General features: G+C 46.4%; 1 protein-coding gene across 1 annotated transcript; it reads right to left on the bottom strand.

Moving 5' to 3' along the window:
• Nucleotides 1-41,592: 41,592 nt before the first annotated feature.
• Nucleotides 41,593-43,412, bottom strand: LOC119359321 (transcription factor MYB26-like). The gene is made up of 3 exons (XM_037625576.1): nucleotides 43,009-43,412; nucleotides 42,791-42,920; nucleotides 41,593-42,697 (listed from the first exon to the last, which is right to left on the bottom strand). The coding sequence occupies exons 1-3, from the start codon at nucleotides 43,136-43,138 to the stop codon at nucleotides 41,818-41,820; spliced, it is 1,140 nt and encodes a 379-aa protein (XP_037481473.1). The 5' UTR covers nucleotides 43,139-43,412; the 3' UTR covers nucleotides 41,593-41,817.
• Nucleotides 43,413-72,089: the final 28,677 nt, after the last annotated feature.

Raw genomic sequence — 72,089 nt, 5'->3', positions numbered from 1 at the left:
TGCATTCCATTACTCTCTATGTGTTCCCTTGCCAGCATATTCCATGTGCTGACCCGTTTTCGGGCTGCAACGTTAATGTTGCAGACTTTTCAGACGACGATTAAGGAGTTTTAGGTTGTGGTTCTATACTCAGTGATGTCGTTGGAGTTGATGGACTCACTTATCTTCTAAGCCTTCCGCTGTTATCGTAATTAGATGGCCTTAAGCCATATTTCTTCTAATAAGTTCTCTTTTGAGACACTCGATGTAATAAGTGTGTGATTGCAACTCTGCTACAAATCCTCCGAGTATTGTGTGGTGTCAGCATTACTGATCCAGGGATGACACCGGAGCACAGAGATCAGACTGTTTGAGGTCTGGTCGCTACAGGGCGGCAGAGGGCGCCGCGAAGACGTCGATGGCGGCGCGGAGCCCAGTGACATGGGGCGGCGGCGCAACGAGGAGGCAGAGCTGGGCCGCGGAGCAATGAGGAGCTTTGGCGGGGCGCTGGCAGAGGGGATTGGCCAGCGGCGGAGCATGGCGAGCTCGGCCATAGCGGGCGGCGAGCCTGGCAGAGCGGCGGAGCATGGCGCGGTGGCGGCGCACGCGGTCGGCGGGCGGCGGGAGGCGGTGACCGACGCTGGAGGAGGCGGGAGCGCGTGGGCGGTGCGGCTCGTCAGAGTCCGGCGAGTTTCGGCGAGTGAGAGCGGGTGGCGCGGAAGCCGAGGTGGCGGCGGGGAACTCCGGCAAGGCACCGACGAAGATCCGGCGAGGCGCGGGCCTCCTCAGGCCCGGCGCGGCCCGAGGCGGGCCGGTGATGGGCTTCGTGGCGAAGTGGGGCGCGGGTGTGTCGACGTGTCACGCTGTGAGTGGAGGAGAGCGGCGGCAGGGTGACGTGTTGCGCTCCCATTGGTCGGAGTGATGTGGCGGCGGGGTGGACGCGTCCGGCATGGACGGACATGTCCGGCAGCGCGGAGGGAGTTCGATCTAGGGTTTGTACCGCGAATTTTGGAGGGAGCCACATATATATAGGTAGAGGGATCTAGGAGAGTCCAAATGAGGTGCGGTTTTCGGCCACGCGATCGTGATCGAATGACCGAGAGGATGGTGGGGGATTGGATGGATTTTGGGACACTTTGGAGGGGTGTTGGGCTGCAACACACACGAGGCCTTTACGGTTCCTCGGTTAACCGTTGGAGTATCAAACGAAGTCCAAATGGCACGAAACTTGACAGGCGGTCTACCGGTAGTATACCAAGGCCGCTTGGAAAATCTCGGTCCAATCCGAGAACGTTTAACACTTGCACATGAAAAGAGGCAAAAGGGGACTCCGGATGACATAGGAGCGCCGGATTGCAAAACGGACAATGGGGAAAATGCTCGGATGCATGAGACGAACATGTATGCAAATGCGATGCACATGATGACATGATATGAAATGCATGACACGCAAACAAATGACAAGGCAACAGCAGTGAATAACTGGAAGACACCTGGCGCAACGGTCTCGGGGCGTTACAACACTTCACCACTACGAGAGTATCTCGCCCCGAGATCTAGAATGGCACCGGAGGGAAAAACGGAAGAGAAAGAGAAGAGGTAAAACTAAGTTGCTGCTTTGACAAACGAGTGAAACCAAAGAACCTTGCGAGGTTGAGCAAATTGAAAGAAAGAAAGCAACGGCGATGAATGAAGTTGAAAGCACTCCGTTAGGAAAAAAAGAACAAGGAAGAACAAATTCGGACATCACTCCATTAGACAAGTGATATGAAACTTGATAAGATGAAAAGAACTTGGGCAGAGGGCACAACAATTCGGTTAAATGGATAAGCATGAAAAGAACATGATCCTCACAACTCGAGAATATGAGAGAAAAGAGCAACAATCCTTAGAGAAGGCTTTAGGTGAAACATGACACAAGATAACTCCAAGGAAGAGATTGGTGGATTTAAAATATCTCATTCTTGACAACATGTGAATCATGAAACACACAGAAATTGTCAAGAATGACATAATACCACCGCAAAAGATAAAGGAGAACAATTGCACTCCGGATTTCAAGATGAAGAATGCTTGAGCTCCTCTGAAAAGAATCTCAATGAACACTTCGAGAAGGAATTAAATATTTGATGAATTCATTTGGAGCCTCCATGAAGAACTCCGGTAATAAAAGAATGAACAAACGAAATGAAGGATGAAAAGAATAAGGTTGAAGCCTTGCAATGATTTAGAAGGAGCTTCACGACGAGATAATTGAGAGAGCTTGGAACTCCGAGAAAGAAAAGATGAAGAAAAGAAAACGAAGAATTTATTCATCATGAACAAACTCCGAAGGAAGGAATTTATCACTTGGATGAAACAAGAATAAGAATTACATTATGCTTATCCTTCACCAATTTAAATTGATGACAAGAAACAGATTTTGCATACTACTTATTCTCGTAGAAAGGATTAAGATAGATATAGCGCAAACTTGGGAAAAACTTCAATGAACCACCGGTAGGATTAAAACAACGAATGAATTAAAATGATAACCATGGAATAGAATCTTGAGCAAACCACCGTAATAACAGGAAATGATCAAGATAAAGGGATGAATCACCGTTAAGAAATAAAGAATGAATGAAGATACTTGAGGGAATTTGATACAAGAGAACGAAGAGATCATGAGCTGATTATAGAATATTTGAATGATGCACCGGTAAGATTTGGAGACAATAGCTGAAAGCTGAGAATGAATAATCCCGAAATGATGGCCTTCGGAGAATCAAACTGAAAAGAATATTGAATTGCTCCGGATAGGTGAAAAGAATTCTCACAATCAAAAACAATTATGGGAGGATGGCATCAAGCTAGAATCATGATTCTTTGAGAGAACGAACCAAGATTTGAGAGAAACTCTTCTTAGGTCTTCAAATGTAGAGAATGATTATGAGAAACACCACCATGAATTGTTGAGATACTCCAGGATGAAAATTAGAAAGGTTGAACCAACGATGAAAAGAATTTGAAAGATCTTAGAGAAGGACATTTGACTGATGGTAATTCATTCTTATGTCAAACTTTAGAAAAAAAATTGAGAAGCTCCGAAAAATTAGAAGAGTCAGGTAAGATCCTGGGAAAAGACATGTGGGTTACGGGCCCACTCAAAAGAAAAGCACCGTTGAACGATTTGAAGGGGAGATTTCACTGGTTGAATTAAATGGCTTGAATGAGATAACATCCTCGAAAGAGCTTGAATGAAAGCAGAGTGGAAACACGAATATTCGAGATATCTTCAGCATCCGGAACAAAAGAATAGCGAGAGGTGAATGATTAAGAGGTGCACCAGCATGAGAAAGCATTTAAAACGGGGAAAAGATATGATCAACAAAACTGGAATTGAATCCACCGGAGAAGAAAAAGAACGAAGAATGATGAACTTGAGACTTTTGAGCATCTCCACGAGAAATCACCGGATAAGAACATTGACGGAAAAGAATGGAGGGACTTCACAACCATAAGATGGATACTCGATTAAGAGATTTGAGTCCTTGAAGAAAAAAGGTGGGAGGGTGGGAAAACAAAGGCAAACTTGGAACGGATGAAGCAAACACCGTTGAGAAGAACTGATAATTGATCTTGCGAATGTTGAAGTGATCGGATCCACTTGAAGAGAGAGACACGGTTGAAAAGGATTGGCATGACAATCCCGATTATCAAGAAGGATTAGTATTCACATAGAAATATGAGAACACCACTTAGGCAAGGTATGGAACCAACATTTGACTTCGAAGCAACTCGAATACCACAACTAAAAACAAAAACATAGGATTGGCCTGCAGAATAAGCCGGAAAAAACATATGATAGAGATTTCATCCGAAGTTTTCGTGGTGGGGCCCACACGGGCTCGATCGTACAGCACCATCATGTACAAGGCAGTGCACGTGACATACGAAGCGTCCCCGAGTCAGCATAGCCAAGGACTCTTTAAAACACAACGAGACCACTGTAAAACCAACCGTGGATAGGCGGACCACTAGACGTCGAACCCCAATTTCATATCATACATCTGTCAGAAAGATATCCTAGGAGCTACTTGAATTCCCACTTATAAACTCCCGAAACTTTCCGGTTATGCAATCAGGTGTTGGGGATACAGGGGAAGCATAATATCTCACACAAAACTAGCAAATCCTACATCCAGTTGTATCCATCCTTCAACACATAACCAAGAAACCTTCGGAAATCATTTACCTCAACCTTCAAAAAGCATCCGTTATACGAGTTATGGCAATACTCCCGAACTCCCGCCCCAGTACAGGGTGGCGTCGAGGTTATCTCACCAACAACTGCATAAAAGAGATTTTCGATGTCGGCGAAACTCAGGTATTCCAAAATTGCAACGATAAAATTGTGACGACAAGACCTCGGAGCTCAACTCCCCAGACACTGCCACAACCCCTAAATGTCAGGAGGCACCAAGAACAATGTTCTCATCATAAAACCATCGGAGCTTTTCCAATATACCCGCGTGATCCTAAAAAAATTAGTGAAATTTGAGAAGAGAAGAGTCAAAACTCTACATCAGGAGGCCTCACCAAAGCGACGAAGGGACTGAGGAGTAAAAAGAATCCTACTCTCCGATATATATAATCCTCAAAGACTCAAATTATTTTTCTAGACTCAACAACGCCAGCGATTCGATCAAGCAGGGGGCTCCTAAGTCGGGGAAGGCTCTGATACCAACTTGTAACACCCATGATGTGGCTATATCTCCCACGTGTCGGAGCATGACTTAGAGGCATAACCGCATTGTAGGCATATCACAAGAGGGGTAATCTTTACACATCCCATGTACTGAATAAGAAAGGGATAAAGAGTTGGCTTGCAATCGCCACTTCACACAATACATAAATATAGCATTACATCATCCAGAATACAATCAAGTTCCGACTACGGAACCAAATAAAAGAAGATCACGCCTAATGCAACATATCCCCGATCGGCCCGACTGGGCTCCACTACTAATCAACTAGAAACGAAACAACACAACGAACACGGTCTTCATCGAGCTCCTCTATGAGCTCGGTTGCGTCACCTGCACTAGTATCATCGGCACCTGCAACTGGTTTTGGAAGTAATCTGTGAGTCACGAGGACTCAGCAATCTCACACCCTCACGATCAAGACTATTTATGCTTATGGGTAGGGAAAAGGTAGTGAGGTGGAGCTGCAGCAAGCACTAGCATATATGGTGGCTAACTTACGCAAATGAGAGCGAGAAGAGAAGGCAAAGCACGCTCGTGAACTAGAAGTGATCAAGAAGTGATCCTGAAACTACTTATGTTCAAGCATAACTCCAACACCGTGTTCACTTCCCGGACCCCACCGAGAAGAGACCATCACGGCTACACACGCGGTTGATGCATTTTAATTAAGTTAAGTGTCAAGTTCTCTACAACCGGACATTAACAAATTCCCATCTGCCCATAACCGCGGGCATGGCTTTCGAAAGTTCAAAACCCTGCAGGGGTGTCCCAACTTAGCCCATCACAAGCTCTCACGGTCAACGAAGGATATTCCTTCTCCCAGGAAGACCCGATCAGGCTCGGAATACCGGTTACAAGACATTTCCACAATGGTAAAACAAGACCAGCAAAGCCGCCCGAATGTGCCGACAAATCCCGATAGGAGCTGCACATATCTCGTTCTCAAGGTACACCGGATGAGCCAGACGTCGGGATGGCATAGACCCTGGTTGCCCAGGGGGCGCCGGACATCGCTCAGGATGAACCAACACTTAGAGAAGCACTGGCCGGGGGGGTTAAATGAAGATGACCCTCGTGCTCCGGAAACCCAAGGAAAAAAGGCTAGGTTGTTAGTGCAAATGTAAAACCAAGGTTGGGCCTTGCTGGAGGAGTTTTATTCAAGGCGAACTATCAAGGGGTTCCCATTATAACCCAACCGTGTAAGGAATGCAAAATCAAGGAACATAACACCGGTATGGCGGAAACTAGGGCGGCAAGAGTGGAACAAAACACCAGGCATAAGGCCGAGCCTTCCACCCTTTACCAAGTGTTTAGATGCATTAAGTAAATAAGATATATTGTGATATCCCAACAAATATCCATGTTCCAACATGGAACAAACTTCAATCTTCACCTGCAACTAACAACGCTATAAGAGGGGTTGAGCAAAGCGGTAACATAGCCAAACAACGGTTTGCTAAGACAAGGTGGGTTGGAGGCTTGGTTTAGCAATATGGGAGGCATGATATAGCTAGTGGTAGGTATCGCAGCATAGGCATAGCAATAGAGCGAGCAACTAGCAAGCAAAGATAGAAGTGATTTCGAGGGTATGGTCATCTTGCCTGCAAAGTTCTCCGAGAAGACGAAAGCTTGATCTTTGTAAGCGTACTCAACGGGTCCTTGAACACGAAATCGTCTCCTGGCTCTACCCAAAGCAAGAACACGAGCAAAGGAAACGACCATCAACCACATGCAATGCGCAAGCAACATGATGCATAAACATGGCATGATATGCGGGATGTGATATGCAATGCATATGCGTGCTTCGGAAGGGAAAGATTGAACCAGGCCTCAACTTGGCAAACCAAGAGTGCCACTGGAAAGATGAGTTGATTTCAGTCGAGATATAATGCCATCTAGAATGCAACAAGAAACTAAGCTACTCCACTCCAACATAGCAACAAAGCACATGGCAGTGATCCACTCAGGATATTTGACAAAAGATGAACACAGAGCTACGGCTAAATCACACAAGAGCAGGTTCAAACAAGCATGGCAAAAGTGCAAAAGATATCAGGTTCACAGACTTAGTGAAAATAACAACATGTCAGGAATTAACATCAGGAAGCAATGTTTAGAGCAAGATAACAACATGCTACAGGAACATATCATGGCAAAGCAAAGCATGGCATGGAACTACTCAAAGCATATAAGAAAAGTCCCTTACTGACCATGAGCCAAAAAGGATCAGAAGATATGATGGCACCCATGTAAACATAGCAAGTTTCGTTAACAAATTCAGACTTAGCAGAAAAATTGGACATGGCAAAAACAGAGTTACGTAGGCATGTTTGCGGGCTCGATGCACTCACCGCAAGGCATTGCATGACAAACTAAGCAAACACCCAGCAAGAAGACATGTTAAAGTAGCTAACCTTGGCAAGAATAATCTCATAGCATGCATGGATCAACTACAACAACCTTGGCAAAATTGAATAACATGTAAACAATCTGCCAGGAACATTTTATAGCAAAAGTAGAGCAAGATTGAGTCATGCTAGGGTACTCCATAACTTCAAACAAAGATATGGATGGATAGAATATAACAATATCTCAAAATCATCCTTACTGAACATGCTCAAAAGAGGCATGGATCACTCTGTAGCAACATGAATACATGGCATAAAAATAACATCAGGGAAATGACTTAGAAGAATTCTAAGTCCCTGAAATCAGCAACATCACGAGAGCTACTTTGCATGCTTGTGCTAGTCAACACAATGATCACAAAAATACATGGCATACACCCCTGTAAAGATGGCATGGCATATAACAAAACACATGTAGAGCTCATACTCATATGCCGCACACATTAATCATGGCAAAAATGACAAATGTCCATAATCTGTTAAGAAACAGAAACTAACATTACATAGCACTCTTGCAACCGCATTTAGGGCATCAAGATGGACTCAAATGAACATGGTGCAATGGAATGAAATGAAGAGGACAACCAGACGAACAATTTGATATATTGCACGCACGAAATGGAGCTACTTTTGCGGAGTTATCATGCGATGAAGATGGCCTGAAAAAGTTACAGATCTGGGACTTGGTGGAATTTTACCTCCGCGAAAGTCAATGCGGGACGGAGGGATCCGGAGAAGCGGTGTTGTTTGGTTCAGGCACCCGGTGGATCTGATCCACCCAGGCCGGATCTAGCCGGTGTGAACTCCGGCGACGTGGGCGGTTCTGGCGAGGTGAAACTTCGGCGACGCGGGCGGCGGAGGGCGGCGCGGAGCCCGATGACATGGGGCGGCGACGCAGCAAGCAGGCGGAGCTGAGCGGCGGAGCAAGGAGGAGCTTTGGCGGGGCGCTGGCAGAGGGGTTCAGCCAGCGGTAGAGCATGGCGAGCTCGGCCATGGCAGGCGCGAGCCTGGCAGAGCGGCGGAGCATGGCGCGGTTGTGGCGCATGCGGTCGGCGGGTGGCGGGAGGCGATGACCGGCGCTGGAGGCGGCGGGAGCACGTGGGTGGTGCGGCTCGTCGGAGTTCGGCAAGTTCAGGCGAGTGAGAGCGGGTGGCGTGGAAGCCGAGGCGGCGGCGGGGAACTCCGGCAAGGCACCGGCGAAGATCCGGCGAGGCGGCGAGGCGCGGGCCTCCTCGGGCCAGGCGCGGGTGTGTCGACGTGTCACGCTGTGAGTGGAGGAGAGCGGCGGCGGGGTGACGTGTCGCGCTCCCATTGGTCGGAGTGATGTGGCAGCGGAGTGGACGCGTCCGGCGCGGACGGACATGTCCGGCGGCGCGGAGGGAGTTCGATCTAGAGTTTGTACCACGAATTTTGGAAGGAGCCACATATATATTGGTAGAGGGAGCTAGGAGAGTCCAAATGAGGTGCGGTTTTCGGCCACGCGATCATGATCGAATGACCGAGAGGGTGGAGGGGGTTTGGATGGGTTTTGGGCTACTTTGGAAGGGTGTTAGGATGCAAAACACACGAGGCCTTTACGGTTCCTCGGTTAACCGTTGGAGTATCAAACGAAGTCCAAATGGCACGAAACTTGACAGGCGGTCTACCGGTAGTATACCAAGGCCGCTTGGCAAATCTCGGTCCAATCCGAGAACGTTTAACACCCGCACATGAAAAGAGGTAAAAGGGGACACCGAATGACATAGGAGCGCTGGATTGCAAAACGGACAATGAGGAAAATGCTCGGATGCATGAGACAAACATGTATGCAAATGCGATGCATATGATGACATGATATGAAATGCATGACATGCAAACAAATGACAAGGCAACAACAGCGAATAACTGGAAGACACCTGGCGCAGCGGTCTCGGGGCGTTACAATTACAAGGTTGACAAATGGCAATGTTACTAGATTAACAAATGTCAATCTTTCCAGTTTGACAAATGGCAACATACCCGAAATGACAGATGCAAATCTTACCCAATTGTTTCTACGTGATTGCACGCTGGTCATGCAAAACAACCGTTTGCGTTGAAGGGATTCACAAATCCTGCACTGCAAGGGAATACCATAGCTCTCACTTTGCATACGGGTGTTCTATCTAAAACATTTGCGATCAAGAGCTGCAGAAATCCTGCTCGGCACATTTTCCATTGGCTTCCTGGGGAAGTTGTTGGTTTGCATACGAGTGTTCTAACTAAAATGTTTGCGATGAGTGTTTTATATTTAAATACCATTGACATTTTTTCAAAAGAAAATTGTTTGATAAGTCTGTACATTAAGAGAGAAAAACGCAAGTTCGTTCAAACCATATCTTTCATTCAGTCACACTGCGAATTTATATTCATGATCAAGAATTCGAGATACAGTATTAAACCCCAGAAAAACTATTTCCGGTGGCGGCGGAGGTGGCGTGCCGTGCCGTCATTGTCATTGTCGTCCTCTGGGACGCCATTGTTGAAGTCTTCAGGGCAGCACAAAATGTTCTTCACACGTAAATCAAACATCATGTCATCGCGCGATCGACTGGTGGGGCGCGGGACGACGGCAACTAGCGCCGCTGAGAGGTCGCGGTCGATGGCAGCGTCCCATGCCACTGAGGGGGCGTGCACACGGGCACGGGCACGGGCCTGGCGGGTGCAGCCAAACGCATAGGGATTGGCACCGCAGTGGGTGGAGGGGCGCGCACGCGCAGGGGCACGGGCGCGGCGGGTGTAGCCAAATGCACGGGGGCCGGCGCCACGGTGGATGGAGGGGCGCGCACCGGCACGGGCACGGGCATGGGCGCTGGCACTGGCATGTACATGAGCTTGCGCAGGTCTGCGAAGACCTCGCTGGCGCCCGCGGCTTCCAGCTCTGCGATAGTGGTCGGAGACCAGCCCGTTAATGCTACGGGGATGGTCGCTGGAGCGGGCGCGGGGGTAGCAACCTTCGCGTCTAGCTCGTTCTAGGCCATGTCCATGAGGCCCCATTCCTCCTTATTTTATATCTCCTCCGCCTCGGAGTCGACTTCACCATACTTGAAGACTAGTGGCAGATGATCATTATGCGCCATGGCGTTGGTGGAGGTCTGCGGGAGGGAGGGGAATGGGAGGCAAATAGTAAGGCCGTCCGTATTAAATAGCGGCTCGGGCACCATTAATGGAGAGGAAGGCGGGCGGCCATGGAATTCAAAGGGCTCGCTTCCCAGTGAGACTACGCAGCGTACAGCTCGCACGCTTACCAGTGAGCCTACGCATTGGAGGACGGCTTGCACGCTCTCGGTCAGCCTGCGCATCGGACACCGCTCGCACGCCTCCCGTTTAGTCAAGGTCAAGCAGATGTCGACACGGCACCTCCTATAGCCATTAAAACAAAGACACGTGGCATCACGTGAATGGATAACAAAATGCACACGATTCGAATTATACAACCGTTTGAGATATTAAAGTGGCAGCTATTTTTTCAAAATGCCTTTGTTGGCTATTATTCGAGTGCACCGTCTCTCAAAATGGACACGAAAAATACAACAGCATGTCGGTTTCCATTCCATGAAAGCATGCCAAGTTTCATGAATTTCAGACGAGTTTTGGATTTACTAGAATTTAAAAACAAAGTATCTCAACATTTTGCCGGCAATCAACGGTGCCCTGGTGTTTGAAATTCATTCCCATTTCTTGCATGGGACCTAAGCATGCACCCAAGGACACAAATTTGTTTTTTCAACCAATTTATATGCATTAGAGCATGTGCTTGTAGTTCAAATTTGAATTATGCACATAAATGCGTTGAAAACTCAATTAATGCATAAAAATGTCCAAACGAACCCCGGAAAATCCCAAAAATTAACACAACACTCCTGTTGTTCTATGTTGAAACGAGAAAATTTTAAAAGCAATAAGAGGCAATGGATATCGCTTCGTCCCCAAAGGTGGGACGTTCCCTACAGAAACCATCACGCTTTTTGTGAGAAGATCTAGTTTGTGAGAAGCATATCCCCAAACCTGCCCCAAATGGAACAAAACATTTACCACGACATGTTGATGCCGCTCCATGATAGCATGCCAAGTTTCATAAATTTTAGACGAGCTTTGGATTTACTAGAATTTAAAAACCAGGTATCTCAATGTTTGTGGTCGAGTGACTGTGGCAGGGTGTTTGACATTCATTCCCATTTCTTGCATGGGACCTAAGCACGCACCCAAGGACACATATTTGATTTTTCAACAAATTTATATGCATTAGAGCATGTGCATGTAGTTCAAATTCGAATTATGCACATAAATGCATTGAAAACTCAATTGATGCATAAAATGTCCAAACGAACCCCAAAAAATCCCAAAAAATCCCAAAAATTGACACAACACTCCTATTGTTCTATGTTGACACGAGAAAAAAATTGATAGAAAGAGGCAACGGATATCATTTCGTCCCCAAAGGTGGGACGTTCCCTACCGAAACCATCAAGCTTGTTGTGAGAAGCTCTGGTTTGTGAGAAGCATGTCCCCAAACCTGCCCCAAATGGGGGAAAATTTACCACGGCATGTTGATGTCGCTCCATGATAGCATGCCATGTTTCATGAATTTCAGACGAGCTTTGGATTACTAGAATTTAAAAACCAGGTATCTCAGTGTTTGTGGCCGAGTGACCGTGGCAGGGTATTTGACATGCATTTCCCATTTCTTGCATGGGACCTAAGCATGCAACCAAGGGCACAAATTTGAATTTTCAACCCAATATATATGCATTAGAGCATGTGCATGTAGTTCAAATTTGAAGTATGCACATAAATGCATTGAAAACTCAATTAATGCATAAAATGTCCAAACGAAGAACACAATCATTCAAAGTGAATGGTCTGGGGGCACCGCGCGCAAAGTTTCCCTCCACATTTCCAAAACTTTGGCCTACCGCCAAATATCTACCCCCGGCCCATCGCCCTTCCCCACCGCCTTTTCTCCCCGACCACAAGTCACATTTCCCCTGTTTCCTCCTTCCTTCCTTCCTAAGCTATAGCCGCTTCCTCGCTCTCGCCGTCTCGCATCCTACCGCCGGGGTCGCCATGGTATTGTTCAAACACCTCTCCAGCGGTTCCTCCTCCGGGGATGACTCCTTCACCACTCTGGTATGCCTCTCTTCTCTCTCTCTCTCTGGCTATGACATGCAACGAATGATTTTTAACCGGCAGACGATTTTAGTCATTTCTTCCTCTTGTAGATCCCTAGGACCATCAGTGGCAACGAATGGAGTGGGGTGGCTGAAGATCTATCTGCTCGTTGTCACCATCAGTCTCCATGTGTGAAGCTAGTTGTGTTTGAATCTGTGGATAGTGGGAGGAAGTTTCTGGCATGTGCAGAGAAGGTTAGACCCTCTTTGAATGTTACAAATCATTTGTTAGATGTGATTCAGACACTATCACGGTCCCAACCCATTCATACCACACCTTCAACCAAACGCATCCTAAGACAGTGTCACGGTTTGTACCTAGTATCTTAAATTGTTGCCATCTCATCAGCGATGCCATTAGAAAATTATTTGGCACCGCTTCAGCAGTTTGTGCAGCCAACTTTGGTCCACACATCTGAGCAGCCAAGCAGTAAAATACTAAATCATTATGGCACGAAGGAACTGGGCATGGGAGCAACTACGTGCTCCGTAGTCTGGGTCCCTGATTTTTTTCCACTACATCAGCTCACCACTGCAGGGCACCGGTGCGAGATGTAGCAGCAGTTGTCTTTACCCTAGTTTTGGCATACATAGTGGACGGTCTTAGTGCTATTTGTTATATGTTACTAAATTTGTGTATGTACACACCTGTTAGTATCAATTTACTGTCATCCATGCACTATCGCTATGTTGTTGTAGTTATTTTACCTTCCTCATAAAATGTTCAATTTTTTATTTATTGTACATGAGTAAGAACTTGTAGCGTTATTGTAGTTAATTATAGCTTCTGATGTTCCACATTTTGGTTGTTGTCTCAGTAGCAATTAATTCATTTGCACATTGATCTTTTTGAGGAGATATGTCATAATTAACATGATTCTTCAGTTTTAAAAATAAGCATTGGTGATTTTCTATGTTACTATAAACCCATTTCCCCTACAATTGTTACTGATCTAGTTTTAAATATTATAGGATGAAAGAAAGTGTTCTTACCTGGAGTGGGTTGATCAAGAGTGGCCACAATCTTTGAAGATGTGCCTAGCGAAGCTCTGGAGCATGTATGAGGAAGAGAATGGACGTAGGCTTAGAGAAACTGTTGTCAACGCTGAAGAATATTTGAAGATGCGGAATTAAAAGAGGAAGGTGGAGTATGAGCTTAGACTTTTAAAATCAGACTTTGCTAAGATGGTGTTGGCGAAGGAGGAGGCACTTTCCTAGTTGGCCAGTGCAAAACAGGTTCTTACTGAACTGAAAGTAGAGGTGGATAAGACGAGCGTGGATGATCTCAATTAGGGAAATGATTATATTGTTCTTATGAAGTAGCTATATGTTGTATTGTGCTGTTTTCATGTAGCTATCGTACTATGATGTTATAATATATTTATGTGTCTGATATGAAATTGGCAAACAGTTGTTCGATATGAAATGTGAATTTGTGTAATACGGAAATTATTAATTGTAAACTAATAAACCTGCTAAATGTGTCATGGACCTTCGCAAACGGTTCTAGCAATAAAAGCGCTTGCGATGGATAGCCTAGTGCCACATAGTTTTCTTCATCAAATAGTGTGTGATGTAGTTGATAAAAGCAAATAGTTACACCTTTCACAGACGATCCAACACATAAAACTGTGTGCGATGAACATACGAACGGAAACGTTTTTCCTGGATTAACTGTGTGGGATGTACATAAGAACGGAAACGTATTCCTTGGATTGACTGTGCGTCATATACATACCTACAGAAATGTTTTTTTGGGATTCACCATGTGGGATGTACATACCTACGGAAATGTTTTTCTGGGATTCACCATGTGGGATGTACATACCTATGGAAATGTTTTTCTAGGATTCATCATGTCGGGTGTACTTACCTACGGAAATGATTGGGGTTTGATGCCTCGCCCGATAACACACGGCCCCAGCCTGTGTCCCAGGAGGGCCTATCCCCAACGATTTCTAGGTCGTGTGGGAAGGACCCCCCTATCGCCCACACTCACTTGGCGATGGTTCCAAATGTTGTCGCCGAAAGGGGTTAAAAACCGTTTGTATAGAACTGAAGTGTATTAGTGTACCAGGCATGCCACCAGACCGAAACATAGAGATTATGATCGAGTTGTTGCCAGGCACTGGACCAATATCCAAGAGAACATATCAGATGCCCACGAATGATCTTGAGGAAATTAAGAAGCAGATTAAGGAGTTATTGGAGAAAGGTTATATCCGACCAAGTTCATCACCTTGGGGAGCCCCAGTGCTTCTAATTGAGAAGAAGGATGGATCCTTGGGAATGGTTGTTGATTATCGCGCGTTGAATGAGGTGACGATCAAGAAAAAATATCCTCTACTGATGAACAATGATTTGTTTGACCAGTTGCAGGGAGCTAAGGTTTTCTCCAAGATCGATCTCCGATCAGGATATCACCAGCTGAAGATTCGAGAACATGATATACCTAAGACAACTTTTACCACAAGGTATGGGCTATATGAGTACACGGTCATATCTTTTGGTTTGACTCACGCCCATGCCTACTTTATGAGCATGATGAATAAGGTGTTCATGGAGTTCCTGGATAAGTTTGTTGTGGTGTTCATTGATGATATGTTGGTTTACTCGAAGACTGAAGAACAACACAAGGAACATTTGCGTTTGGTTCTCGAGAAACTCAAGGAACATCAGTTGTATGCCAATTTCAGCAAATGCGAGTTTTGGTTGAAGGAATTCAGATTTCTCGGACATGTTATATCGGGAGAAGGAATAGCAGTAGACCCTTCCAAGGTCAAATTTGTCACCGAATGGATGGCACCCACCTCAGTTGGAGAAATACGCAGTTTCCTTGGACTTGTAGGATATTATCGGAGACTTATTGAGAATTTCTCCAAGATCCTGAAGCCCATGACAGAGTTATTGGAGAAGGACACCAAGTTTAATTGGACCATATGCTAATTTTCAGGCTAGTTTTCAGGAGTTGAAGAAACGTTTGGTTACAGCCCCAGTGCTAATTTTTCCAACCATACGCAAGGATTTCCAAGTATATTGCGACGCTTCTCGTCAAGGACTTGGAGGCATTCTTATGCAAGAAGGAAGAGTTGTTTCATATGCCTCACGGAAGCTTCCACCTCATGAGTTGAATTATGCCATGCATGATTTGGAGCTAGCAGCCGTAGTGCATGCGCTCAAGACCTGGAGAGATTTTTTTATCGGAAATCGTTGTGATGTTTAAACGGATCATAAGAGTTTGAAGTACATCTTCACGCAGAAGGAGTTGAACCTCAGGCAGAGAAAATGGTTGGAGCTCATAAAGGATTATGACATGATACTGCATTATCACCCAGGAAAGGCCAATGTCGTGGCAGATGCTTTGAGCCGCAAGAGTTATGCTAATACTCTCATATCCAGAGGATTACCTAAGGAGTTAGCCGATTATCTCCGAGAACTCCGCTTGGAGATAGTTCCGAGAGGTTTTGTTGCAGCATTGGATATTTAGTCCACTTTGTTGGGAAGGATTCGAGAAGCCTAGAAGACGAACAAGGAAATTGTGGAGACAAAAGAAAGTATGAGTAACGGAAAGGCTAAAGGTTTTCGTGAGGATGAACACGGAACTTTATGGTTTGAGGATCGTATCTATGTGCCTGATGACCCAGAGATCAGGAAGTTAATTCTTCAGGAGGCTCATGATTCGCCTTACTCGATTCACCCAGGCAACACCAAGATGTATTTGGACTTGAAGGAACGTTTCTGGTGGATAGGTATGAAGAAGGATATCGCCCAGTATGTAGCAGTATGCGACGTATGTTAGAGAGTTAACGCAGAGCATCAGAAACTAGCAGGATTACCTCAACCTTTGCTAATACTCGAATGGAAGTGGGATAAGCTTGGCATGGATTTCATCACCGGATTACCCAAGACTCATTCAGGATATGACTCCATCTGGGTTGCAGTTGATCGCTTGACCAAGGTGGCCCACTTTATCCCCGTGAAAACCACCTATGCGGGCGCTAAGTTGGCCAAGATATATATGACCAGGATCGTATGTCTGCATGGAGTTCCGAGGACCATCGTCTCAGATAGAGGAACATAGTTTACTTTGAAGTTTTGGAATCAGTTACACCAAATTTTGGGTACCAGGCTAGAGTTCAGTACAACCTTTCATCCGCAGACAGATGGGAGGACCAAGAGAATCAACCAGATTCTGGAGGACATGTTGAGAGCTTGTGCACTAGATTATGGATCTAGTTGGCATGATAATTTTCCTTACGCTGAGTTCTCATATAACAACAGCTACCAAGCTAGTTTGAAGATGGCCCCTTTCAAAGCTTTGTATGGAAGGAGGTGCAGGACACCATTAATCTGGGATGAAGTTGGAGATTGACAGTTGTTCGGACCAGATTTAATCAGAGATTCTGAGGAGAAGGTCAAGTTGATCCGTGATAGACCCAAGATAGCCCAGTCTAGGTAGAAGAGTTGTGCCGATACTAAACGCAAGGAGGTAACTTATGAAGTCAGAGATAGAGCATATATTCGTGTGTCGCCACTTCAAGGAGTTAAACGGTTTGGAGTCAAAGCAAAGTTAGCGCCACGATTTGGGGGACCATACCGAGTCTTGGAACGTATGGGTGAGGTTGCCTACAAGTTGGAATTACTCGAAGGTTTGTCAGGAGTTCATGATGTGTTTCACGTTTCCCAGTTGAAGAAGTGCCATGTAGAGATGGCCGATATTCCTCTAAGAGATACAGTTCCCCTAGAAGCAATTCAGTTGGAGAGTGACCAACCTTATAAGGAGAAACCCGTCAAGATTCTCGAGTTTGCAAACCGAGTTACTCGCAGCAAGGTCATCAAGTTTTGCAAAGTTAAGTGGAGTCACCATACCGAGGAGGAAGCAACCTGGGAACGAGAAGAAGACCTCCAGAAGGACCACCCACACCTTTTTGCTAGCCAAGACGAATCTCGAGGGTGAGATTCATCTTAATGGGGGTAGGTTTGTAACATCCTAATTTTCAATTTGGATGTTATTATTTAGATCATTCATATGCATCCATGATTATTCATTTTTTTCTCATTTGTTTTTATTTGAATTTTGATCCTAGAAACCTTAAGCAACTCAAGGACCAATTGAGAGAGTTGGAGGTTTCCCGAAAATCTAGTTTTGAATTTTCAAAATTTGGAAAATTGGATCAAATTGATTTATTCAAAAATTCTTTTTGAATTATTCAAATAAATAAAATAAAGAGAGGAAATAAAAGGACTTCTTCAAAAACAGCAAAGAAACATTGGAAATTGAATTTTGGAATATTTTTATTCTGATTATCTATTTTTATTGTGGAGTTTATTAATACTAAAAATTGTTTTCAAAATTTTTCATTTAGGTCTAGAAAAATGTTCACGTGAGCCCATATATTTAGGAGGGAATTATCAGAATTTTTAAAATTTTATTTATTATAGTTTTCATGTTTCTTCTTATTTCTGGAAAATGTTTTTTATAAAAAAATTGTTCGGGCCAACCGAACTGGGCCGCGCCCAGCCCTGCCGGCCCAGCGTGCCGCGCCGCCCGTCCTCGAGCTCGGGCCGGAGTCCCGAGCGATCCCGGTGTCGCCGCTGTGTCCAATCGGAGTCCCTCCCGTCGCCGACCTCGCCTTGCCCCTCCCGCAAGTCGCCCTGCCCCCTCCCTCCTTTAAATACCTGGCCCCAACCCCCTCTTCTCTCCCCAATAGAAGCAGAAGCCGCAGTAGCCGCACCGCCGCCGCCGCAAGCCACCATCTCGCGCCTTAGTAGCCTTGCCGCCCCGCGCCGCAGCAGCCACCACCGCCGGAGCAGCAGTCCCAGTCTGAAGCCGTCGCTGCCGCTTTCCCCGCCGCCGACGACCATGCCGCCGTGGTAACGCCTCACCTCCTCCCGTCCGTCCGATCTTCATCCAAGGGCCCAGATTAGATCGCGCTTTTATTTTTTTACTCGAAACATTTTGTTTAATTAGTGAACATTCATTAGTTTAGGTTCTGTAGCGAACGTATTCATTAGATTAGGTTCTGTAGCCAACATTCGTTTGATAGATTTTTTTTCTTTTTCTTTTATTTTTCTGCCAGGGACCTATTCGCTAGATTTTTCTTACAGTTTAGTCCCTGCTTTTCAATCTATCACAACATTTTACTCGTTTGTCAAAATTCGATGAAACCAACGCCAAATTATTTGTCGGGATCCCTTCTATCTAGATAACCAACTTAATAGTATTTTTGAAAGTTTTAAATTTTGAATTCAAACAGATTTGAATTTGAACTTCTTTTCATCATAACTTGAGTTTTGTAACTCTAATTTGGTTGATTCTTTTTGCAAATCGAAGCACTTGACCTAAGCTTTCCGTTAAGACCTAATTCACATAATTTAGGTGTTGTTAGTAATTGTTTTATGTTTGAAAGAGTTATTTGCTAATTCTTTTGAGTTTTTTGAATCTTTTTCTTTGGTTTTCTTGGCATATTCATGCTTGGGTGCTTATGTATGTTATTGTTTGTCTATGATAGATTTTCCGGAGCATGAAGCTTGCTACCACGAATCTCTAGGGTTTAGCGATTGTTAGCAAGGCAATTTACACTTTGATCATACTTTTCTATACCTAGTTTTTACTATGCATTAGTTCACCCTTACAAATTTGCATGAGTAGGATTGGGAATTGGGCTTTGCTATGTAGTTCATGAGGTAGGAACCTATTACCTTTGATCACCCTGGGAATATTCGTTATGCTCATATATTTGTTTGCCATGCTTGTAGACGGGGATTGGTATGTTTGAATCATGCAAGTTGTGAGTGTTAATAATTAAGGATAACTGAAGGTGGCAACTTTAATACACATCTGGGTGGAGTGGTTGCAGGCACCTGGGGAATCCAGTGTTGTCCTAGGAGATCCCGGAGTACCTGTGTGATCATCCTATGGTATGCCACCCACGCTCAGTGGGATCATATAATTATTCATGTCTAGAAACTTTTGTGTGCACCCAGAAGCAATTATGGGCTCTGGCATAATTGAGTAAGTTGTGTGACCTCTTTCAGTGGTGGACTAGCATATGTAGGGGAAAGTAGGTGTACCGGTCTACCCAGTGTAAAGAGTTAATGCTTCAGAAAGACTATGTCTCAATATTCTGATCATGGAGGTGGTCGAGTCTTGTGGGGAAAAGTGTGCAACCTCTGCAGAGTGTACAAACTAATCATGATTAGTCCTGTCCCCGGTTATGGACATCTTGAGTATCTAGAAGTGAATTATTTGTTGATCTCATCATTCTGTCTAATGAAATTGTTGGGTTAACATTTTATACTTGGTAATTTGGGATTGAGTTGGAGGAACCTTCTCAATATGGGTAATTTAACTTGGTAGAAAATGCAATTTATTCCTTTGTTGTAGGGGAAAATAGCTTTATGCAAAATTAAACTTAGAGCCTCCACCAGCCAAATATGCATGTAGTGATAGTTATTATTCATCATTGCTCTATAGTGTGATCTTGCCAGCATATTCCATGTGCTGGCCTACACGGCTGCAACGTCTCATGTTGCAGAATTTTCAGACGAGGATTAAGGTGAGATAGGTCGTTGTCGTCCACTCAGTTTTGTCGTGGAGTTGGATGGACTCATTTATCTTTGAAGCTTCCGCAATTATTTTATTTAGTTCGCCTTCAGCCATATTTATGTAATAAATACTCTTTATGAGGACCTCGATGTAATAAGTCTGTGACTGAACTCTGTTATAAATCCTCGAGTATTGTGTGTGTCAGCATTACCGATCCAGAGATGACACTTAAGCACTGAGACTTCGATCCATTGGGATCGGGTCGCTACAGTGACGCAAGGTAGAATAAAGAGCATTCATTTTCCTGCAATCCAGTACTTCGCTTTATTTAATGGGAAATGTATTGTAGGCAAACAAGATTGTTGTACACTTTGTGCTCCAGAATTGAGCCTCGTACACACCGCTCTCACCGATGATAGGAGTTATAATCTTCGAGCGATTGTTGCACGCAGGTTGCAACACAACACTAATAGTGGCTATTTCTATGGTGGAATTTATGCCACGTGTTTAGCAAGAGAGCTGGGTGTTTCACCTTGGCCCTATGACCCTATTGTACCCATGCAGTACTTAGACTTTGATGCTATGAAACATCATAAGATCCTTAAAGGTGAACCTCATAATTTCACTTACAAACTATTATTTAACCAAGAATCCGTTCTGCACACATATTTTCATGCGCCTGCTCTTTTGATTATCATAGCAAGGGAAGATATTTTGTTCTTGAGAGCGAGGCTCGAGCCCACAACGCGGCTATTCAGGCGGCACGGCAGGCCGAGGCATCTGCACTGAGAGCCTCCGTGAGCTACCACTCCGACTACTATCCAGGCTATTAACTGCTTACCAAGTTATGCCAAGAGCTTAAGCTTGGGGGAGTACGTATATCCATTGACATTACATTCATGTTCACACATTTAGTTCCAGTTGTCGGTGTCCACACTTTTTCATTGTATCATCCATGTTAAATTTATTTTCTCGCTTTCTTCTTGTGTGTTTGAAAAACTTCGAGAAAATTCAAAAATATTTCTTGCTTCTTTTTTATTTTTCTTTCTAGAGTAGTTAGTTGTAGCACTAAAAGTTTAAACCCAAAAAGATTGCCTTGTTCTTCTTTTGCTTGTTGGAAGCTTTCCCGTGTAAATATTTTTTCTCGTTTTTGCTTTTCCCTTTTATTTGCTTGTTCAAGAAAACCAAAAACTCCAAAATATTTCAGTGTGTTTCTTTGAGTTTCTTTTCTTTTTATCTGAGTCATACCGAGGAGAAGACCATGATGAAAACATTGAGTGGATCTCATATGCATAATTTTTTATATAACAAAGAGCCCATATTACCTTGTCTTCTCCTGTTGAATAAAATGTTTGTAGATTCCATCTTAGTCCATGACACTCTTGCACTATTATTATTTTCATATCGTTCGGTCGTGCAAGTGAAAGCCAATAATGATGATATTCGATGAACTGGCCATGGCAGAGAGAAACGGGTATGAACTCAACTTCTTCTGTTTTTGTAAATAGGTTTAACCTAGTATCCATGCTTCAACCCATTATGATCAAACAAGTTTGCAATGATAATTAGATATTATAGTTTCTCATGCCATGCATAAGTAGCTAGGAGTAGATACTGATTTATCTTGGATATCAACATTATGTTATAATGATTGTGATGTTGTATGATGATATGGTATCCTCCTCTAAATGTTCGAGTGGCTTGACTTGGTACATGTTCATGCATGTAATTGAATCAAAACCAACATAGCCTCTATGATATTTTTGTTCATGGTGTTCATATCCTACTCATGCTAGTGTCCAATGTTACTTATGCATAATGCATGTTCATGACCGTTGTTGCTCTCTAGCTTGCAGCTTCTCAACCTATTTGCTAGCCGCTGCCTGTACTAAGTGGGAATTCTTCTTGTACATCAAAAACCTTGAACCCAAGTTATTCCAGATGAGTCCACCATACCTACCTATATGAGGTATTACCCTGCCGTCCTAAGTAAATTTGCATGTGCCACCTCTAAAAACTTCAAATAAATATCCTTTTTGTGTGCCTAGATCGTTCAAGGAGCGATAGGTGGTGGTCGGTATCTTCCATTCTAAGCGGGTTATTCTCAGGTTGAGTTTTTATTCACTTGCCATTGCATGAGAAAAGGGCGGTAATAGGGATTCCCAATCCTGAACTCAAAATGCAAATAATTAAACAAAACACCCCCGGGACTGTTGTTGGTATGGACGGCACCCATTGTTTCGGACAAGTCGTGGAGTGTGATTGTTGGTGGAGGGGGAGTAAACATTTACTTTTATCGCTTGGGAACCACCACTAGCATGCTTAGCATGGAAGATATTGATAACTGGTGGTCGTGAAGTAAACAAGAAGGGTGCATGTCTCAAAATATCATTTACCTCTGTTTTAAAAACTTGAGCTCTGGCACCGCTGCAAATCACAGCTTCCCTCTGCGAAGGGACTATCTAGTTACTTTTATGTTGTGTCATCACCTTCTAAAATAAGCGCCAGAACCTGAGAGCACTGTTGTCATGTTGATGCATTGTCTGTAGCTAATGTTGGGTGCATCCTGACTGGATCTTTTCTACCATGAATTACAATGTTTAGTCGTTGCTTGAACTTTGGAGGTGCTTTGCATTTATGTTTTCCGGTCTCAGAAAGGGCTAGCGAGATACCACTATTGTCATATTATGTCATGGTTGTTTTGACAACGTGTTGCTATTTGAGATATCTTATTATCGCTCGCTAGCTGATTATGTCATTAATATGAGTTAATATAATTTTTAAGAGTTATTGTCAACATGGTTAGTTATAATGTTGGCTGAAAACCTGGGTGATGTTTAAGCTTATTTATGCAAACTGTAGGATCGAAAGTATGTCTAGAGGGGGGGTGATTAGACTACTTGACCAAATAAAAATCTAGCCTTTTCCCAATTTTAGTTCTTGGCAGATTTTAGCTATCTTAGCACAAGTCAAGCAATCTCCACACAATTCAAGCAAGCATGCAAAAGAGTATATGAGCAGCGGAAAGTAAAGCATGCAACTTGCAAGAATGTAAAGGGAAGGGTTTGGAGGATTCAAACGCAATTGGAGACACAGATGTTTTGTCGTGGTTCCGATAGGTGGTGCTATCGTACATCCACGTTGATGGAGACTTCAACCCACGGAGGGTAACGGTTGCGCGAGTCCACGGAGGGCTCCACCCACGAAGGGTCCATGATGAAGCACCCTTGTCTATTCCATCACGGTCGTCGCCCACGAAGGACTTGCCTCACTAGCGGTAGATTTTCATGAAGTAGGCGATCTCCTTGCCCTTACAAACTCCTTGGTTCATCTCCACAATATTGTCAGAGGCTCCCAAGTGACACCTAGCCAATCTAGGAGACACCACTCTCCAAGAAGTAACAAATGGTGTGTTGATGATGAACTCCTTGCTCTTGTGCTTCAAATGATAGTCTCCCCAACACTCAACTCTCTCTCACAGGATTTGGATTTGGTGGAAAGAAGATTTGAGTGGAAAGCAACTTGGGGAAGGCTAGAGATCAAGATTCATATGGTTGGAATGGAATATCTTGACCTCAACACAAGTGTAGGTGGTTCTCTCTCAGAAAATGTGTATTGGAAGTGTAGGTATGTTCTGATGGCTCTCTCCACGAATGAAGAGTGGGTGGAGGGGTATATATAGCCTCCACACAAAATCTAACTGTTACACACAATTTTCCAAACTCGGTGGGACCGAATGGTTAAACTAGGTAGGACCGATTCAGCAAACCGAATGACCATTAGGATTTTCGATGGGACTGAGATGCAACTCCGTAGGAACGATATGGTTAGGGTTAGGGCATAATGTAATCTTGGTGTGACCGATTACACAAACTCGGTGGGACCGATTTTGGTAATAAGCTAACCAGAGAGTTGGTCAGGTAAACTCGGTGGGACCGATTCGCTCATCTCGGTGAGACCGAAATGTTACAAAAGGGAAACAGAGAGTTTACATTGCAATCTCGGTGGGACCGATCGCTCATCTCGGTAAGACCGAAACGTTACGAAGGGTAACAGAGAGATTACAATCCCATCTCGGTGAGACCGAGATCCCTATCGGTGATACCGATTTGCCTAGGGTTTGTAGCAGTGGCTATGACATTTGAAACTCGGTGGCGCCGGATAGAATGAATCGGTGGGGCCGAGTTTGACTTTTGGTTTAGGTCATATGTGGATGTGGGAGGGTAGTTGAGGATTTTGGAGCATATCACTAAGCACTTTGAGCAAGCAAGCCATTAAGCAACACCTCATCCCTCCTTGATAGTATTGGCTTTTCCTATAGACTCAATGTGATCTTGGATCACTAAAATATAAAATATAGAGTCTTGAGCTTCAAGCTTGAGCCAAACTTTATGTCCTTAGAATTTTGAGGGATCCACTTTCCTCATCCATGCCATTCCATTCATTGAGCTTTTCCTGAAATATTAATCTTGGAATAATGTTAGCTCAATGAGCTATATGTTGTTAGCAATTACCAAAACCACCCAGGGATAGTTGTACTTTCAATCTCCCCCTTTTTGGTAATTGATGACAACATATAGATCAAAGCTTCGACAAATGATAATAAGAGTGAAAGATATTGTCGCTTTGAGAAGTATGTGAAAAGCAAGAGCTCCCCCTAAATTTGTGCATATCTTTAGATTTGCTTTGGACTGCAAATGCACAATGAGTTAGGATCATGGGTTACTCTTCCATGTCACATACATCTTGGTGGAGCGCTCAAAATGATAAGAATTAAATACATGCACTCATCACCAAGCAAAGTGAATGATCATATAAGGATAAGTAAGATAATATCATCTAACAAGCATAAGTGTAGCTTATGATCAACCACATGATCATCAATGTCTCACAGATAATAGCATAGTGTCTCTAGCAATCAAAAGACAAACAAAGTTCAACCACCAAAGCAAGAGAGAACAAAAGCAAACTCTCTCTCTCTCTCGAAGCCTATGATCTATACATTTTTCTCCCCATTTGGCAACAAGTTACCAAAAAGTTCATAGAAAATGCATAGCACTAAAATGTCTCTCAGGCTTGGTCTTCAGGTGGTGGTGTCCGGAGAACGCCAAGGACGAAGGCTTCACTCGAAGTAGATGGAGCTGATGGAGTTGGTGCTGGAGCTGGTTGCGCTAGAGCCGTAGCTGGTGCAGATGAAGTGACTCTAGTGTCTGTTACTGGCACTGCAGTTGATCTCTGAGCTCTAGGCACTCTCGCAAATGCATCAGTGGTTGTTCTACCCTTCCTCTCCTGCATGTCATCCTGTAGCTGCTCCACAACTGACTGAATCTCAGTTACTTTGACATCTAAATCATAGAATTTTTGTTCCACGATTCTTTCCAAGCTCTCCTGGTTTTGAGTCAGGGTGGCTAGTCCCTTCTCAATCCTCAGAGTTGATGATATCAAGTAACCAAGCTGGTCCTGCTTGCTTTTCAAAAAGTACTCAGATGCCTCCTCTTGAGTTGGCATCTTGGCAGCCTTCTCTTTCTTTGCTTTCTCCTTTTTCTCTTGAGCTTGTACTGATGATGGTTCATTCTCATTCATCACAACTTGATTGTCCTCAAAGTCAGGATAGATAGGCAAGTGTTCCTTATCCAACAAGTATGTGCCTGTGCCCATCTTTGAATTTATCAACTCCTGGATCTGTGGGGCATATCCACAACTTCTTTTCTGGTCAGCTGTAGTCCTCTTGATAGTCTCAACTATAAGGCTCATGACCTTGAACTTCTGTGGCACATCAAATATATGTAGCAAGTTAATTGCATGGCCTCCGATCATTTTGTGATCACCAAACTTGGGCAAGAGAGTGTGTCTAAGGATCCAATTGATTGTAGGCAGCCCTGACAGCAAGTGTTTTACTAACCCAAACTTGTGAGTCTCAAGATCATCTTCAGGAATCTCCTTGTACATGTTTGCCATAGAGTTGTGATCTATCTTCTTCTTGGCATAGACATCCAAGTCATCTTCTTCTTCCTTAGGAGCATTGATCAGATTTGCCCATTTCTCAATAGTTGAGTGGTACCTTGTACCTTCAGACATCCATACTATCCTGCCATCTGGATAGAAGTGTGTTGTGGAGTAGAATTGCATTATGAGCTCCTCATTCCACTTTGTGAGCTTCTTCCCAACAAAGTCTGCAACTCCACAAGCACTGAAGCTGTCAAACACACCAGGATAGTGTTCCTCATTTTCCTTGATATACTTCCAGTCGACCCACCTCATTTCACACACTATAGGCTTCTTGTCCAGTAGCACGGTCTCATAGAAATCTTGATGTTCCTTTGTGTGGAACCTGTAATCAATAGCAGTTCTTCTTCTTGTAGCATATGGGTCTGTCTCTCTCCATTTCCTCAGTCATGAGTCTCTCTTGATCTTCATGTTCTCAGCCACAGGATGAGCATCATTGTGGTCTGGAATCTTGGGTTTGAGCTTCCTCAGGACTTGTCCTTCATCATCTTCATCAGCAGCAACTTCGGGCACTAGGGCCTTGTTCTTCTCAGCAGCTGGTATACTCCTAGTATTCCTCTTAGGTGCACTCTTGGGCTTGGAGGCTGCTTTGGTTGCTTCTTTGGGCTTTGATGAAGCAGCCCCTGTCCTGATAGCATCACCCATAAGCTTTTGGGCCTTAGGTGCTGGTGCAGCAACCTCTTCTTCCTCTTCCTCTTCAGAATCTCTCATGATTGAGGATCTCCCAAGCACTCTAGCAGTGGTCTTTTTGATCCTCTTCTTCCCTTCTGCAGCAGCCTCTTTGGGTTGAGATTCCAAAGATGCTTGAGAGGAGGCTCTAGCTTTAGACATTGGCTGTCTCCCTGCTGACCTCTTGGTCTTCAGACCTGGCTTGGTTGAAGCAGCTGTGCCATATTTCTTCTTAAGCACTTTCTTCTTTGATGTGGCATCATCCTTAGTGGCCACATAGTCTTCATCCTCAGACTCTGAAGTTTTCTTCTTCCTTGTTCTGGTGGCAGCTTTGGGCAAGTTGCTTGGGGTGCTGCTGCTACCATCATCTGAACTGCTAGAGGGACTAGTGCTCTCACTCAGGTGAACCTGCTCCTTTGACCTGTTCTGGCTGTCACTCTGATCAGACATATTGCAAACACTGACAGCAGACCCTGTGAATAGATATAGATAAGATGGAGTGGATGAGCATCACAAAATGCGGAGGTTTTTGCAAAAGAATGAGTCAAAAACTTAGTTTTAGTTTTCCACAAAAAGCATTTCGGATCAATCGATTTGTAAACTCGGTGATACCGAAGCAGTTGTTGGAACCTAAACTAGTGAACTCGGTCAGACCGAGTCACAGTTCGGTGGCACTGAGACTGCTAGGGTTTCACAAAGTCCTGAACTCGGTCACACCGATTTGCAATTCTCGGTCAGACTGAAAATTACATGTGCAATGGCCTGAGACGAATCGGTGGTACCGAGTTCCACAACTCGGTGGGTCCGAGATGGTTTTGGCGGAAACCTAACCCTAGATTTTCAATTCAACTCTAATCTACGGAGTGTTTTGACTGGATAAGATCGTTTCAATCGTGGTAAGAATCATAATGAACACAATGTGCTATGAATCGGACGGGGATAGCACTGTGATCGAGTCCATACCCTAGTTCGGCGATGAACTCGCTACGGCGGCAACGGCGGGGAAGAATTCTATTGACGGCGGCGCAGACCAACGACAGGAGGCGGCTGGCGACGAGGAGGACGATCCAGAGACCCATGAGGCAGAGCGAGCTATGCGCGGGCGAACGGGTTTCGGAGAAATTTCCAAAATTTTGCCCGTGAGTATATATAGCCCGACCCTGTTGGTGTGACCGAGTGGAACAACTCGATGGCACCGAGATTCATAACTGCAAGTAGTTGCTGAAACTCGGTGTGACCAAAAGGTTCAAATCGGTTGCACCGAGATTGAAAACCTAGATCGACTTAGTGATCTCGGTATGACCGAAATGGAGGAATCGGTCTGACCGAAAAGCACAAAGAAGTTTTGTAAGTTTAAGTCTATGACGAATCGGGGACTTCGAGTGCTCCTCACACAGAGTGGTTCAAATCTGACTTGATCAAATTTGTGATGTAGCGTGAATAGAGTTTGAGACAAGAAAAGCATAGATAGCTAGAGAGGGTTCTTAGGCATTCTTGTCCATCCACTTGGCAAAAGAAAAGAAACCAATCAATCAAAACAACAAGTGGATGTCCTTGAATGAGTAAAATATGCAATCAACATGCTCACACAATAAAATGGCAATTGAAATATGTGGCAGAGCATGCACAACCAATTCTAGCATCTATCAAACAATCGGCGATGACTAGGTCATCTATATATGAGTATATTGACTTAGGCGTCAAATGAGAACATTTGATCATAGGTCATACTCATCGTTTAAGCACAAGTGGGGTTACCACTTTTACATAAAGCATTGTTGTGTTCACACCATTAGAGTTGCTTTAGCTCAATTCTTAGAGTAAAGCTCCCCCTAGATGTGAGATCCCCCCTAAGAGGGATGAACTAACCTTGGGTTTTGTCGATGATGACTTCATGTAGATGTTGAAGATGTGGATGCTCAATGTTGATGTAGATCATTTGGAGCTATCCATTGGAGTGAGTTGCACTTTCAATACCTACACGGGTAAGTCCCACAAGGAACAAACAAGGATATCCATAGACATAGAGTGATGCACACACAAGATGATGTCTATGAAAGCTTTTAGATTACCTTGTCCCTTGTCTTACCAACAAGAGGGTTTGTGACTCCTTGAACTAGTGCAATATGTGGAAGTTGATTGCACTTGTTCTTTCCAAGATGATAAGAGTGAAGTATGTTGGTGGAGTCACCCTCAAGAACTCTCTAGTTCTTCTTCTTCGGGATCCACACCATCTTGATGGGAATCCTCGGTGTTGTAGTTGTACTTGATGAAGTGGAACTTGAAGTAGTCTTGGGAACCCACTTGACCATGGTCTTAGGAGCTTCTTCAAATGCATCAATTTCCTCTTGAAGCTTGTCCTTGCCTTTTTGCTTGTGGTCTTGTGGTGGAAGATCATCTTGAGCTTGTGTCCCTTTGAGAGAAGTAGGATCATACTTCTATTGTTGAGGAACAAACTTCTTCTTGGGGTATTGATCTTCTTCCCACTCAACTCCATTGGCATTGAACTTTCGTTCAAAACCAACACCTTGATTCTTCCGGTGCCTTCCTTGCATGCGTACAATTTCCTCGAATTGCTTACTTCCGGCAAGGCTCTTGTAAACACATTTCTCTATAATTCCCTTCAATAAGCTATTTTCTTGCTCAAGTGTAACTTGTCTAAGAGAATCATTAGTGGAATCAAGAGAACTATTAGAAGCAACAATATTGGATTTAGCATGATTATTGTTACTACTAGAGGAAGAATCTTTCTTGTTCTTGTTACTAGACTTGACTTGAGGCATGTAAGTGGATAAGAGTAAACGCTTGGCAATGTAAGAAGAACTTTTCTTACGAAGATCATCATTGATTGCTTTTAAGAACTCATGCTCTTGGTCAAGGTTGAGCTTTTCAAAGCGTAATTTCTCATGAGTCCTTAAAAGTTCTCGATGATCTCCTAAGATAGTTTCATGAGCTAACTTAAGAGTGTTTAGTTCTTTAGTTAGAGACTCAATCTTCTCCTTATCATTGTCATTCGTTTTATCTTGATTAGCATGATTAATTGACGTTTCATCATAGTATTCATCACTAGAGTTGTTAACAAGTAAATCATCATCACCTAACAAGTCATCTTCATCACTATTGAAATCAACATACTCGGGGTGTGATACCTTTGGGCCTTTAGCCATGAAGCATGTTCCAACTCCTTCATTTGGTGAGTCAAATATGTCGTAGGAGTTGGTTGTCACAAGTGCTAGACCGGCAACACCTTCATCTTGAGTATATTCGGAGTCGGAGTGATAGCTTCTCTCGGAGTGGTTGTCAGAGTCGGAGCCGGATACCCATTCACCAACATGATCTTGATGTCTTCCTTTTGTGTAGCTCCTTGATGACTTGTCCTTTCTTTCCGAATCCTTGCTTCTCCGTGAGGGTCTTCGTTCATAACGATCATCTCTACTCCTTCTTTCTCTAGATGGTGATTCTTCTCTTCTCTTGTAGGGGGTGTACACTCATTGGAATAGTGTTCGGGCCTTCCACAATTGTAGCAGTTTTGCTCTCGACTAGAAGATCTTTTGTCATTGTAGGACCTTGACTTGGAGCTTCTCTCTTTGCTTATACTCTTGTAGTACTTTTTGAAGTTCTTCACCATTAAGCTCAATTCTTCATTGAAGGTTTGTTTCTCACTCGATGATGTGGGGGCTTCACATGAGGCTTTGCAAGCACCACTTGATTTGTTGTGAAGTTCCTCTTTATCCTTGAGTGACATATCATGAGCAATAATTCTTCCGATGACTTCCGTTGGCTTGAGATCTTTGTAATTGGGCATCATTTGGATCAATGTGCACACGGTATCATATTTTCCATCCAAGGCTCTTAGGATCTTCTTGATGATGAATATTTCGGTCATCTCTTCACTCCCTAAGCCGGCAATCTCATTTGTGATAAGAGCAAGCCTAGAGTACATTTCAGCGACACCTTCACCATCCTTCATTTTGAACTTGTCAAGTTGACTTTGAAGCACATCCAATTTCGATTCCTTGACGGAGTCGGTACCTTCGTGCATATCAATCAAAGTATCCAAAATTTCCTTTGCATTCTCAAGACGGCTAATTTGTTGAATTCTTCGGGGCACAATCCGTTGAAGAGGATATCACAAGCTTGAGCGTTGTATTGCAGCATCTTCAACTCTTTCGCGGTAGCTTCACGGTTTGGTTCTTTCCCATCAAAGAATTCACCTTGCAAGCCAATACACACAATATCCCAAACGGCGGGGTTATGTCCAAGAATATGCATTTTCATCTTATGCTTCCAACTAGCAAAATTAGTGCCATCAAAGTAAGGACCTCTACGGTGATAATTTCCCTCGCTAGATGCCATACTCTCCTAAGTTGTCAAACCAAGGCTATGATCACCAAAATCTATGGAAATCAAAGCAAATGGAGACTAAAGCTCTGATACCACTTGTAGGATCAAAAGTATGTCTAGAGGGGGGTGATTAGACTACTTGACCAAATAAAAATCTAGCCTTTTTCCAATTTTAGTTCTTGGCAGATTTTAGCTATCTTAGCACAAGTCAAGCAATCTCCACACAATTCAAGCAAGCATGCAAAAGAGTATATGAGCAGAGGAAAGTAAAGCATGCAACTTGCAAGAATGCAAAGGGAAGGGTTTGGAGGATTCAAACGCAATTGGAGACACGGATGTTTTGTCGTGGTATCGATAGGTGGTGCTATCGTACATCCACGTTGATGGAGACTTCAACCCACGGAGGGTAACGGTTGCGCGAGTCCATGGAGGGCTCCACCCACGAAGGGTCCACGAAGAAGCAACCTTGTCTATTCCATCACGACCGTCGCCCACGAAGGACTTGCCTCACTAGCGGTAGATCTTCACGAAGTAGGTGATCTCCTTGCCCTTACAAACTCCTTGGTTCAACTCCACAATCTTATCGGAGGCTCCCAAGTGACACCTAGCCAATCTAGGAGACACCACTCTCCAAAAAGTAACAAATGGTGTGTTGATGATGAACTCCTTGCTCTTGTGCTTCAAATGATAGTCTCCCCAACACTCAACTCTCTCTCACAGGATTTGGATTTGGTGGAAAGAAGATTTGAGTGGAAAGCAACTTGGGGAAGGCTAGAGATCAAGATTCATATGGTTAGAATGGAATATCTTGACCTCAACACCAATGTAGGTGGTTCTCTCTCAGAAAATGTGTATTGGAAGTATAGGTATGTTCTGATGGCTCTCTCCACGAATGAAGAGTGGGTGGAGGGGTATATATAGCCTCCACACAAAATCTAACCCTTACACACAATTTTCCAAACTCGGTGGGACCGAATGGTTAAACTCGGTCGGACCGATTCAGCAAACCTAGTGACCGTTAGGATTTTCGGTGGGACTGAGATACAACTCGGTAGGACCGATATGGTTAGGGTTAGGGCATAACGTAATCTCGGTGTGACCAATTACACAAACTCGGTGGGACCGATTTTTGGTAATAAGCTAACCAGAGAGTTGGTCAGGTAAACTCGGTGGGACCGATTCGCTCATCTGGTGAGACCGAAATGTTACAAAAGGGAAACAGAGAGTTTACATTGCAATCTCGATGGGACCGATCGCTCATCTCGGTAAGACCGAAACGTTACGAAGGGAAACAGAGAGATTACAATCCCATCTCGATGAGACCGAGATCCCTATCGGTGAGACCGATTTGCCTAGGGTTTGTGGTAGTGGCTATGACATTTGAAACTCGGTGGCGCCGGATAGAAAGAATCGTTGGGGCCGAGTTTGACTTTTGGTTTAGGTCATATGCGGATGTGGGAGAGTAGTTGAGGATTTTGGAGCATATCACTAAGCACTTTGAGCAAGCAAGCCATTAAGCAACACCTCATCCCTCCTTGATAGTATTGGCTTTTCCTATAGACTCAATGTGATCTTGGATCACTAAAATATAAAATGTAGAGTCTTGAGCTTCAAGCTTGAGCCAAACTTTTTATCCTTAGAATTTTGAGGGATCCACTTTCCTCATCCATGCCATGCCATTCATTGAGCTTTTCCTGAAATATTAATCTTGGAATAATGTTAGCTCAATGAGCTATATGTTGTTAGGAATTACCAAAACCACCCAGGGATAGTTGCACTTTTAGAAACAAGAGCAAAAGAGTTCGTAAAAGTTTTTCTTTTTCACTTTAAGTTTATCAACTGAGTTGATTGATGACAAGCAAAGGTTTAAGCTTGGGGGCGTTGATACGTCTCCAACGTATCTACTTTTCCTAACGTTTTTCCTCTTCATTTGGACTTTAATTTGCATGATTTGAATGAAACTAGCCCTGGACTGACGTTGTTTTCAGCAGAACTACCATGGTGTTGTTTTTGTGCAGAAATAAAAGTTCTCGAAACGGAACGAAACTTTGCGCGGACTTTTTATACAATAATGGAGAATTTATGGAGCCAAGAGACACCTAAGGGGGCACCTGGGTGGTCACAACCCACCAGGGCGCGCCTGCCCCCCCCCCCACCCCATGTGCGCCTAGGTGGGTTGTCCCCACCTGGTGGCCCCGCAGACTGTGAAACCGACGCTATAAAATCCTATTTTTCTAGAAAAAATCAGGGCGAAAGAATTATCGCGATCCATGAGACGGAGCTGCCATCACCTTTTGTTCTTCATCGGGAGGCCAGATCTAGAGTCTGTTTGGGGCTCCGGAGATGGGTATCTTTGTTCTTCATGATCACCAACCCTTCTCCATTGCCAATTCCATGATTCTCCCCACCGGGAGTGAGTAATTCCTTCGTAGGCTCGCTGGTCGGTGAGGAGTTGGATGAGATTCATCTTGTAATCCACTTAGTTTTGTTAGGGCTTGATCCCTAGTATCCCCTATCTTCTGAGATTGATGTTGCTATGACTTTGCCATGCTTAATGCTTGTCACTTTGTGCTCGGGTGCCATGATTTCAGATCTGAACCATTTATGTTATCGCTATTGTATCCATGTTCTAGATCCGATCTTGCAAGTTATAGTCACCTACTACGTGTTATGATCCGGCAACCCCGGAGTGACAATAGTCAGGACCACTCCCGGTGATGACCATAGTTTGAGGAGTTCATGTATTCACCATGTTTTAATGCTATGTTCCAGTTCTCTATTAAAAGGAGGCCTTAATATCCCTTAGTTTCCAATTGGACCCCGCTACCACGGGAGGGTAGGACAAAAGATGTAATGCAAGTTCTTTCCGTAAGCACGTATGCCTATTTACGAAATACATGCCTACATTATATTTATGAACTGGATCTAGTGCTGCATCGCCCTAGGTTATGATTGTCACATGATGAATATTATCCAACAAATCAACGATCCAATGCCTACGAATTTCTATCATATTATTTCTGCTAAGTTACTACTGCTATCATTACTATTGCACTTGCTACAAAACTACTGCTATCATTGTTACTCTTGCTATTTCTATTTCTACTACTATCAAACCTATCATATTACTGTGATACTGATCATCTTGCTGCAGATAATTAATCTCCAAGTGTGACTGAATTGACAAGTCAGTTGCTAATACTTACAAATATTCTTTGGCTCCCCTTGTGTTGAATCTATAAATTTGGGTTGAATACTCTACCCTCGAAAACTGTTGCGATCCCCTATACTTGTGGGTTATCACCTACATATTATTGAGTCCACTCCTAGCATGCCTTTTCCAGTCAGTCTCCCCTCATACCGTGATTGAGGGCGACCAATCTTCTTAAGGTCAGGAATGAAGTCAACACAAAACCCAATGACCATCGCTGTTTGTTGGCCCGCGGAGATGCTTCCTTCTGGCCTGGCACGGTTATGAGCATATTTATTTAAGACTCCCATGAACCTGTCAAAGGGGAACATATTGGGTAGAAATACAGGGCCCAGAATGGAAATCTCGTCGACTAGATGAACTAGGACGTGCATCATGATATTGAAGAAGGATGGTGGGAAGACCAGCTCGAAACTGACAAGACATTGCACCAAATCACTCCTTAACCTTGGTAGGAGTTCTAGATCAATTACCTTCTGAGAGATTGCAATGAGTAATGCACATAGCTTCATAATGGCTAATCGAACATTTTACGGTAGATGCCCCTCAATGAAACCAGAAGCAGTTGCATCATAATCACGTGGCAGTCATGAGAATTTAGGTTCTGGAACTTTTTCTCTACCATATTTATTATTCCCGTTATATTCGATAGGAAGCTAGACTGGACCTTCATACTGAGCAGGCACTCAAAGAAGATTTCCTTCTCTTCTTTGGTAAGAGAGTAGCTGGCAGGACCTTCATACTGCTTTGGAGGCATGTCGTCTTTTTTGTGCTCACGTTGCTAGTCCTCCCATTCCTCCGGTGTATCTTTTGTCCTCCCATACACGCCCAAGAAGCCTAGCAGGTTCAAGTAAAGATTCTTCGTCATGTGCATCATGTCAATTACAGAGCGGACCTCTAAGTCTTTCCAATACGGTAGGTCCCAAATATAGATTTCTTCTTCCACATGGGTGCGCGTCCCTCAGCGTCATTCGAAACAGATAGTCCGCCGGGACTCTTTCCAATGGTTACATGTAAATCATTGACCATAGCAAGTATTTGATCACCAGTACGGATGGCGGGCTTCTTCCAGTGATCCTCCTCGCCTTTGAAATTCTTGCCTTTCTTTCGACATTGATGGTTGGTCGAAAGAAATCGACGATGTCCCAGGTACACATTCTTCCTACATTTGTCCAAATATATACTTTTGGTGTCATCTAAACAGTGCGTGCATGTGTGCTATCCCTTGTTTGTTTGTCATAAAAGGATACCGAGAGCTGGCCAATCATTGATGGTTACAAACAGCAATGCATGTAGGTCAAATTCCTCCTGGTCATGCTCATCCCACACAGGTACACCTTTTCCATTCCACAGCTGTAAAAGTTCTTCAACTGATGGCCCTAGGTACACATCAATGTCGTTGTCGGGTTGCTTAGGGCATGGGATGGTCACTATCATCATAATGAACTTCTGCTTCATGCACAACCAAGGAGGAAGGTTATAGATACATAGAGTCATGGGCCAGGTGCTATGATTGTTGCTCTGCTCCCCAAAAGGATTAATGCCATCCACGCTTAAACCAAACCATATGTTCCTTGCCTCACCTACAAAGTCCCCCCATGTTCTCTCGATTTTTCTCCACTCCAACCCGTCAGCGGGTGCTCTCAACTTCTTGTCTTTCTTACGGTCCTCTTTGTGCCATCGCATCAACTTGGTATGCTCTTTGTTTCTGAACAGACATTTCAACCGTGGTATTATAGGAGAAAACCACATCACCTTGGCAGGACCCTCTTCCTGGAGCGCTCCCCCTCAACATCACCAGGGTCATCTTGTCTGATCTTATATCGCAATGCACCGCATATCGGGCATGCGTACAAATCCTCATACGCACCACGGTAGAGGATGCAGTCATTAGGGCATGCATGTATCTTCTGCACCTCCAATCCTAGAGGGCATAGAACCTTCTTTGCTCCGTATGTATTGTCGGGCAATTCATTATCCTTTGGAAGCTTATTCTTCAATATTTTCAGTAGCTTCTCAAACCTATTGTCAGATACACCATTGTCTACCTTCCATTGCAGCAATTCCAGTGTGGTACCGAGCTTTGTGTTGCCATCTTCGCAATTTGAGTACAACCCTTTTTTGTGATCCTCTAACATGCGAGCGAACTTTAACTTATCCCTTTCACTTTGGCATTGGCTCTTTGCATCAACAATGACCCGGCGAAGATCATCATCGGGCACATCGTCTGGTTCCTCTTGATCTTCAGCTTCCCCCATTGCAGCATCACTGTACTCAGGGGGCGGATAGTTGGCATCATCCTCTTCTTCTTTGTTGTCTTCCATCATAACCCCTCTTTCTTCGTGCTTAGTCCAAACATTATAGTGTTGTATGAAACCCTTCTCAAGCAGGTAGATGTGAAGGGTTTTCGAGTCAGAGTAAGACTTCGTATTCCCATAGATAGGGCATGGACAACACATAAAACCATTCTGCTTGTTTGCCTCAACCACTTCGAGAAAATTATGCACGCCCTTAATGTACTCGGAAGGTGTGTTTGTCACCATACATCCATTGTCGGTTCATCTGCGTGCATTATATATAATTAAGCGTGTCAAAAACCATTATAGAACATCAGGAATAGAGAAGTGACCAAATTAATAGAAGTTCATAATCACATTAAAACCAAAGTACAGTAGTGATCAAATGTTATTACTGAAAAAATAAATACATAAAGTTCATATATAATTTTCATTGAACAACATATAGCTCTCTAGAGCATTTAATTAAACCATACAATGAAACTATGTAAAAAATTTAAATGCAATAACAAATGCAATCATAATCACAACTAAGGTAACAATTGATCCAACGACATAATGATACCAAGCCTCAGTATGAATGGCATATTTTCTAATCTTTCTAAGCTTCAAGCGCATTGCATCCATCTTGATCTAGTGATCACCGACGACATCCGCAACATGCAACTCCAATTTCATCTTACCCTCCTCAATTCTTTTCAATTTTTTCTTCAAGTAATTGTTTTATTTTTCAACTAAATTTAACCTCTCGACAAGAGGGTCGGTTGGAATTTCCGGTTCACATACCTCCTAGATAAAAACATCTATGTCATGTTGGTCGGCATAATTGTCATAAACACTAAATGAAACAAATAGTTATAAAAGATATATAATATATACCGCATCCGAATCATAGACAGGACAAGGGCCGACGGGGGCGGATACCAAAACCATCGCACTATATAATAACAAACGATAATAAAAGTAAGAAAATTATACAAGTATCTATCTAAATCATACAAGTAAGAATTTTTTCGTTTAGAAAGAAGATAAGAACAGGAGGCTCACCACGGTGGTGCCGGCGACGAGATCGGCACGGGGCAGTGAGGAGGGGACGGGACAGGACGGACCGCCAAACCTAGACAAATTTTGAGAAAAATGGAGCTTGGACAAGGAGCTTCGAGAGAAGAAAGCTTAAGTGTGGCTCGGGCATTTCATCGAACACCTCATGTGCATAGGAGGTGAGCTAGAGCAACACACACATCTCCCACAGCCGGCCAAAGAAACAGAGCAGTGGCTCTGTTCGCGGGCAGGGGCGGGTGTATATATAGGGATCTCTTTATTCCCGGTTGATGGCTAGAACCGGGACAGAAGACTGACATTTGGTCCCGGTTCCAGCCACCAACCAGGACTAAAGATGTTGGGCCAGGAGCAAGGCCCATTGGTCCCGGTTCGTGTCTGCAACCGGGACCAAAATTGTCAGATGAACCGGGACCAATGGCCCCCGAGGCCCGGCCGGCGCTCTGGCCTCATGAACCAGAACTGATGCCCCTGTTGGTCCCAGTTCGTGAGTGAACTGGGATTAATGCCCTTACCCGGACCTCAACCAAAGCCCTATTTTCTACTAGTGGAAGAGCATGAGCTAGAACATGTAGTTGCGAAGGATCTCGTGCGAGATATGCTGTTACCAACAATCCGTGAAGATTACCCTTGCATACCACAAAAAAATTCTAGAAGGTGTCAAGAAGGCCCTGCCAGAGCAACAGGCCGAAATTGAAAGTCTGAAATTGGGCATGTTATATCTGCATAACCATCTTGAATCAATGAACACTGCCCCCGTAGAGCAAACAACAAGAACCTGACCCATCCTATGATATGTGAGCAACACAACTAAGTCATATGTGCTTAGTTTTCATTTTGCAGCTGTGGCTGATGGTTTGATATTGTAATGTCTTGTACAGTCTGTTTAACAATTGTTAAGGTTGTGGTTTACTAAAAGCAGTGATTGCTGAATTTGGATCAAAACTCAAATTTTGCACAAATTCATATTAAATTTATTTTAAGAAATCAATATTGTATCAAAATGTGACCACCAATTACAATATAATATGAATTGAGTACGCCAAAGTACTATGACGGTCATGAACGGCGTCAAAAGTGTATGGTCCACATCTAAGAAGCCATGTCACCCACGTATGGACCCGCCCGCCAGCATCCACGTCAGCACAATAATGGGCCCACATGTCAGAACCATTGACCGGTCAGACGACACATCGTCACCAAAAAACAACGTCTGGTCCCACATGTAAGCATCCACGTCAGCATCTTCTAGGCCCATATGTCAGCAGCGTTGAGCGGAAACTGACGCCGAGTTATTACTAACGGGAGCATCAGCGATAAAACCCACGGTGGACCCACACTGCACCCCACGATGAGCGGCGGGCAGTGCGCAGATTGGATGGTTTCCCCCATGGATGGTGCCCCACCCGACGACACGCCCCTAGGATTCTCTGCAACAGCGAAGGTGGGCGAAGCCTACAGTGAAACGACAACCGAGCATAGAGGATCCACTCAAGCCACGGCTAGGTGGTGGGGCGCTCTGGCTGGGGATTTGATAGAAAAGGTCCCTAGCGGGATCGATGGAAGTTGTGATTAGCGCCAGGGTGGGATCATAATCATGCCGCATGACAACTGTCTCTGGGCGGCAGGCGGCTGAAGGGGAATCGGGAACGCTCTGATTCGTTGACCGCGCTCCTGCTTGGTGAGGCCATCAGCAACAGGGGGGCCTTGATTTTTATTTTTTGTTTCGACTTTCTCGAATGCTTGATACATTGTACTATTAAAGATGGATGCGTGCATCACAATAAGGCTGCTTGTAATGGGTAGTATCATAAGTTAGTATTATGCATATGATACTAGTGTGTGATATTATCTCCCTAATGCATAGTATCATGTACTAGTATCATAGATGACTTTATTTATTGCCATGCAAGACACATAGTAGCATTGCATTTATTATAATACGGTATCATGATATGATACTCAACCATCTCTTTCTTCATTTAATGTTATGTCACATCATCAAAATTGTCTACTTGGCATGCATGATACTACTACCTCTCTCTCAGTTTACAGGGCGTGCGCGTGCCTTTAGGTCGTCAATTTGACCAACCTAATACAAGTCATATATTACAAAAAATATATCAATATAAACTTCAGATGTTCTATTTTCAAACCGTATAATTTTTGTGTTATATAGTTTATATTAAGGTGATAAAATTGACAACCTAGATATACGTGTAGGACTTGTAAACTGAAACGGGGTAGTACCTATGATACTCCCATTACGACCAGCCTAATGCAGTGGCCGACGCAATCCCCTTGTTGAAAGAAAACACACATTTACTGGCAAACTGAATATTCTCGTCATAAATATAACATAGTGACATTCTACTTCCCTATACACGTGTGCATGCATGCATGCCATTATGTGGTCGAAACAAAAGTTGTTACTAGCAAGCTACAAGTTTGTGTGATGTAAATTGGAGATTTCTTGAGAGATTTCATTTCTCGTGCAATGCGTGGTCATACCCTATAATACATACAGCCTAAATTCTAAAAAGTGCATACGCACTAATTAGAGGAAACGAGCGGCCGGTCTTACACACGCATGCACGTAGTTTTGTGGTCTAAATTTTGTCTTTATTCGTGATGTGGCATGTACTAATAGGATGGTCACATGGGCAAGACACCACATTATTTCATGGATGCGCATGTCCATTTATTCAGGTTTTCAAATTTTTAAAAAACTATATCTTTTAAACCGTGCTTCGGAATTTAGATCCGTTTTCAATATTGGAATCCTCGCGACTAGATCTTTGAAACTAGATCCCGCATGGGTATGTTTTGATGAAATTTTTTTCATGCCAACTTTGATGATATATTGTGCAACTCTATTACTGTATTGTGCAACTTTATTACTATATCGTGCAACTTTTTTCCAAAACTAATGTTTGGAGCTACACCTTCCTATGAGGTTGCAATCTAGCAACCACGACAACTTTGATGTGCAACTAGTCTATTGCCTCGACGAAAGTCGATGTGCAACCTCCTCTTGTAATGTAGTCTAGTTGCACACACATTGATGTTTAGTTGGTTTGTAATATAGTCTAGTTGCACACACATTGATATTTAGTTGGCTTGTAATATAGTCTAGTTGCACACACATTGATATTTAGTTGGCAGTTGGCAGGAAGACTAGTTGCACACACATATGCTCAGTTGGCTTGTAATTTAGTCCAGTTGCACACACATTGATGTTTAGTTGGCAGAACACTAGTTGCACACATATATGCTCAGTTGGCGCGGCAATGTAGTCTAGTTACACACACATTGATGTTTAGTTGGCAGGACTTTTTTGGTACACACATATGCTCAGTTGGCGCGGCAATCTAGTCTAATTGCACACAAATTGATGTTTAGTTGGCAGGAAGACTAGTTCGTCGAAACATCCCCATGTGGGATCTAATTTCGAAGAGCACGTCACGAGGATTTCAGCGATGAAACGGATCTTAACTCCCACACACGGATTAAAAGTTATGCTTTTTTTAATTTTTGAAACTACGAATTAAATACACCAAAGAATAAAACGCATGCACCGAAGGAATGGCTGTGCAGACATTTAATGATCAGGTGAAAAGCTTTCTTAATTAGGATGGTTAATTAGAAAGAGGGATAAAAAAAATTCTTAAAATAGCCGGCCGCCATGCAGGGCTAACGGGCAGCTGTTTGCCCGCTAGACGCGTCCTACATACAGAAGGCGCTTTACATGGTAAGCATGCAAGGGTGCGGTGTTTGTTGGAGAAACTTGTATGCTTCTGCATAAACTGACAAACAACCTGTCTTGCACTAAAAAGAGTGAAACGTATGGGTTTCTGCATGCCCGCAACTGACTTGTTCCTTCACATGAGATTAACCACAATGCAAGAAAAGGGTTGCAAAAACATCTGGTTAATTAATTGAAGTGATGATTAAATCACCTGTAGCTGTGAAATATACTCCTCCGCTTTACAGTACACTAATATCAAAAACGCTATTATATTATGGGACGAAAGAAATATCATTTTTGCACCATCTGAATCATCACCATCTTGGTGTATTTGAAATGGAACAGTTGAAGCAGACCTTACTTAAACAACATGTCGACAGTGTATATATTACTGCTAGGCGCTAGCTAGGAAGAAATTTAAATAGATTTGTTGATGGCAAATTCAACACTCAATTTAGCATGCATTTCTTTCTGACATGGACGATCTGAAATTCTGGATCAAGAAGACAGGAAATGCACATCAAAAAACAAATTAAGAACGAAAGCCTCAATTAAAACATGGATCGAAAGGATCTAATTAGGGGGTGAGGATAATGAGCTAGCTCAATTAGCAATCCCATTGCAGCTGCTCCATGCCATTGCCAGCGGCGCCGCAAAATAATCCGCACGACTCCATCAGCTCAAGGTCGAACGCCGCCGTTGTACCGGCGGAGCCGTACACTTCCGAAGAGACGTCCATCATATCCAGTCCCTTGCCACCTGAGCTACCGCCGTTGATCAATGGCGGCGGCGGGGGTCCAAGTCGAACTACCTCTTCCAGCCCCAACCCATGCTGTTGTCGATGCTCATGTGCCATTTCGATCCCGGGACCCATTCCTGGTTCGACAACTGTGGCCCACATTGCGGCCGTCTCGTCCATGAACGCCGCCACGCCCGGGTTGAAGACGTTGCCGTTGGGCATGCCGGCCGCGTACTCCATGGAAGACGACGAATTAGAAGAGCCATTCATGAAGTCCATGGAGGCGTGGACGCCCGCGGCGGTCTGATCCCTGAAGCTCAGGAGTAAACCACCGCCGTTGTTGTGGACGTACGGGTAGCCCTGCTGCATGGCCAGCGCAGCTTGGTGACCGCGCTCGTGCTGCCCCATCAGCATGCCAGGGTTATGGACGTCGTACAAACCCGGCGCAACCGTGGCAGCGTCGTAGATCGCCTTGGTCGGGGAGCTGATGGTGAACAGCGGCGTGGCGCAACCGTTCCGGTTTCCATTGGGAGAATGGAATTGGGCGCCTGCAGCAGGGTTGTTGCTAGAGTTGCTGCTGGAGCCGGTGGCGCCATGTGCATGGAGGAGGTTCTTGGATGCCGGGAGCAGGTTGTGGGTCTTGGGGTCGAGACCCTGCGCGATGAGCTTCTTCTTGATGCACGAGTTCCAGAAGTTCTTGACCTCGTTGTCTGTGCGGCCCGGCAGATGCTTGGCGATCTGTGCCCACCTGCATGCCATGGATGCGATGCGATTCAACAAGTCGGATCAATCGTGTCATGCAGCAACCTAGATTGAGCCAGACGCATGTATGTATGTATACCGGTTGCCGAGGATGCGGTGGACGTCGAGGATGGTGCGCTCCTCCTGCTCGGAGAAGGTGCCGCGCTTCAGGTCCGGGCGGAGGTAGTTGATCCACCGGAGCCGGCAGCTCTTGCCGCAGCGCTGCAGCCCTGAACAACGAGGAGAAAGATCGATACGGTTCAGATCCGCGATCTAGAATTCGAGATGGATGGACGGAGAGAGACTACTAATGCGTACCGGCGTTCTTGGGGACGGCGCTCCAGCAGCTGTGGCCGTGCGCCGTGATGTACCTGAGGAGCTTCTCGTCCTCCTCTGGGGACCATAGCCCCCGCTTCACCTTCTGCTTGCTGCAGCAGTGGTGCCCCATGGCCACCGCCGCAGGCCGCCTGAGCCTGACCTAGCTGCTAGCCGAATCGTCCCTCTCCTCGTCCTCTCTCACGCATACACACGCTCGCAGGCAGAAATTCAGGCAAATGCTGTCTCGGTCAATTGAGCTTTATGCCGCTGTGTGTGGAGGAAGGGAACACCAAATAAAGTTTGTCCATTGTCTCATCCATCGGAAAAGGTTGGAGGAAGTTTCAATTCACCAGGTGACTAAGAGAGTAGCAACAGTGAACGCCTAGCAACCAACTCTCTCTCTCTCTCTCTCCAAGTGCAAATCATGAGCTAGCGTTGCTAAAACTTGTGACGCTAGGCTACATGGAAGCGGCCGGACGGGACTTGAAACACAAGAGAAGAGCAGGTCGATTTATCGAAACGCACGCATGTCCTCTGTCGGTGCGCCTATAGCGTACTCATGGCTAGCAAACATCGACAGCGACACTCTCTGTCATTGTTGCAGGCATATATGCCATTTAATTACTGAATTTATCTGGTTCGGTTTACTCTTTGTATACATATACGTGTTAGTTAATACTCAAAATCTAAAAAGTGGTCGCGCGCTAATTGACGAGAACGAGCGTCCGGCCTTCTTATCCATATATGAGTTGTTTTTTGTCTGCTAGTGTATATCGCTATCAGCATTTAATGTATTCACACTAGTTAATCTGATTTGAAAAAAACAGTTTCACGTATAATTATTTTGGTTTTTTAAATTTTTAAAAAGTCATATCTCTCAAACCGCGCGTTGGAATTCAGATCCGTCTTCATTGTTGAATTCTTTACGGCGACATCTTTAAAATTAGATCCCGCATGAGTATGTTTCGACGAAATTTTTTTGATGCCAACTTTCGCGCTATATTGTGCAACTTCAGTACTGCTTTGTGCAACTTTAATACTGCATGGTGCAATTTTTTTCAAACCCAGTTTTTTGGAGCTGCATCGACAATGTTTATAGTTGCACACATAGTAGTCCTAGTTGGCACATGCACGACCACAGAGCTGCACAATCTGGTCCGCATAGTCGCATATGAATTGTCATAGCTTGTAATGTAGTCTAGTTACACACACATTGATGTTTAGTTAGCATGTAATGTAGTCTAGTTGCGCACATATTGATGTTTAATTGACGGGACACTAGTTGCACACATATGCTCAGTTGGCTTGTAATTTAGTCTAGTTGCACACGTATTGATGTTTTAGTTGGCAGGACACTAGTTGCACACACATATGTGCAATTAACGTGGCAATGTAGTCTAGTTGCACATAAATTGATATTTAGTTGGTAGGACTAGTTACACACATATATGCTCAATTGACGCGGCAATGTAGTCTAGTTGCACACACATTGATGTTTAGTTGACAGAAGGACTATTGGCACGCGCATATGCTTAGTTGGCGCGGCATGTACTCTAGTTGCACACATATTGATATTTAATTGGCAGGAAGACTAGTTTGTCGAAACATCCCCATATGGGATCTACTTTTAAAGAGCACGTCGCGAGGGTTCCAACGGTGAAAACGGATCTTAATTCCGAAATGCGATCTAAAATTTATGACTTTTTAAAATTTTGAAAACCTAAAATAAATGCGTTCATATCTGTTCACATGTTTGTTTTGTAGTACTTTTTTTGGCACGTGGTACTTTTTCTCATTAGAAATGTTTTTATCAATTGGAAGGGACAAATTATTACCTTTTATGGATTAGGGACTAAAATTGTCTATTTTAGACCGGCCGCTCAGGACGACTAGCGAGCAACCGGCCGCTCACTAGAGCGGTCCTATAACAATTAGGGGATAACAAATTGCTATTTTAGGCCGGCCGCGCATGCAGGCCACCGAGCAGCTAGCCGCTACGTAGACTCGTCCTAGTTAATATACTGTTACTCCCATCAGTTTTCTCAAAGCTGTCGTTTTTGGACAAAAGGAACATCTAACTTTTGAAGAAAGTTCTGATTGAGCTCCTCAAGCAAACCTTTCTCCTTGAGCTTCACACATCCGCTCCGCCCCCCTCCACCCGGTGGATTATCACTACTAGGGAAAAGCCTATACACAGAATCTTACCAGCAGCGCGCTTTAAAATCAGGCGCTGCTGCTAAGTAGCAGTAGCGCGGGTTTTTAACCCTCGCTACTACTAAGTTGATAGCAGTAGCGCTGGTTCTTTACCCTCGCTACTACTAGGCGGTCTCTACCGTGCCCCCAGGGACATGCCATAGTAGTAGCGCGGGTTTTTAACCCTCGCTACTACTAAGTTGATAGCAGTAGCGCTGGTTTTTACCCCTCGCTACTACTAAGCGGTCTCTACCGTGCCCCTTGGCCATGCCATAGTAGTAGCGAGGGTTATAAACCCGCGCTACTACTAAGTTTTTACCCCTCTCTACTACTAAGAGGTCTCAACCGTGCCCCTCCGGGACATGCCATAGTAGTAGCGAGGGGTAAAATCCCTCGCTACTACTAAAGGTCCCATTTTGAAACTCTACCCCCCCCCCCTGGATCGCCTTTTCGGTTTTGTAAAAAGCAAAAGGAAATGATAAAAACTTCAAAAATTAAAATCCTTCGAGATGTAGTTATGTTACTACATCTACTAGTTAGGAAAATTTAAAAACTTAAATTTGGATATGTTTTGCAAAAAGTGTAGGGAAAATGTAAAACAGTTATAACTTTTGCATACGATGTTAGAAAAAAACGTATAATATATCAAAATGTTTCAAAAATTAAAATCCTTCGAGATGTAGTTATGTTACTACATCTACTAGTTAGGAAAATTTAAAAACTTAAATTTGGACATGTTTTGCAAAAAGTGTAGGGAAAATGTAAAACGGCTATAACTTTTGCATACGATGTCAGAAAAAATGTATAATATATCAAAATGTTCAGCACGAAAATCCGCATATGATGGAGACTGCCTACGGCCTGTTTGCAAATTTTTAGAATCCTCAAATTCTAAAAGGAAAAAAGTTATGCTCAAATTTCAGTTTTTTTTAGTTTTGGTCAAATCTGGTCAAACTGTAGTCAAACTACTTATTCAAGAAGTATTAGTGTTACTAAATAATTATTCAAGAATATTAGTGTTACTAAATAATTATTTTAGTTTTTTGGAATTTTGGTCAAATCTGGTCAAACTGTGGTCAAACTTTGGTCAAAATGTGGTCAAACTCCTTATTCAAGAAATATTAGTGTTACTAAATAATTATTGTTTTTTAGAACAATAGTTTTAAACTCAAACAGCGAAATGTGTGACTTCATGCTCAAGCTAAACTCCCAAGGGTTAATAGGATTGACATCTTACAATTGTCAGGAAAACAACAAGTGCAGACTTGGAATCGAGGGAGAATAGAACCCGGAAGTTAAGCCTGCTCAGGCTGGAGTAGTGAGAGGATGGGTGACCTTCCAGGAAGTTAGATGATTTGAAATGATGAGGGGTGATTAGAGATTAAATTGAGCAGCGATGAGGGTGATTAGAGATTAGAGGTTAAAATAATTCATAAATTTGAAAATTTGCGCAAAAAATTTGAAAAAAAATTCCGCGGGTTAGTAGTAGCACGGGTTTTTACCCACGCTACTACTAACGGATGTAGTAGTAGCGCGGGTGGCACCCGCGCTGCTGCTATACGTTAGTTGTAGCGCCTTATTAGTAGCGCCGGCCCCCGCGCTGCTAATAGGCCCAAAACCCGTGCTGCTGCTAGGCTTTTCCCTAGTAGTGTATCCTTGGAGATTTCAACTTCTTAGGCACCCCTCCGAAAAAAACACCACCACCTTCCACCAAGCCGAAGCTGACATGTTCAACGATTTTATCAACAGTAACGCCCTTATCTAGCTCCCTCTGCTTGACTGTAATTTCATCTGGTCTAGTAAAAGGGACGAACCAATGCTTGAAAAGTTGGATAGAGTCTTTATTAACAATGCTTGGGATCTCCTCTTTCCTAACTCTACCCTGGCCTCCCTAACGCGCTTCGTTTCTGACCATGTCCCCCTGCTCATTTCAATCGACACATGCATCCCTCGCCTCGCCCTTTTTCGTTTTGAACTTAGATGGGTTGTCAGGCCAGACTACAGACCCTTAATTCAAAACGCCTGGGCCTCGGCCCACCCTCGTTCAAACGCCGCCCTAGCCCTGGCTTCTGCCCTTAAGCGCTCCCGGACTGCTTTAAAAATATGGCGTCGAAACTCGATCCCTCTTAACACCCTTGAGCGGAACTGCAAAACTGTCATCAACGTCCTTGATATCCTTGAAGAAACCCGTCTTCTGTCCACCCAGAGCTCAACTTGCGCCGCGTTATTATCAAAGTTCTTCAACGGACGCTAAGGGAGAAAGCCTTATACCGGATCCAAAGAGGAAAAATCCGCACAACTCTTGAAGGCGACGAAAACTCATGCTTCTTTTATGCCTTAGCCTCTGCTCGTCTTCGTAAGAACAGAATTAGCATCCTCACCTCGAACGGTTCCGACTTCTGCGCCCATGATGACAAAGCTAATCTTCTATCCGACTACTATGCTGCCCTTCTAGGTACTGCTTTTCAGCCAACCTAGACCTTCTCCTTACAAGACCTCTACCCCACCCCCATCCCCCAGCTCTGGCTCCTTGGTGCCCTGTTTACTGACGATGAAATCTCAGCCACCTTCCTTTTCATGAATTAAAATGCCAGCCCGGGTCTAGATGGCTTTGGCCCTGGTTTTTACAGGAATTTCTGGCCCATTCTCAAGCAAAGGATCAAGGATTTGTTCCTAGATTTCCGTGCCCAAAAAAGTGACATCTCCTGCCTTAATAGGGCCCTTATCATCCTCCTCCCTAAGCATAGTGGTGCTCGCTCTCCCGCCAATTTCAGACCCATCTCGCTCCAAAACTGCCCTATCAAAGGAGTCGCAAAACTTCTCACGAACAGACTAAAACCCCTTGAGGGAGTCCTGGATTAGGGGGTATCCGGACTACCGGATTATATCCTTTGGCCGGACTGTTGGACTATGAAGATACAAGATTGAAGACTTCGTCCCATGTCCGGACGGGACTCTCCTTGGCGTGGAAGGCAAGCTTGGCAATACGGATATGTAGATCTCCTTCCTTGTAACCGACTCTGTGTAACCCTAGCCCCCTCCGGTGTCTATATACATCGGAGGGTTTAGTCCGTAGGACAACAACAGTCATACCATAGGCTAGCTTCTAGGGTTTAGCCTCTCTGATCTCGTGGTGGATAAACTCTTGTACTACTCATATTATCAAGAATAATCAAGCAGGACGTAGGGTTTTACCTCCATCAAGAGGGCCCGAACCTGGGTAAAACATCGTGTCCCCTGCCTCCTGTTACCATCCGCCTTAGACACACATTTCGGTACCCCTTACCCGAGATCCGCCGGTTTGACACCGACATTGGTGCTTTCATTGGGAGTTCCTATGTGTCGTCACCGTTAGGCTTGATGGCTCCTTCGATCATCGATATCGATGCAGTTCAGGGTGAGACTTTTCGCCCCGGACAGATCTTTGTATTCGACGGCTTCACACTGCGGGCCAACTCGCTTGGCCATCAGGAGCAGATCGAGAGTTACGCCCCTGGCCACCAGGTCAGGTTTGGAAGCTTAAACTACACGTCCAACATTCGCGGAGACTTGATCTTCGACGGATTCGAGCCCTTGTCGAGTGTGCCGCACGGTCACGATGAGCATGATTTAGCTCTACCATCGGACAGTGTTCAGGAGACCGCACCGGCAACTGCTCCGACCCTCAATTCGGAGCCAATTGCGCCATCCATGGACGAGTGGATAGACTCCGCCATGGAGGCCGTATTCTCAGTGGCGATCGAGCCGAGTATCGACCTTACCCTTCACGGGAGCCGTGACGCCGAACTGCCGGATTCTTTCCCGGCCACGGACTCCGAATCGCCTGCGCCCGTGCCTATCAAACCCGACTGGGCGCCGATCATGGAGTTCACCTCCGCGGATATCTTTCAGCACTCGCCCTTCGGTGACATACTGAACTCATTAAGGTCTCTCTCCCTGTCAGGAGAGTCCTGGCCAAACTATGTTCGGCAGGATTGGGATGCGGCTGACGAAGAAATTCGCCGCCCACCCACCACCCACTTAGTAGCCACTATCGACAATTTGACCGACATGCTCGACTTCGACTCCGAAGACATCGACGGTATGGACGACGATGCGAGAGACGAAGAGGAACCACTGCCCACAGGGCACTGGGCAGCCACCTCATCATATGATATATACATGGTGCACACACCCAAAGAAGGCAATGGCGACAAGACAGCGGAGGATGACCCCTCCAAGAAGCAACCCAAGCGCCGACGTCAGCGGCGCCGCTCCAAGTCTCGCCAAAGCAAAAGCGGTGACACCGACACATGAGATAATAGCACTCCGGACAGTGCCGAAGACGACAACAATCCCCTCCAGCAAGATTTAGAGCAGGAGGATGGAGAAGCCAGCCCTCCCGAGAGAGCGGTAGGTGGAGAGGCGGAGGATGATAATTACATGCCTCCCTCCGAAGACGAGGCAAGCCTCGACAACGACGAATTTGTCGTGCCGGAGGATCTCGCCAAGCAAGAGCGCTTCAAGCGCCGGCTTATAGCCACGGAAAATAGCCTTAAGAAAAAGCAGCAGCAGCTTCAAGGTGATCAAGATTTGCTAGCTGACAGATGGACTGAAGTCCTTGCGGCCGAGGAATATGAACTCGAACGCCCCTCCAAGAGTTATCCAAAGCATAGGTTGCTACCCCGACTAGAGGAGGAAGCATTAAAACCTACATCTCCAGCATATGACGCGGCTGATCGGCTACCTCGTGGCCGCGACAGAGAGGCATTTCAGCCAAAAACTCAGCCCGCACCCCGACACCACTCAAATAAAAATGACAAGGCATGGGGAAACACGCTAGACCTACGAGACGTATTGGAGGACAAAGCAAAACATGCAAGATCTATCTATGGATCACGAGGGTGCGCCACTACGCGAGACGATAACCGTCACGCCGGATACAGTAAAAGCAAATCCGGCCAGGCCAAACACAGCGGACAAGACTCATTCGAGCTGCGTCGCGACATAGCCCACTATGGAGGCGCCGCACACACCATATGCTTCACAGAAGAAGTAATGGATCACCAAATCCCAGAGGGTTTCAAACCTATAAATATCGAATCATACGACGGCACAATAGATCCTGCGGTATGGATCGAGGACTTCCTCCTTCACATCCACATGGCCCGCGGTGATGATCTACACGCCATCAAATACCTCCCACTCAAGCTCAAAGGACCAACTCGGCATTGGCTCAACAGCCTGCCAGCAGAATCCATTGGCTGTTGGGAAGATCTGGAAGCCGCATTCCTCGACAACTTCCAGGGCACTTATGTGCGACCACCAGATGTCGATGACTTGAGCCACATAATTCAGCAGCCAGAGGAATCAGCCACGCAATTCTGGACACGATTCCTGACAAAGAAAAATCAAATTGTCGACTGTCCGGATGCAGAGGCCCTCGCAGCTTTTAAGCACAACATCCGCGACGAGTGGCTCACCCAACACCTTGGCCAGGAAAAGCCGAAATCCATGGCAGCCCTCACGATACTCATGACCTGCTTTTGCACGGGAGAAGACAGCTGGCTGGCTCGCAGCAATAACATATCAAAGAACCGCAGTACTTCAGATACCAAGGATAGCAATGGCAGGTCACGTCGCAACAAACATAAGCGCCACGTCAATAGCAACAATACCGAGGATACGGCAGTCAATGCCGGATTCAGATCCTCTAAACCCGGTCAGCGGAAAAAGCCATTCAAAAGAAGCACTTCGGGCCCGTCCAGTTTGGACCGTATACTCGATCGCTCGTGCCAAATACATAGCACCCCCGACAAGCCAGCCAACCACACCAACAGGGAATGTTGGGTGTTCAAGCAGGTCGGCAAGTTAAACACCAAAAACAAAGATAAGGGGCTACATAGCGATTGTAAGGGCATATTTATCCCTAAGGTGTTTTGGTGATTGATGACAACGCGGTTGCGGACTAATCGTGTGCCTTGAGTATCCCAGACACTTCATCGCTAGGCACAAGACGGTTGGGTGCCCCTCGAAGACTGCTGAAGATGGCGTCTTTTCTACGTTTCTTTTTGGTGGATTTGAGTCGTAGGAAAGCTGTACTATTAAGAGGGGGTCCGTGTTGGAAAGGTTTGGGTGGAATCATCACGTACACGTCTCCTTCTTGTCCCCTCCTTTTCCCTTGGAGCTTCCTCCATTTTCTTGCCTCCCTACTTCTGTCTGATGTGGTTGGTCGCGGTAGTACTGCTCCCCGGAAAGCGGTAGTACCGTAGGCATCAGCGGTAGTACCGTGCAGTGGCACAGTAGTACCGTAGGTGCCCACGGTAGCACCGCTCCCCTCGAGCCGCACTACCGCTGCCCACCAGGCTAGTACCGCTCCTTCGCGGTAGTAGGGGCGGATGTAATTTTTTACATCCGCACCTACCGTGGTAGTACCGCTTTTGCTGCGCGGTAGTACCGCGCTATGCAGTAAGGCAGTAGTACTGCCCCTCGGCAGTACTACTATGTCAGGTTTTTGCTACTTCCGTTTCTTTGCGGAAGTAGGCACGGTTGTTCCCTCCCCCGTGGCTAGGGGATTTCTGCCTTGCGGTAGTACCGCATGGAGGCGCGGTAGTACCGCGCTTGCGGAAGTACCGCCCTCGGTCCCTGCGCGTCAGTTTGTCCTTACTGTCGCTGGGGTTGCGGCAGTACCGCGGGCCAGTACGGTAGTACCGCGTGGCCGTGCGATAGTACCGCTTGGTAGCAAGCAGTAGTACCGTGCGGCCCTGCAGTAGTACCATTGGCCGGGCGTGGTAGTACCGCTGGCCACGGGCTGGTTGGTGGGTAACGGTTGGATCTTTGTCCTACACTATATAAGGGGTCCCCTTCTTCCCCGTTGACTTATCTCTTCCAACCCCAAGCTCCATTATTGCTCTAAGCTCCATTTTCACCCGATCTCACTCCCTAGCCAATCAAACTTGTTGATTTAATCGGGAGTGGTTGAGAAGGCCTCGATCCACACTTCCACCAAGAGAAATTTGATTCCCCCACTAATCCCTTGCGGATCTTGTTACTCTTGGGTGTTTGAGCATCCTAGATGGTTGAGGTCACCGCGAAGCCATAGTCCATTGTGGTGAAGCTTCGTGGTGTCGTTGGGAGCCTCCAATTGAGTTGCGGAGATTGCCCCAACCTTGTTTGTAAAGGTTCGGTCGCCGCCTCCAAGGGCACCAATAGTGGAATCATGGCATCTCGCATTGTGTGAGGGTGTGAGGAGAATACGGTGGCCCTAGTGGCTTCTTGGGGAGCATTGTGCCTCCACACCGCTCTAACGGAGACGTACTTCCTCTCAAAGGGAAGGAACTTCGGCAACACATCCTTGTCTCCACCGTCTCCACTCTTGGTTATCTCGTGCCTTTACTTGTGCAAGCTTATTTGTTTCATATCTTTTGCTTGCTTGTGTTCCTATCCTTGTTGCATCATATAGGTTGCTCACCTAGTTGCATATCTAGACAACCTACTTTGAAGCAAAGTTTAAATTATTAAAGAAAAGCTAAAAATTGTTAGTTGCATATTCACCCCCCCCTCTAGTCAACCATATCGATCCTTTCAATTGGTATCAGAGCCTCGTCTCTTTATTAAGGACTTTACCGTTCGAAGAGTATGGTTGATACCGTAGACGGTGTGGAGGAACACTCCGGTGCGAATCCGATCTCGTCTACGGGCGATGGGGGAACCTCAATCTCTTGTGAGGAGTTCAATGTGGCCTTGGAGACATTGAAAACCTCCATGACGACCGATGAGGGAGTCCTGGATTAGGGGGTGTCCGGATAGCCGGGCTATACCTTCGGCCGGACTCCTGGACTATGAAGATACAAGATTGAAGACTTCGTCCCGTGTCTGGAAGGGACTTTCCTTGGCGTGGAAGGCAAGCTTGGCGATACGGATGTGTAGATCTCCTACCATTGTAACCGACTCTGTGTAACCCTAGCCCTCTCCGGTGTCTATATAAACCGGGGAGTTTTAGTCCGTAGGACGAGAAAAACAATCATACCATAGGCTAGCTTCTAGGGTTTAGCCTCTCTGTTCTCGTGGTAGATCTACTCTTGTACTACACATATCAACAATATTAATCAAGCAGGACGTAGGGTTTTACCTCCATCAAGAGGGCCCGAACCTGGGTAAAACATCGTGTCCCCTGCCTCATGTTACCATCCGACCTAGACGCACAGTTTGGGACCCCCTACCCGAGATCCGCCAGTTTTGACACCGACGTTGGTGCTTTCATTGAGAGTTCCTCTGTGTCGTCACTTTTAGGCCCGATGGCTTCTCCGATCATCAACAGCGATGCGATCTAGGGTAAGACTTTTCTCCCCGAACAGATCTTCATATTCGGCGGCTTTCCACTGCGGGCCAATTCGCTTGGTCATCTGGAGCAGATCGAAAGCTACGCCCCTGGCCATCAGGTCAGATTTGGAAGTTTGAACTACACGGCCGACATCCGCGGAGACTTGATCTTCGACGGATTCGAGCCACAGCCGAGCGCGCCGCACTGTCACGATGAGCATGATTTAGCTCTGCCGCCAAACAGTGCCCTGGAGGCCGCACCTGTGTCCGCTCCGACCCCTAGCTCGGAGTCGATCACACCAACCGAGGATAGGTGGTTAGACACCGCCTCAGTGGCTGCAATCTCTACGGTGATCTAGCCGAACTCCAGCCCTATTCTCTGCGATGCCCGTGACTCCAAGGAGCTGGACTCCTCTCCGGACTCTGAGCCCTCTGCGCCCCGATCGATCAAACCCGATTGGGCGCCGGTCATGGAGTTCACCGCCGCGGACATCTTTCAGCACTCGCCCTTCGGCGATATTCTGAATTCACTGAAGTCTCTCTCTTTGTCAGGAGAGTCCTGGCCGGACTATGGTCGGCAAGGTTGGGATGCGGATGATGAAGAATCAAATCCCACCCACCACCCACTTCGTAGCCACTGTCGATGATTTAACTGACATGCTCGATTTCGACTCCGAAGACATCGACGGTATGGACGCTGATGCAGGAGACGATCAAGAACCAGCACCTATAGGGCATTGGAAAGCCACCTCGTCGTATGATATATACATGGTGGGCACCCCAAAAGAAGGCAATGGCGATGGAACAGTGGAGGATGACCCCTCCAAGAAGCAGCCTAAGCGCCAGCGTCATCGGTGCCGCTCTAAATCCCACCAAAACAAAAATGGTGATTCCGGCACGGGAGATAATAACAACCCGGACAGTGCCGAAGACAACCACCTCCAGCAAGATTCAGCACAGGAGGATAGAGAAGCCAACCCTCATGAGAGAGCGGCAGACAGAGAGGTCGAGGACAATAATTACATGCCTCCCTCCAAAGATGAGGCAAGCCTCGACGACGACGAATTTGTCGTGCCGTAGGATCTCGTCGAACAAGAGCGTTTCAAACGCAGGCTTATGGCCACGGCGATCAGCCTCAAGAAAAAACAGCAACAGCTTAGAGCTGATCAATATTTGCTAGCCAACAGATGGACTGAAGTCCTTGTGGCCGAAGAGTATGAACTCGAACGCCCCTCCAAGAGCTACCCAAAGCGCGGGTTGCTACCCCAACTAGAGGAGGAAGCACTTAAACCTACATCACCAGCGCATGATGCAGCCGACCGGCCACCCCGTGGCCGCGACAGAGAGGCCTCTCGGCCCTCCACTCAAGTCGCACCCCGGCGCCGCTCAAAAACTACCAAGGCATGGGAAAATGCGCCAAACCTGTGAGACATATTGGAGGACAAGGCAAGGCAAACAAGATCGATCTACGGATCACATGGGCGCCCCACGGCACGAGACGGTACACGTCACACCGGATATAGTAAATCTGGCCGGGCCAAACACAGTAGACAAAGCTCCTTTCAGCTGCGTCGTGATATATCCCAGTATAGAGGCGCCGCACACCCACTATGCTTCACAGATGAAGTAATGGATCATCAAATCCCTGAGGGTTTCAAAACCGTGAACATCGAATCATATGATGGCACAACAGATCCTGCGGTATGGCTCGAGGACTATCTCCTTCATAACCACATGGCCCGCGGTGATGACTTACACGCCATCAAATATCTCCCACTCAAGCTTAAAGGACCAGCTCGGCATTGGCTTAATAGCTTGCCAGCGGAATCAATTGGTTATTGGGAGGACCTAGAAGCCGCATTCCTCGACAATTTCCAGGGCACTTATGTGCGACCACCAGATGCCGATGACCTAAGCCACATAATTCAGCAGCCAGAGGAATCGGCTAGAAAATTCTGGACATGGTTCCTAACCAAGAAAAACCAAATTGTCGACTGTCCAAACGCAGAGGCCTTAGAAGCCTTCAAGCATAACATCCGTGACGAGTGGCTTGCACGGCACCTAGGACAGGAAAAGCTGAAATCTATGGCAGCCCTCATGACACTTATGACCCGCTTTTGCGCGGGAGAAGACAGCTGGCTAGCTCGCAGCAATAACATGACCAAGAACCCTGGTAATTCAGATACCAAGGATAGCAGTGGCAGGTCACGTCGCAACAAGCAAAAGCGCCGCATTAACGGCGACAATGCTGAGGATACGACAGTTAATGCCGGATTCAGAGGCTCTAAACCCAGTCAGCGGAAAAAGCCATTCAAAAGAAATACTCCGGGCCCGTCCAGTTTGGACCGAATACTCGACCGCTCATGCCAGATACATGGCACCCCCGAAAAACCAGCCAATCACACCAACAGGGATTGTTGGGTGTTCAAGCTGGCAGGCAAGTTAAATGTTGAAAGCAGAGACAAGGGGCTGCATAGCGATGACGAGGAGGAGCCCCGGCCGTTGAACAACAGTGGACAGAAAGGTTTTCCCCCACAAGTGTGGACGGTGAACATGATATACGCAACCCACGTCCCCAAGAGGGAGCGGAAGCGTGTGCTAAGGGACGTATACGCGATGGAGCAAGTCGCCCCAAAGTTCAACCCATGGTCTTCCTGCCCGATCACTTTTGATCAAAGGGACAACCCCACTAGCATCCGTCATGGCGGATTCGCCGCATTGGTTCTAGACCCAATTATTGACGGATTTCACCTCACTAGAGTCTTTATGGACGACGGCAGCAGGCTGAACCTGCTTTATCAGGATACAGTGCGGAAAATGAGCATCGATCCTCGAGGATTAAACCCACCAGAACAACCTTTAAAGGCGTCATACCAGGTGTAGAAGCCAACTGTACAGGCTCGGTTACACTTGAAGTGGTCTTCGGATCTCCGGATAACTTCCGAAGTGAGGATTTAATCTTCGACATAGTCCCGTTCCGCAGTGGCTATCACGCACTGCTCGGGCGAACCGCACTTGCCAAATTCAATGCGGTGCCGCACTACACATACCTCAAGCTCAAAATGCCAGGCCCTTGAGGCGTCATCACGGTCAATGGAAACACCGAGCGCTCTCTCCGAACGGAGGAGCATACGGCGGCTATCACAACGGAAGTACAAAGCAGCCTCTCAAGGCAATTCTCCAGTCCGGCCATTAAATGTCCGGACACCGTCAAGCGCGCCCGGAGTAACCTACAACAAGACCGCCTGGCACGTTCCGAGAAAGCGTAGCAATGCGGCCCCAACCCCAGCCCTCACGAACTTGCGAAACTAGTGCTACGCGTACATAACTACGCTATGGAAATACCATGGGCACAGGGGGAGGGGCACCATCACGGCACGCCTGAAACGTGGCTTAAACCGCACTAGGGGCTGCCGATTTCTTAATTTTCTCTTATTTTCAGGACTCCATTCTTCGGAAGGCTTGTCCGGCAGTACAATTGCTGCACAAATGATACAACCAGGGAAGCAGAAAGCTACGCCACACTATGGAACCCTAAGGTGGTCTTTATAACGAGCAGTATACCTGTTTCGCATAACATTCCGCAGCTCTCCCCTGGAAAGGACATATTTGATAGTCCCATCTTTTGCTTATCGCACTATTTGTATCGTTCTTCTTTAATCACAGCTTTTTTAAAATAAACAATGCATAGCTTCCGTCTATTATTGCATTACCTCTTTTTTATGAATATATGTTCATTAATGACATGTTGCACCCGTACACTTTGGTACAGCCAATACGCCAGGGGCTTAAGTACCCCACAACATGGTGTGAGAAGTCTGAACACTTTCCCAAGTGCGGCACCCCGAACTTATAGCATTATATGCATCGGCTCCGAATCATGTCTTGGGTCAATAGTTGGGTTTGCCCGGCTCCTATGTTTTGGTACCTTACGTTCCGTCATATCGGCTAAGGTAGCACTAGGAGAACTACTGCGATTGTGCCCCAGTTGAGCTGGGCTAAGCACCTCAGTAGAGAAAGCTAAAACTGACCGTCATGATGAGGCGAGAGTTGGTCACTGTTCGAGAGGTTTTCGAGTCCCTAAATACTTATGCCGCTTAGAGCGAGGAGTCGGCTTTGTCCGGCCTAGGCGTGGATAGCTCCCCGAACTCGGTCTTCCAAACACTAGGAGCTTCGCCGAAATTTAAAATTATAGAATTCTATGGCTAAGTGAGAGTGATCAAGCATTACAGTCCGATTGCTTTGTTCGTTGTGTTGAGCGCCTCCCTCGAAGGACCCAAGAATGGGAAAAAGAGTGCTCATGCTTATCCCGAACAACCCAGCACTCGTGGCATGGGGGTAGAAGCCGACGACTCGCCATCTCTCAAATTTGATAAACGGCCGCACAGAAGGTAATATTTTAAATTCAAAAAGCATTTCTTAGCGCACATGAACAAGTTTTCAGCGCACAGGACAAAACGAACGAGTTCACCAAAAAATTACATTCATGGAACATTCATCCGCCACAAGGCGGGCACCCTTCAGAACGCCCTCATAATACATCTCGGGCTTGCGATGCTCCTTGCCCAGTGGTGGCCCGTCCTTCACAAGCTTCTCAGCATCCAACTTGCCCCAGTGCACCTTCGCATGGGCAAGCGCCCTACGGGCACCCTCGATGCATACAGAGCGCTTGATGACTTCGAACCTTGGATAGGCCTCCACAAGCCGCCTCACCAGCCCGAAGTAGCTCCCAGGCATGGCCTCTCCAGGCCACAGCCGGACTATGAGGCCCTTCATGGCCTGTTCGGCCACCTTATGGAGCTCGACCAGCTGTTTCAGCTGGTCACTTAAGGGCACCGGGTGTTCGCCCTCAGCATACTGAGACCATAACACCTTCTCCATCGAGCTTCCCTCCTCGGCGCGGTAGAAGGCGGCGGCATCCGACACGCTACGGGGCAAGTCTGCGAATGCTCCTGGAGAGCTCCGGATTCGGGTAAGTGACAAGTAATTCACTTTTACGTGCTTGCTTTGCATAAAGAATGCCTTGCCCGCCGCTATCTTTTTTACTGCCTCAACCTCCTAGAGGGCCTTCTGGGCTTCGGCCTTGGCAGACTTGGCATCTTCAATGGATGCCGCGAGCTCAGACTCTCGCGTCTTTGAGTCAAGCTCCAAACTCTCATGTTTTTTCATGAGAGCCTGGAGCTCTTGCCACACCTCGCCAACCTGCGTCTCATGCTTCTCCCGCTCGGTGCGCTTCGTGGCCGCCCTCTTTTAGGCCTCGGACAACGCTTGCTTAAGGGTCACCACCTCAGTTGTGGCCCCTACAATAGCCGCGTTAATCCTGTCACTTTTTGCAATTGCACCTTTCACATATTTCAATAAGGTATTTCTTACCTTCCTTCTCCTTGAGCTGCTGCTTGGCTAGGCCGAGCTCTTGCTCGGACCACTCGAGGTTCTGCTTCAGTGTATCCACCTCCGCAGTCAGTGCGGCGGAGGCTAGCAGCGAAGCCTGCATACGCATATTGACTTGATTATGTTAGACTCCTGCGATTATTATATCCTCTATTCGGCTTTTCTTTCCGAACGCCGAACAGAGCATCAGGGGCTACTGTCTATGCGGTAATATTTTTACATATTCTTTACTTACCCCAAAGCCTGTTAGAAGGCTAGCACAGGCTTCAGTCAGTCCGCTCTTGGCGGACTGAACCTTCTGGATCACCGCACTCATAATAGTACGGTGCTCCTCGTCGATGGAGGCACCGTTAAGTGTCTCCAGCAAATTGTCCGGTGCCTCCGGTTGGACGGAGGTCACCGGCTCGGTACGCTCGCCCCTCTTGGAAGGAGGCCGCCTACTGGAGTCCGGAACCATTGAAGGTTCCGGCGTGGTGTCCAGGTCAAGGCCGGACTCAGAGCCCTTGGGGGTTTTATCCCCTTCGCGCCTGGAGTCCGGGAGGTCGCCTTGTGGCGCCTCCAGGACCACCTCCTCCTGGCTTGGAACCTGTTGGGACAGCACCTCGGCGTCGTCCGTAGGGTGGGGGCAGGTAGCCATCGGAAGCGAATTCACATCCGACGAATCCAGGGAACCGCTCGATGACACGTCGAGTCGGTCTTTGGGTGGACTGCATAAACATGTCCGACATAAGGAAAAGCTGTGCAATGGAAGAATACTATGAATCAGTCTGGTATCCGGACACTTACGATCTCGCCAGGGGCTTGGCCCTGTGCGGCCACTCCTCTTCGCCGTCATCGGCGTTGGTGGAGCCGTCCGGAGGAAGGGTTTTCCCCCTCTTGGACGCTTCGGCCTCCCCGGTTGGGGCGGCCTTCCTTTTCTTCCCTCCCCCCGCTGGAGGGGGAGAGGTCTCTTCTTCCTCCTCCTTGTCTGCATGGGAGGAGTGCGCCTTGGAGTCGTCGGATGGTGAATCCGACATCTCCTGGCGTCGGGCGCTCTTTCGAGTCCCCGTGGCCTTCTTCTTAGCCTTCTTCTCCGACACCATGTAAGGTGTCGGAGCCAGCAGCTTCGCCAAGTGAGCGCCCGCTGGGCCTTCGGGAAAAGGAGTCGGACAGTTGATCTGTCCGGACGTCTCCTGCCAATCCTGTCAAAGGTAAGGGAACTTAGATCCCGCATGGAGTCACACTATGAAAAACTAATACCCTGTAAAAGGTGAAAATAGCTTACCGCACGAGCGTGACGGTGCATGCTGAATCCACGATCCTCGATAGCGGATGCGGGGGCCTCGGCGCCCTTAAAAAGCACCTTCCAGGCATCTTTGTACGTTGTGTCGAAGAGCCTGCTCAGAGTTCGGGGTCGAATTCCCACAGGTTGAAAGCCCGTTGTTGACACGGGAGGATCCGGCGGATGAGCATAACCTGGACTACGTTGACAAGTTTGAGATTCCTGTCCACCAGGGTTTGGACGCATGTTTGGAGTTCGGTCAGCTCTCCTTTTTTACCCCACGACAGGCCCGTCTCTTTCCAGGAGGTGAGCCGCGTAGGGGGTCCAGATCGGAACTCGGGGGCTGCGACCCATTCAGGGTTGTGCGGCTCGGTTATGTAAAACCACCCCGACTGCCACCCCTTTAGGGACTCCACGAAGGAGCCCTCGAACCATAGGACGTTGGGCATCTTTCCCACCATGGAGCCTCCGCACTCCGCTTGGGTGCCGCGCACCACCTTCGGCTTGACATTGAAAGTCTTGAGCCATAGGCCGAAATGGGGGCGGATGCGGAAGAAAGCCTCGCACATGACGGTAAACGCCGAGATGTTGAGGAAAAAATTCAGGGCCAGATCGTGGAAATCCAGGCCATAGTAGAACATGAGCCCCTAGACAAATGGGTGGAGAGGGAAGCCCAGTCCGCGGAGGAAATGGGGGAGGAACACCACCCTCTCATGGGGCCTAGGGGTGGGGATGAGCTGCCCCTCTTCGAGAAGCCGGTGCGCAATGTCATTAGACAAGTATCCGGCCTTCCTCAGTCTTTTGATGTGTCCCTCCGTGACGGAGGAGACCATCCACTTGCCTCCCGCTCGGGACATGGCTGGAGAAGGTTGAGGTGGGGTGTGCGGACTTGGGCACTGGAGCTCGAGTGTGCGGAAATGGATAGGCAAAGGAGGAAGAAGGCGTGGATGAAAAGGTGGATCCTTATCCCCTTATATGGGCGGACGCGACTATGTGCCCCCATCAGCCTGGTAAAACTCACTTATCTCCCAAGCGCCGTAGTCAATGGCGCGGTTGGGTTACCCACACCCATATTGATGAGAATCCCAGAATAAGGGGACACAATCTCTGCTTTAACAAGACGTGCCAAGGAAACCGCCTCGCTAAACGCGCTGAGGTGGGACAGTAAAACGATTCAAATAAAGACTTGGCGTGGTGCGATGTCACGCTATGGAATACGTCAGCAGATTAGATTTGTGTAAATATTATTCTCTCTATGGCAATATGTGGAAACTTATTTTGCAGAGCCGGACACTACCTTTGTGTTCAAAATCTTCTATGAAGTACTTGGAGGAGGAACCCGCCTTGCAATGCCGAAGACAATCTGCGCGCCGGACTCGTCGTCATTGAAGCCTGGTTCAGGGGCTACCGAGGGAGTCCTGGATTAGGGGGTGTCCGGATAGCCGGACTATACCTTCGGCCGGACTCCTGGACTATGAAGATACAAGATTGAAGATTTCGTCCCGTGTCCGGAAGGGACTTTCCTTGGCGTGGAAGGCAAGGTTGGCGATACGGATGTGTAGATATCCTACCATTGTAACCGACTCTGTGTAACCCTAGCCCTCTCCGGTGTCTATATAAACCAGGGAGTTTTAGTCCGTAGGACAAGAAAAACAATCATACCATAGGCTAGCTTCTAGGGTTTTGCCTCTCTGATCTCGTGGTAGATCTACTCTTGTACTACCCATATCATCAATATTAATCAAGCAGGACGTAGGGTTTTACCTCCATCAAGAGGGCCCGAACCTGGGTAAAACATCGTGTCCCCTGCCTCCTATTACCATCCGACCTAGACGCACAGTTCGGGACCCCCTACCCGAGATCCGCCAGTTTTGACACCGACAACCGAGGTTGAAAGCATGTTTTCTAAATTCCTTGAGGGGCTTAAACTATCCACTGCACCGTTGAAAGTGGGTGATCCCACCGACAAGGTGACGGATGCCATCTCCGATAAGGGGGAAGCTAGTAGTGAAAAGGCTCCTTCTTCTAGTGGTAAAAATGGCACCGGCATCTTTGCTCATGTGGAACCACCACTTGTTTATGGTGTACCGGTTCCTTCCACTCATTTGAATCATGCCGGTCCTCCCCCTAAGATTGTGAAAAATGAGGACTTTGATTCTTGGGTTTACCGCTTTAAACATCATTTAAATCATGTGAACACTAACCTTTGGAGAATCATTGAAGAAGGTTTCTATCCGCATGATCCAAGCAACTTCACTCCTCGAGAAGCCGTGGATAATCAATTCAATGAGAATGCTCTCTTCATCATTCAAGATGCAATTCCACCCGAAGACCTACCTCATCTTTGGCCCTTCGCCTTGGCCAAAGATGCATGGCATTGTGTTGTCTCTCTCTACCGGGGAAGCGCAAGCATTCAACACTCCAACTATGAAGTGGTGCAAGATGAGGCCGATGAGTTTGCAATGAAAGAAGATGAAGAACCTCGTGAGCTTTATCGGAGAGTAACCAAACTCGCGGTCTCACTACGAGATCACGGGAGCAAGGACACGGATGACAATTGGATCAAGCGCAAATTCCTCAAGGCAATGATGCCCTACCACAAGGCCATGTCCTCCATCATTCGTCAAAGACCGGACTTCCACACTTTGACCTCAAGCGAAGTGTTGGATGAGTTTGTGGCCATGAACATTTTGGACAAGACCGCCGACAATGCAGTGCTTCATTCTCAAAGGGAAAATAAGCCTAACCTTGCATTGAAGGCCAAGCTCACCATTGAAGAAGAAGAAGAAGAAGAGGAAGAAGAGGAGAGCAACCCCGAGGATACAAAGTATGCGTATCATGAACACATGGCACTCGCTTCAAGGAAATTTTGGAGCAAGAAAAACTCGAGGCCAAACTTTAGCAAAAACAACTCAAGTGGAACGAAGAGCAAGCAACGTGTAAGGACTTGCTACAATTGTGGCAACATGAGTCATTTTGTTGTGGAGTGCCTGTATGAGAAGAGGGAAGACAATGGTGGCAAGCTCATCCGAAAGGACAAGGCCAAGTCGTTCCCCAACAAGAGCAACTTCACCAAGAAGACTCCTCCCAAGGCATTGGTGGTACAAGAAGAGTACAATGAGGATGATGACGACGATGAAGGTGATGAGTCGGTTGCCATGGCCTCCGTTGCCATTGCGACGACTCCACGGGTGTCTCTCTTTGACTCACCCAATGAGAGCATCACCGCCAAGTGCCTCATGGCTAAAGCCACCAACAAGGTAACCCCCAACATCAAAACTACCATCATTAATCATCCTTCTCCGACGGATAGCATTAATGAACTTGAGGGAGCTAATGTGGAGGCAAATGATTTTGAGGCCTTTATGGGCAAACTCAAGGGAAAATCCAAGAAGCACTTTGTTGCTCTCTTGGAACAACTTGGTGAAGCCAATGACATGATCGAGGCTCACGAAGACACCATCACTAAGATAGAAGGGCATAGTCGTGACTATGCTGATGAGATTTTAGATCTTTCCAATGCTCTTGAGGAAGAGTGTGGTCTTAGTTTGGCTCTTGAGGAGTCACACAACGTTGATCATGCTAAGTTAAAGAAATATTATGATCATGTCCTCATTGTTTCTCATGTGCTAAACTCCGAGAAGGCCGAACTTGAGGTTGATCTTGCTAGACTCAAAGAGGAGTTTGATCTACTTGACAAGGCTGACAAGGTCTTGAAGGGTGCTCATGCTAGCCTCAAAGAGTCTCATGATCAACGTCAAGTAAAGATAACCAAGGAAAAAGCCACTTTTCCTCGTATGATGCTAATTGATAATGCAAATGCTACTGACCCGTGTTGTGAGCATGTGCATCTCGTTGAGGAGAAGCTAAGCTAAAGGGGCAACTTGAGAGAGGTCTTGCGACTTGCATACAAGGCAAGAAGAACCTCAACGATCTCTTGATCAACCAAAAGGGAGTTGTGGCCAAGGAAGGGGTTGGGTACGTGCCCGACTCCAAGAACAAGAAGAAGAATGACAAGATCAAACGACCTCCTCCTCTCATGCAAACCTTTGTGAAGGAGGGAGAAAGTGCCTCCGAGGAGAAGAAGAAGAACAATGCGAAGGGTGGCGTTGTCAAAAAGGGAAATGTCACTCCTCACCTCAAAGCCGGCGACTTTAATCCTTCTTATGTGTTATGCCGTGCTAGTGATGGGCATGTCTATGCCAAATTCGTTGGTTCTCCTCATGAATACATTGAATGGTCTATTTGGGTTCCAAAGACCCTTGTTACTAACATCAAAGGACCCATTACAAAATGGGTACCTAAAACCAAGCATTAATCTCCTGTAGGTGTTTGCTTCCGGTGGGGGATCATGGTTTCTCGATAGCGGAGCTACAAATCATATGACCGGAAGCAAGGACTTGGTGGTGGACGTGCACAAGATTCCATCTATGCCCACCAATGTCGAGTGGGGTGACGCCTCATCCTCCAAGGTATTGGGACTTGGCAAGGTGGTCATCTCTCATGATCTCACGATCGAGAAGGTCATGCTTGTTGAGTCCCTTGCATACAATTTACTTTCCGTTCGTCAACTTGCAATCATGGGCTTTGCCACTTTCTTTGATATCGATACCGTGGCCCTCTTGTGGAGCAAGACTCTTAAAGTAGCCTTTGTTGGGCATGTCGAGAACGGTCTATATGTGATTAACTTTTCAGAGCGACCCACTAAGACTGCGACATGCCTAATGGCTAAAGTTGATGCGGGATGGCTTTGGCATCGCCGTCTAGCCCATGTCAATATGAGATCTTTGCAAAGTCTCCTCAAGGGGGACCATGTCCGTGGACTAACGAATGTTAGTTTTGCTAAAGATCGTGCTTGCAGTGCTTGTATCGAAGGAAAGGTACATGAGAAGGCTCACCCTCCCATGACTATCATTTACTCAAAGAGGCCTTTGGAGCTCCTTCACATGGATCTCTTTGGGCCTCCATCCTTCGATAGTCTTGGGGGTAGGAAGTATTGCTTGGTGATTGTGGATGACTACTCAAGATACACTTGGGTGTATTTCTTCAAGAGGAAGAGCGAGACCCAACAAACCGTCATTGACTTTGCAAATGAAGCACAATGTCAACACAATGCAAAGATCTTGACAATAATAAGTGACAACGACACCGAGTTCAAGAACTACACCTTGGATGAGTTTCTTAGTGATGAGGGGATCAAGCATCAATATTCCGCACCTTACACCCCTCAAAAAATGGTGTTGCGGAGAGGAAGAACCGGACATTGATGGATGCGTCAAGGACCATGATGGCGGAGTTCAAGTCTCCGTACAACTTTTGGGCTGAGGCCATCAACACCGCGTGTCATGCATCCAATCGGCTCTACCTCCGCAAGGGCTTGAACAAGACTCCATATGAGATACTCACCGGTAACAAGCCCAACCTCAAGTACTTCTGGGTGTTCGGGTGTAAGTGTTTCATTCTCAAGAAAGGTGTTTGGTTGTCTAAATTTGAGGCTAGAGCTTATGGGGGCATATTTGTTGGTTATGCTACAAACTCTCATGCTTACCGTGTCCCCAATAAATCCACGGGACTTATTGAGGAGACATGTAACGTGGAGTTTGATGAGAATAACGGCTCCCAAGTGGAGCAAAGTGGCACTTGTGATGTGGGTGATGAAATTCCTCCCCAAGCCATAAGAAGAATGGGTGTTGGCTTTATCCTACCCATTGAGTAACCCCTTGTGGTCGAAGGAGAAGGACAAAGCTCCACTCAAGTGGAGCCATCACCAACCCAAGGACCACACGCTTCCGAAGAACAACATGAAGGCCCTCATCCTCAAGAACATGACCAAGGGCAAGATCACGCACAAGACGGTGTTGACACATCAAGTGATGTCCAAGGTCAAGTTCTCTCATACGAGCAAGTTCAAGAACAAGAACAAGCTCAAGATGACGCTCAAGATGATCAAGTGACCACTCCTCGTCTCACCCCCGAGGAGGAATTGGAGCGTCGTGCCGCCAAGGTTGCTTACAATCTCTCCATCAAGGATCATCTCATGACGAATGTGCTTGGAAGCTTAAGAAAGGGGGTAAGCACTCGTAGACAATTAGCAAACTATTGTGAGCATCACGCGTTTGTCTCTTGTGTCGAACCCCACAAGGTCTATGAGGCGCTAGAAGATCCGGATTGGCTCAATTCCATGCATGAAGAACTCAACAACTTCGAGCACAAAAAAGTGTGGAGATTGGTGCCAAGACCGACGGGGAACCACAATATCATTGGAACCAAGTGGATATTTAAGAACAAGCAAGATGCCCATGGGATTATCATTCGCAACAAGGCTCGTTTGGTAGCACAAGGCTACTCCCAAGTCGAGGGTATCAACTACGGTGAAACCTTTGCTCCCATTGCTCGTCTTGAATCTATTCGCATGTTGATTGCTTATGCTTCTCATCATAACTTTAAGTTACAACAAATGGATGTGAAGAGTGCTTTTCTTAATGGTTCCATTAATGAATTGGTTTATGTCAAGCAACCCCCCGGGTTCGAGGATCCCTACTTTCCCGATCATGTGTATCAACTCGATAAGGCACTCTATGGCCTTAAACAAGCCCCACGTGTGTGGTATGACCACCTTAACGAGTTGTTACAAGACCGTGGTTTTGAAGTTGGGCTAATCGACCCCACTCTTTTTACTAAGAAGGTTAAAGGGGAGTTGTTTGTGTGCCAATTATATGTTGGTGATATCATCTTTGGTTCCCCTAACAAAGCTTTCAATGAGGAATTTGCCGCTCTCATGACCTCAAAGTTCGAGATGTCTTCCATGGGAGAGTTGAAGTTCTTTCTAGGGTTCGAAGTGAAGCAAAGAACAGAAGGAACCTTCATCAATCAAGCCAAATATACTCAAGACATGCTCAAAAGATTCAAGCTAAGTGATGTCAAGCCGGCTTCCACTCCAATGTCCACCAAGTGCCAACTTGACATAGATCCCAATGGTAAAGCGGTGGATCAAAAGGTATATCGCTCCATGATAGGCTCCTTGCTTTACCTTTGTGCATCTAGACCAGATATCATGTTGAGTGTGGGAATTTGTGCACGGTTTCAAGCCGCACCTAAGGAAAGTCACTATGTGGCGGTCAAATGAATCTTTCGATATTTGGCTCATACCCCAAACTTTGGCTTATGGTACCCAAGAGGAGCAAACTTCAAGCTTGTAGGGTATTCGAATTCCGATTGGGCGGGAGACAAAGTGGATAGGAAGTCCACTTCCGGAGGGTGCCAATTCCTTGGTTGCTCTTTGGTAAGTTGGTCTTCCAAAAAGCAAAGTTGTGTGTCTCTCTTGTCCACTGAAGCGGAGTATGTGGCGGCCGGTAGTTGTTGTGCACAACTCTTATGGATGAGGCAAACTTTAAAGGATTACAGTGTCATTTGTGACAAAGTGCCTCTTTGGTGTGACAATGAAAGTGCCATCAAGATCTCTCTCAACCCGGTGCAACACTTCAAGATGAAGCATATCGAGATCCGGTATCACTTCATCCGGGATCACATTAGGCACGGAGAGATCAAGCTCAACTATGTCAACACTCATGATAACCTTGCAGATATTTTCACAAAGCCCTTGGATGAAGCAAGATTTCGCGAGTTAAGGCATGAGCTAAATATCATTGATTCGAGCAATGTTGCTTGAACCCCTGCACACCCCACCATACTCAACGTGTTGTCTTGTTTAGATGTAGGCATGGACATAGGGGGAGTGATGTTCTCTCAATGAACTCTCCCTCCCCCCATTATGCATAAATTGACCAAGTCTTTCACATTAGCCATGTTTGATGGTACTTGTGCTTCAAAGACGAGTTTTGGTCATGGACCCAAGGATAATTCTTCGCGGTGCCATACCAATTGACTCAAACATAGGTGGCTACGGCCACCGCCCTCTCTTTGGAGAGGTGGTGTCTTGTGGTTGTTCCATTGTGTCGTGTGCCTTTCTGCCTTTGTGTGTAGCATGGTCTTGTGGTGTCGTGTTGCCTCGGAGTGTTTGTGCAAAGACCCCGTTTTTTGTGTGCTTGAAACGTGCATCTTCTTGATCCCACGGTACTACCGCGGCTTGCCGCGGTACTACCGCTTTGAGAGGTACGGTACTACCGTGCCATAGCATGGTACTACCGCTCAGGTGCGGTACTTCGGAAGTACCGCGCTGAGCGGTACTACCGCGATGGGGCACGGTACTACCACGTCGTCGAGGGAGCGTGGGGGTTATGACTCGGGCAGGGGAGTTCCAACTCCCCATACCCATTCATTTGTCTCTCTCCCTACATCTCTCTCTCTCTCTCTCTCTCTTGCTCAAGAACGGCGCCGGAGGCCCTGCCGGATCTCCGTCTCCGGCCACTCTCCTCGGATTCCGACCGGTGGGATCATTCCCCACCACTTCCTCTTGCCATGGACCAAGGTTTTTCCCCAAATCCCTCTTTTTCTTGGTTGTTCTCTTGCTTCTAGGTTTTTGGGGAGATACTTGTTGTTCCTAAGATTTTAGGCCAAATCTATGCAAGAGTAGGATGTAGGAGAGTCGTGTTGCGTAGGAATCATACTTGATATGTTGTCTTGTGGTAGCTTTGTCCAACAGTAGTACCGCTGCAGTTTCGCAGGCTTTTCTCAGATTTGAACTTGTTCAGATCTGACGCGGTGCGGTACTACCGTGTCTCATGTGCGGTACTACCTCTCGTGTGGTACTACTGCCCGTCAGGTGCGGTACTACCGTGCTAGCTCATGCGGTACTACCGCTCATCAGACGCGGTACTACCACGCTAGCTGAGGCACTAAGCTCGTACTACCGCTCCTAGACCCGGTACTACCGTGACCTTACACGGTACTACCGTGTCTAAGAGCAGTACTACTATCTTAGTATCGCAGCACTTGGCAGTACTACCGTAGGGGTCAAATCTCTCTCTAAGCAATTATCATGTGTGCTTTCTGCATGTTTCTTTTGCTTTGTTGTGGTCTTTGCATTGATCCCTCTTGTTTTTCGTGGGTGTTTTGCGTTTTGTGTCTCAGGTGGTGGCTCTCGCCGTTCCAATCCCAGTCGTGACACTGGCTCCAAGCGTCTGCGCAACCCCCAAGATGAAGCCCCATAGGGCTCCAATGCCCCCAAGCGCAATGTCAAGACCACTGCCAGCAAGCAAAAGGAACCTGCTAAGGGCATGGACAACATTTCTGTCTCTGAGTATGTCGAGCGCCGGAGGATCAATCCCTATGTGAATCCTCGGGCTATGCTCAGAGGCACCGAGTTGTTCTGGACCAAGCAACATGCTCTCATCTATCTGGATGTGATCAAGAGCAAGCAGAATACCTTCGTGGATGTCAAGTGGATAGACATGCATCACATGCGGAAGGACAAGTTTCGTGACTATTTTGGAGAGGCTCTGGACTTGGTGGAGCAGTTTGCTATTGAGCCGGTGATCTCCTTTCACCTTGACTATGACCCTGAGCTTATCTGTCAGTTCTTTGCCTCAGTGTACTTTCATCCCGGGGATGAGCGGAGGATGACCTGGATGACCAACAGCCGTCAGTTGTCTGCTACATGGAAAGAGTTCATGGATTTGCTTCACATTCCTGATGACGGGCTTCACGCCCCCGTTGGTGTTTGCCCCCATGCCAACTCTGAGTCTGCCAACAAGAACCTGCTTCAGCCTTTCCTTGTTGAGAAGGTACTCCCCAATGGCAAGTCAACTTGGGTGTTGAACTCCTTTCTCGATATTATGCATCGCATCTTCCGCAACACTCTGTTCCCACGCATTGGCGACAAAGACAAGGTCCATGCCTATCTAGTGGACATGTTGCTCCTGTGTGCAGAGGCACGTTCATCTCAGACTCAGCCACTTGATGTCTCACACATCATGTGGTGTGAGCTTCGGTTTGCGGTGATCACTCGCAAGGTACCTATCTATGGACCGTACCTGTTTCTGCTGCTCTCCACCACTTGGGAGAAGATGTACCCTGGTGATGAGTTCCTTGCTCCAGACTGGATTCACCATGAGTCCATCAGCCTCCGCGTCAAGCCCAACTGAGCCAACACCACTACCCGTGCTGAGGCCTCTTCTGCTAGGAGGGCTGCTGGTGAGGAGGAGGCTGCTGCTGAGAATGTTGCTGAGGACCATGCTGCTAGGTCCACCACACCTTCCTCTGAGCTGTCATGGGCCAAGAAGCTAAAGGACAAGATGAAGACTCTCTTCTACATGCAGGCAAAGGGACAGTACAGGTCTCACGTGGCCGACAAGGAGAGTCGCCGCCGTGACAAGAAGGTTATGAGGCTCTTTGGAGAGGATGTGTCTGGCGGGTCTGAGGACGTCATCACACCTGAGGCTGCCTGGATGACATCGAGGAGACCATCCCCGCCGCTGAGTTTGACGAGGAGCACAAGGAGCAGTGGGACGACTTCTCTGCCTGAGCCACCCCGTGTGTGTAGGGGTCCTCTCTGCCTTTTTGGCGTCTCGATGCCAAAGGGGGAGAGAGTGTAGGGATTTGCGTTGTGTCGTGCTTGGTGTGTTTGTTTGCTTTGTCGTTTGGACCTCGTTTGTGCCTCATTTGCTTTTGTTTGGTTTGTGCCTTCGAGACCTATCCTACATATGGTGTAAGCCATATGCACTCTATCTATCTTAGTTAACTTATGTTTGTGCTATCTTGTCTAGTGATAGATATGCCTTGTCTCTATAATATAGGGGGAGCTTTTATCCTAGTATGTGTGCCGTGCAGTCCAAATCACTCATCTAGGTGGCACACATCTAGGGGGAGCCCATCTATATTCTAGAGAGGGGGGGTTTGCGGTAACTTAATATTATTTCCCTTGTGCAAATCCCGTATTGTCATCAATCCACCAAAAAGGGGGAGATTGTAAGGGCATATTTATCCCTAAGGTGTTTTGGTGATTGATGACAATGCGGTTGCGGACTAATCGTGTGCCTTGAGTATCCCAGACACTTCATCGCTAGGCACAAGACGGTTGGGTGCCCCTCGAAGACTACTGAAGACGGCATCTTTTCTACGTTTCTTTTTGGTGGATTTGAGTCGTAGGAAAGCCGTACTATTAAGAGGGGATCCGCGTTGGAAAGGTTTGGGTGGAATCATCACGTAAACGTCTCCTTCTTGTCCCCTCCTTTTCCCTTGGAGCTTCCTCCGTTTTCTTGCCTCCCTAGTTCTGGCTGATGTGGTTAGTCGCAGTAGTACTGCTCCCAGTAAAGCGTTAGTACCGTAGGCATCAGCGGTAGTACCGTGCGGTGGCGCGGTAGTACCGCAGGTGCCCACGGTAGTACCGCTCCCCTGGAGCCGCACTACCGCTGCCCACCAGGCTAGTACCGCTCCTTCGTGGTAGTATGGGCGGATGTAATTTTTTACATCTGCACCTACCGCGGTAGTACCGCTTTCGCTCCGCGGTAGTACTGCGCTATGCAGTCAGGCAGTAGTACCGCCCCTCGACAGTACTACTGTGTCGGGTTTTTGCTACTTCCGTTTCTTTGCGGATGTAGGCACGGTTGTTCCCTCCCCCTGGCTAGGGGATTTCTGCCTTGCGGTAGTACCGCGCTTGCAGAAGTACCGCCCTCAGTTCCTGCGCGTCAGTTTGTCCTTACTGTCGCTCGGGTTGCGGCAGTACTGCGGGCCAGTACTATAGTACTGCATGGCCGTGCGGGTAGTACCGCTTGGTAGAAAGCAGTAGTACCGCGCGGCCCTGCGGTAGTACCGCTGGCCAGGCACGGTAGTACCGCTGGCCGCGGGCTGGTTGGTGGGTAACGGTTGGATCTTTGTCCTACACTATATAAGGGGTCCCCTTCTTCCCCGTTGACTTATCTCTTCCAACCCCAAGCTCCATTATTTCTCTAAGCTCCATTTTCGCCCGATCTCACTCCCTAGCCAATCAAACTTGTTGATTTGCTCGGGAGTGGTTGAGAAGGCCTCGATCCACACT

This window comes from Triticum dicoccoides, chromosome 2A, assembly GCF_002162155.2.
Source record: "Triticum dicoccoides isolate Atlit2015 ecotype Zavitan chromosome 2A, WEW_v2.0, whole genome shotgun sequence".
Lineage (NCBI taxonomy): Eukaryota > Viridiplantae > Streptophyta > Magnoliopsida > Poales > Poaceae > Triticum > Triticum dicoccoides.
The sequence above is the reverse complement of the archived record's forward strand: the minus strand, read 5'-3'. Positions and strand labels throughout refer to the sequence as shown.

What these genes read in the sequence shown, in the direction of transcription:
- LOC119359321 (XM_037625576.1), bottom strand. Translation starts at nt 43,138, where the DNA reads ATGGGGCACCACTGCTGCAGCAAGCAGAAGGTGAAGCGGGGGCTATGG. An exon ending in CGCCGTCCCCAAGAACGCCG is followed by an intron (nt 42,921 to 43,008) that starts GTACGCATTAGT and finishes CTCGTTGTTCAG; the next exon opens with GGCTGCAGCGCTGCGGCAAG. An exon ending in CACCGCATCCTCGGCAACCG is followed by an intron (nt 42,698 to 42,790) that starts GTATACATACAT and finishes CATGGCATGCAG; the next exon opens with GTGGGCACAGATCGCCAAGC.